Consider the following 72,089-nt stretch of genomic DNA (forward strand, 5'->3'; position numbering starts at 1 on the left):
AATTTATTGAGTTTTTAAGCTTCAACATTTCTGTTTAGTTCTTTTTTAGAGTTTCTACATTCTTGGTAAACTACTCCTGTTTATTAATTTTGTTCCTCAGCTCATTGAACTGTCTTTGCGAATTTTCTCTTATTCTGTTACATTTCTTCATTACTGCTATTTCAAATTCTCCATCATTTATATAACAATTTTCCATGGCTTTGAATTTGGTTTCTGGAGAATTGTCATTTTCTTTTTGTAATATCCATGTTACCTCATTTTTTTAAGAGTGTGCTGCTGTTCTTCTGTGAGTGCATTTGAAGTAGTGAACACTTTTCTTATTTAGGTATCATTTTGTTTTTAACAATTCAGTAGGTTCTAAGGGACTTTTGGCCAAGATGGAGGCATAGGTACATATACTTTGCCTTCTCGCACAAACAAAAGAACAACAACAAATTCAAAAGCAAAACAGAACCAGAACTGCCAGAAAATTGAACTGTATGGAAGTCCAACAACCAAGGAGTTAGAGAAGATATATTCATCCAGACCAATAGGAGGGGCGGAGATGGGTAGCTGGATGGAGAAGACTAGCAGCCAGGTGGCAGTTAGAGAACTAGGGCAGTTGAGACAGTGGCTGGCAGAGTGGGCAGTCCCACATTTGCATGCTGATAAACTGGGAGGAACAAATGGGGAGCAAGACAGACCTCACAAATCAGGGTTCCGTGTGGGGAAATAAAGCCTCAAAACCTCTGACTGAAAAAACCTGTGGGGGTTGTGGCAGCAGGTGGTTTCAGCTTCACAGGAGAGTTTGTTGGACAGATCCACAGGGTCCTAGAACATACATAAAACCACCAACCTGGGAATCAGCGCCAAAAGGGCTCAGTTTGCTTGTTGTTAGTGGAGGAAGTGACTGAAAGCCCACTGAGAGCTGAGCAAGAGGCATTGTTCCCTCTTGGACCTCTCCCCCACATACAGCACCACAATGTTGAAGTACCACTAACAGTGAAGGGAAGGAAACCAGGACTCAAATCAACCATTTGGAGCAGAAGGAAGAAATAAACATTCAACCAGAACAAAATGAAGAAACAAGAATTCAGAAAATGAGGAGAGGCTCAGGAACCTCTAGGATAACTTTTAACATTCCAACATCAGAATCATAGGGGTGCTGGAGAAAAGGAAGAGCAAGAAATTAAAAATTTATTTGAAAAAAATAATGAAGAAGAACTTCCCCCATCTGGCAAAGGAAATAGACCTCCAGGAAGTCCAGGAAGCTCTGAGAGTCCCCAAGCAGTTGTACCCAAGGATGCACACACCAAGGCACATCATAATTACATTAACCAAGATTAAGCAGAAGGAAAGAATCTTAAAAGCAGCAAGAGAAAAGGAAACAGTTACTTACAAAGGAGTGCCCATAAGACTGTCAGCTGACTTCTCAAAAGAAACCTTGGGGGCAAGAAGGGGCTGAAAAGAAGTATTCAAAGTCATGAAAGGCAAGGACCTTTCTCTACTTTATCCAGCAAAGCCATTATTTAGAATGGATGGGCAAACGAAAACAAACACAAAAATGAACTAAGCTAACAACTAGAACAGGAACAGATTCATAGAAATAGAGATCACATGGAGGTTAGCAGTGGGCAGGGGAAGGGAAGTAATGGGGGAAAAGGTACAGGGAATAAGAAGCATAAATAGTAGGTACAAAATAGTCAGGGGGAGGTTAAGAACAGTATGGGAAATGCAGAAGCCAAAGAACTTATATGTATGGCCCATGGACATTAACTAAAGTGAAGGAATGATGGTGGGGCGGCAGCGGTTCAGGGTCAAGGGAAATAAAGGGGAGAAAATAATGGGACAACTGTCCTAGCATAATCAATAAAATATATTAAAAAAACCCAATTCAGTAGGTTGATAAAGGTCTTTTAGTTTGTTTACCAATAGATGGTGCTATAGTTCAACCTTTTCTTTTCTCCTACCTATGTGCTACTTTTGTCTCTGAGATCTATGGTGCCCTGTGGTCCTTAGAGTTGCTGCCTGGGTGACCAGGGTGATAGGTGACCCAGCTTATATCTGGGTTGTCTGGGTCTTGGAGCACTACCAAGAGGGGAGTGGGGATGTGACAGTTGTGTGTACGGAAAAGCTGAGTTTGCAAGCTTGTAGTCCCACTTCTTGGACTATACACTAAAGATCCCAAAACACCAATACAAAAAAATGCACTTCTACATTTATAGCAGTACTATTTACAATAGCCAACATTTGGAAAGAGTCTAAGTGCCAAGCATTCATGAGTAGATTAAAAAAAAGAAAAGAACCGTGGTACATTTACACAATGGAATACTGTGCAGCAGTAAAAAAGAAGGAATGCTTACATTTTGCAATGTCATGGATGGACCTGGAGAAACTTATGCTAAGTGAATTAAGCCAGTCAGTGAAAGAAAAATACCACATGATCTCATTTATATGTGGGATCTGGTGAACACAATAAACTTACACACAAGATGATTATAGAAGCTTAGATACCTAGAACAGCCTGACAGCTATGGGAAAGGGATGGGGGGATGGGATGAAAGATGGCGAAGGGGTTAACTGTAGAAGATTTATTCACAACCCACAGACACCGAACAACAATGTCGGGGTTGGCTGGAGGTGGGGAAATAGTAGGTCTGGGTGAGGAAGGGAAAGGGGAAAAGAGTGGGAACACCTGTAACAGCTTAATAATACAAAATAAAATAAAATAAAATAAAATAAAAATAAACAAGAAAATAAATGCTTAAAACTCTCCACTTAATTTCTTTTTTAAGACTTTATTTATTATCTTTAGAAGGGAAGGGAAGGAGATAGGGAGAGAAATATCAATGTATGGTTGGCTCTTGTGTGTCACCTGTTGGGAACTGGCCTGCAACCCAGGCATGTGCCCTGACTGGGAATCGAACCACGATACTCTGGTTCACAGGCCCGTGCTCAATCCACTGAGCTACACCAGCCAGGGCTTCCACTTAATTTCTAATACAGTAAATTATGGCAGATAAATCCATATAAACAAAGGAATTTGAAACAGTGTGGACATTTACAAACCAGCCTATCCCTGGAAGTTCTGCTGACAATGTAACTGTTATATTTTTCTGCTTGATCCTATGGTTGCTTCTGTCTCATTGTCTCAAATCTTACAGAGAGCAAAAATCTCTTGAATGGCAATTATAATTTATATTTTCTTCTAAGTCTCAGTGCCATTAGAGATATCTCTGGGGTGTCATCTAATAGCCAGGGCAACAGGTCTCTGTAGATAGCCTCCTACTTCAAAGTTTCAGACCAAAGAGGTCTTTGTGGTCCAGGAATTTGAGTATCATCATGAAATGCCTGATTTCCATATTTAACAAGCTTGACTCTGGCAGCAAAATATTTCTTACAAGCCATTTGGATGGTCTACTTTTGGGGAGTTGGATATAGGCCAATGCAGGGCATGTAATTACTGCTCAAGTGAGGTTTGGAAAGGAATGAATAATTCATTTACAAGGACAATTCAGAATAGACTTAATCAGGAATTACCAGTGAGCTGCCAGAAAATTAGGCAACAAGCTTTCAGACCACTTCCTAGGTTGATGCCACGTTCCTTTGTACACTTCCCTTGGGGAAGGTAAGCCTGCCCCGCCCACAGTGGCAAAGAAACAGCCTGATGTGAAAATACAACACAAGGTTCAGTCCCTGGGTGTCAGATCAGAACTCTTGCACACTCAGATCTTGTCCCAGGGGTAGCACGCGGCCGGGAGTCCGTGGTGGAGCCACTCGCAGGTGGGCGCAGACGGTAGGTGTGCAGGGGAAAAGGTGGCAAAAATATGAGCGACCCGGAGGCCAGAGACTGGGACTCCGGGGCGTCTCCTGACCGCAGTGGAGACCCTGGGGGAGCAGATGCTATCTCTAGGAGAAGGGGTGGAGCTTGCATCTACCTTCCAGTCCAGCCCGCACTCCGTCTGGCTCCCTTTTTTCCTGCCGGCCTTTGCCAGGGAGACTTAAGTTGGCTTCTTCCTGGTGAGCAGGTATTCGGAGTGTTGGTTTAGCCCACCCACCCTGTGGATCCTGAGGTCAGGGACATGCAGGGGAGTAGGCTAAGTGCAATGCACGACAGGGACCAGGGGCCTCGGCTGAAGCGGGCAGGGAGGAGCGCCTCTCTCAAGGCGCAGGTTGCAGATTCTGCTTCGCTGTGCCAGATGGCAGAAGGGGATGTCGGCGCGTCCCCGGAGGAAACGAAGGAGAGCGTCCTCGAGGAGGCAACAACCATACCCAGACTTTTCCCACTTCGCTCCCACAGCTGACCCACGGACCCCTCTCCACCTAAGATACCGACGGTCGGACCCTGAGAATAGGAAGGGGGAAGGAGAGGGAGCCATCTTTGAGGGTACTTCTGGGAAAATGTAGGGCCAAGATTAGAGGGTTCCCCGCGAAGAATAGAAAGTCAGTGGCCTGACTTGAGGTGTCTGAGGTTCAGAGGTCACAGGATCAGGTCCCTGCTTCTTCCCCTCCGACCCTCTTCTTTCTTCCTTAGCAGCCTGATATGGAGACGGTATCCCTGCTGCTGTGCTGTGTGTCCATAGCTCTTCCCCCTTGGATCAGAGCTGGTATGTTGGGTTTGTCCTCGGTTCTCAGGGGTCCGCCTCACCCAAGAACCTCCTTGTTGCTCTGTGTGAGCCTTCTGTGCAGACCTAGGCGGGGTTCCCTGGGACTCTGAGCCTTGCTGATTACACTCTCCCAGTGGACCAGGCAGAATTCTGTAAATGGCGGTTTCATTTCCAAGTGTCTGATGCTCAGCCCCAGATGTCACCTTTGAGCTTTGAGGTGACTTTGGCGAGAAGGAGGATGAGGCAAATTGAGTTAAATGGCTCAAATGGATCTTTTACATGACAGATTCATTTTATGACCTAGAATAAAAGCAAAGAAACCATGAAAAGACTAATTTCTTCCAAGAAAGAAACTAGGTGAAAAATGGACTCTAAAGTGAGCGGATTTTTAAACAATGCGTTTTGGGATGAGATACACATTTTATACACCTTTTATTTAAGACAGAGTGAAATACCTGAGAGGCAGAACAAAAGGAAAACGTGACAATTAAGGCTGAGAAGGAACATTTCCTCTGACCCAGGAGGATGAAAGAATGAAGCATCTTAGAGTGGAAAGGAAAAGGGAATCAGTGGTTCTAGATGCTAAAAATGACTGAGGAGCAAACAGTAAATTCAGTCCTATGGACACTGGAAGGACTTTGATGCTTTTAGATCAACAGACTTTTTTTTTTTTTTTTTTTTTAGGTAACTCCCACACTAAAAAATCTCTCAAATAAAACTGGCTAGAAAATTGAGAGGTTTGTTAAAACTATTAATAAATAAACATTAAATTTCTTTTTCATTATTATTTTTCCTTTTCATTTCTTAGATGAATGTCGGGACATTAGTGTGCAAAATGAGACATCTTCAGTAAATCAGCCTTTTGCTTTTAATTGCACGTACCCTCCGCTAACATCTGGGAAAGCACATGTAACTTGGTATAAATATCCTAGCAAAATCCCAGTATCCAAAAACATGCAGACTAGAATTTACCAGGATCAAAACTGGATTTTGTTTTTACCCCTGGAAAGGGAGGACTCTGGAATCTACCAATGTATTATAAAGTAAGTTCCTCACTTGAAATAGAAATAACGCTCCCTTTCTCTGTCTCATATATATATATATATATATATATATATATATATATATATATATATATATATAATAATTATATGTACATAATTATTTTAGAAAATTTCTTAATAAATTATTAAGTATAGAAAACTCAATGAGAAGAATAAAATGTAGTTTTATTATTGTTATAAGAAAATTTTCAATGAACACATTTTAAAACCAAACAGATCTGTAATCAGTTGTTGGAATATGAAATGTAGCTTTTTCCATGGAAGTGATGCCACAGCCAGACCAGCTTACAAAAATCCTGTATCCCAATATCATTGCCGCTGCTTCCTTTCTTGGAATGCCAGAAGTTTTTTTGTGATAAGTGGCACATCCAGATAGGAATAAGCTTCATTTGAACACTTTTTTGTAAGGCATCTATTATGTAAATTTAACAGTGACTAAGCACTAAGTATAAGCACTAAGTATGTTCCAAACCTAAAGCTAACTCTTGCAATAGAAAGTAATAATGTATAAATGAATGACACAGGTCTGGTGGGAGACAACTGAGACTGGTGGGGACTGTGGTGAACTGGAAAACATGCCCCACCAAAGGCAGCCGTCTATTTAGCTCAAGTAAATTTTCTAGTTTTTCAGGAAAACCTGGAAATTAGTTTGTGTGTATGCATGTGTGTGTAACCTTTTAATGAACTTTTTGTGTGTGGCTCAAATAAAACATATCTGTGGATCAAATTTTGCCTGAGGGCCCCAATTTTGTTACTTTTCCTTACTAATGTTCCTGACTTTAACAGATTATTTGACCTCTCTCAGACTTGGTTTCTTATCTGCATAGTGGAAGTCATATGGCTTGATAGGGTTGAAGCGAAAAAGCTGAGATCATATGTAAAGAAAGTACCCCAGAAATGAAGTTGCATTCTCTCTTGTTCTCTTTCTATGCCCTAGGATGGCCTGTGTCCCGCTCTGATTCATACTAGATTCCTCATTTTCATATGTCAGGTTTACTTGAGGGCCAAAATTACTTAGTGGTACACAAGTAGAAGTGGCATTTAGCCCATTTGCCTGGCTTCTTTCCACAATTTCACTTGCTGCATGGATCAAGCTGCTGACATCTTATGAAGGCCTGCTCTCCCATTTTTACTCTTGGCTGCAAATTAACTAGAGTTGGAGACAGTATATTACATAACTTTCATCTGGAAATCTAGACTGGATTTAAAATATTTAAATATGGAAGCTGTGAAGTGGGGAAAATCATCTTTCATAAAAAGTAAATGTAATTATTGCCTATTATGGGAAAAAATAAATATGAATTTTCATAAAATTTTAACATATAGATATGATATATTTATTTAACTGTATATTTTTACTGTGAAATAATTTCAAGTTTACATAAAATTTGTAAGAATGGTATAGAGATTCTTATCTATTCTTTATCTAGAGTGCCCCACTAATTAATATTTTGCCACATTTACATTATTTTCTCCATATATATATATATATATTATACCAAATATTTTTCTAAGTCATTTTCCCAAATCATTTGAGTTGTTTGTATCATGTCTCTTGACCTTTTAATATATCAATGTGTATTCCTATCAAAAAGAATATTTTCTTACATAATCACAGCATCATTAAAACATTCAGAAAATTTTACTGTCATACAATATTTTTAACCTAATCCTCAATCCATATTATAATTTCATCAATAGTCTTAGTGATGACCAATATAAATATTTTTTTTTCTAGCAGAGGATTTAACTCAAGATCAAGCATTGCCTTTGGTTGCCATGCACTTTTAAACTTTCACATGGAACAGTTCTTCAGTCTGTTTTTCATGACATTGACATTTTGAAGGAGTACAGGCAAATTATTTTACATTATATCCCTTAATTTGAGTTTGGCAGCTATTTCTCCATGAGCCTCCTTGGTTGAAATACTATGAAAGTTATGTCCTCTTCAGAAAACACTCAGAGGAACATTTGCCCCTCATTGGTGATATTCATTCTAATCGCTTGGTCAAAGTGTTATTTAGTGTTTCTGCTATATAAATACTTTTTTCCTTTTGTAATTAATGATTTGTGAGACATGTACCATTTTGTGTGAGGTAGAGAGTTTGTACAGTACCTTGAAGATGATTTGGACATAGCTGAAGATAAACAGAATCATTTGGTTTCATGATTGTTTGAGTTTATGAGGTTTTAACCTGTCATTTTCTTACAGTAATACAAATATGTGTCACCGAATACACATAAACCTAACTGTGTTTAGTGAAATCAAGTGTGTTTCTGAAAAGAGTCAAGTGAATTTATCAGATGAGTACAAGCAAATATTACATGTTGGAAAAAATGACAGTCTTACGTGTCATCTGAACTTCCCAAAGAGTTGTGATTTGGATTCAGTAAAGTGGTATAAGGTAAAAAAATCCTATTAATATTTTTTCTCCTCTTATTTAAAATCCACTTGTTTTTTCAATTTAAGTTGTATTTTTTAAGGCAGAATTGGTAAAGAGATGTGTGTACCTAGGACAGATCTGTTAGATAGCTGATTGCTATGGGTAAGCTTACCTGCTAATCATTTATTTTTAAATTTATATTTATTATATGTGGGGGGAGGCTCCGCCCACAAGAGACCCCCTGGCCACCATGGATAAGAATAAGTCTACCAAGACATGATCTGCTTGGGGAGGAAAGGTGGCCAATCTCTCGAAGGAGAAGGGCCAAGAGCCTTTTCCTCAATGGGCTTTTATTGAGTTCATTTTGCACAGGAATACAGGTAAAGCTCATTAGTCACTGTTAGGCAGTAAGGATCAAACAATAGATAGCATACAAAGAACTATGAGGGCTTATTCTGAGTCAGGGTCTGTGGGCTAAAGGGCTACAAAACTTTGGAAAACAAAGTCATTTTCTGCTTGGACCCTTGTCATTTAATTGAGAGCATTCTTAGTAAAGCAGATTTCACAGAATTTTCTATATTCTTTCTTAGATCTGATGGCCCCAGGAACCTGCCCTTTCCAGCACAGGGCTGTACTGCCCTCTGTCGTTGTTTCAGGCTTAAGTCAGGCAGGGGAAGTAAGGCAGCCAAGAGATAAGGAGACTTCTTGCAGACAGAATGAGGATTCAGGCTATGTCAAAGTGGAGGGGTGAGGGTCCATCACCCCCTTTTACTGTAGTCCCCCCAAGTCCTTCCCTGGTGCCCCCATGATTGTGCCTATCTTAGGTCATCCCTCCCTTGAGGAATCTTACCCATCATTGGCTAACTGTTCAAGCATTGAGGGCCAGGCAGGGTGAAATAAAAGGAGCAGAGTTGGCACCCCTGCCAGGGAGATAAGCTTTGTCTCCTTAGTGGCTTATGGTCTGAAGGTTGCTCACTCAGCCTTAGCCTTGGGGGTTACAGCTTCTGAAACTAAGCAGAAGCTGTTGTTCCCAACAATTATAGCTTTGTAATATTTTATCATTTGTATCTACTACCTCCCCACTATTATCCTTATTGTTTAGACTATACTTGGCTATTTTGTTCCCTAACAGATTAATTAGTTTGAATGAGCACTGCATGCACATCAGTCAATAACCACAAAGTATAAAAAGTCACCCCTGGAAAGTCTCCTTTCCACTCTTGAACCATATTTGTCCTGGTTGGGCTCATGGCACCTTCCCTAACATGTAGCTACCTTATTAGTTTCCTGCTTTCTTTGTGTCTTCTTTATATAATGCTGTATAAACAAATGATACTCTACACCTTACTTCTTTCTTTCTTAAACAAATGGAATCCTATACTCATCTTTCTGCATTCTCTGTCTTCACCTTCAGAGATTCTTTTTTTCTTGACTCTACTGGCATATATTAATGTATAAGACAGAATCCTTGGTACGGGGGAGCACTGGCTAGTTATTTAGAGTTGGGATTATTTTTCCACAATGCTGTTTGCTAGCACTTGCTAGTACAACCATCTAGGTCAGGAGTTTGCTTTGTGGAAAGGTTTTCATATATTAATGCAAATTCTTTAACGGTGGTAGGAATATACAAATTTATTATTTCTTCTTGAATTAATTTGGGTAAAATTTTGTTTTCAAGGAAATTGTCCATTTCCTTAATACTCTGGCATGGGATTATTTATGTTCTCTTTAAATATCTGCTTCTGCAACAAGGTTCATCTTTTAATACCTATTACACTTTCTCTCAGTTTGCCAGTTGTGTCACTTCTATCACTTGTTTAAAAAAACCATTCTTTTTGGCTTTGTTGATCCTCTTTACTATGTTTCACATTCATTTAGTTTGTTTCCATTTTCCTTTTGCACAAAAATATGTAAAAATATAGCAATGAATGCCTTATTCCTGTCTTTAAATGTACATTTGCCAGTAGGTGAGGTTTTTTTCTTTTTCATTTGTTTTTGGATTGGTGTCTTTAAAATTTTGAATCTTTTAAATGATAAGCATGGTATATCCCTACATTTGGTTTTCTCTAAGTTCTCACAACAATGTTGTATAATACTTTTGTGTAGATATCCTGTATGTTTTATGTTAAATATATTTTTAGAAAATGGATGTTTTCTGATGTTTCTGAAATGGATGGTTTTATATATTAATATTCTGTTTATTGTTCTTTTATCTTACAATCTTGGTGACTTCATCTGTCCATTTTAATAATGGATCTATAGATTTTTGTACATCATACATAATCATGTTGTTTGTAGATTAACAACAGTTTTATTTATTGCTTTTCTATCTTTGTAACATTGATGTTTTCTTTCATCACCATTGCACTGGCTAGGACCTTCACAATGATCTAGAAGTTATTACCATCCCATTGTTATTAATATCCTATAGTGCTATCACCAATCCATAAGAGGCAAAAATGGCATCTTTGTGTCATTATATCAAAAAAAGTTTTTACTGCTGCCTCCCGTTGCTGGGACCCTGAGCTTCCTGGATTTCCTGGAAGTCTATTGCCTTTGCCAGATTGGGGAAATTCTCCTTTATTATTTGTTCAAATAAGTTTTCCACTTGTGGCTGTTCCTTTCCCCCTTCTGGTACCCCTATAATTCAGATGTTGGAGCATTTAAAGATGTCCTGGAGGTTCCTAAGTCTCTCCTCATTTTTTTGAATTCTTGTTTCTTCATTCTTTTCTGGTTGGTCATTTTTATCCTCCATTTTGTCCACTCCTTTGATTTGAGTCTCAGTTTCCTTTCCATTACTATTGGTTTCCTGTGCATTGCCATTCATTTCAATTAGTTTAGCCTTCATATGTTCCTCTAATTTGTGACTAAAATCAACCAGTTCTGTGAGCATCCTGATGACCAGTGTTTTGAACTGTGCATCTGAAAGTTTGGCTATTTCTTCATTGCTTAGATTTATGGGCTCTGGGGCTTTGAGATCTTCTTGAGCCATTTTTGGTCTGTTCTCACCCATTAAGTATGAGGAGCAGAGCCTTAGGGGTGGGGTGGGGTCTCCAGGGTGGGGTCGCTGGGTTGTGATGCTGTATGTGGTGGCAGGGTCAGAGTGGGGAAATGGCGTCCCCCTCTCCTGCTTCCCGCTGCTGGTTGAGGAGCGAAGCCTGAGGTGTTCACCAGGGTAGGGTGGCTCAGGTCGCTGAATTGTGAGGCTGTATGTGGGGGCAGGGTCGGAGCTGGGAAATGGCGGCCATCTCTGCTCATTTAGAATGGAAGGGCAGATAAAGTGCTTCTCAGATAATATCAAATTCAAGGAGTTCATCATCACCAAGCCTTTATTATATGAAATGTTAAAGGGACTTATCTAAGAAAAAGAAGATGAAAAATATGAACAGTGAAAGGACAGCAAATGCAGAGTTACTAACAACCACATCTAAAACAAAAGCAAGCTAAAAGTACAGCTAGATCAGGAGCAGAACCATACAAATGAAGATCTCAAGGAGGGTTAGCAACAGGGGAGTGGGGGGAGAAGGGGGGAGAAGGTACAGAAAATAAGTAGCACAGACGGTAGGTAGAAAATAGATAGGGGGAGGGCAAGAATAGTATGGGAAATATAGAATCCAAAGAACTTGAGACACATGGTCATAAACTAAAGGGAAGGAATGGTAGGGGTGGGGGGTGCAGGGTGGAGAGTAATGAAGGGGAGAATAGAATAACTGTAATGGCATAATCAATAAAATAAAAATTAAAAAAAGGAAAAATGACACTAATAATTAAAAAAAGCTTTTAATATTTTCCCATTAAGTGAGATGTTTGTTTTAGGGTTAAATGGCCTTTAGCAGTTTGAGGAAACTGTCCTAGTTTGTTTGAAATTTTATGAATGGATGTTAAATTTTACAAACTGATTATATTTACACTCTTGTGAATGTTATACCCATGGTGCATTACTAGAATAACCTATACTGATGTGTAACTCTTTTTATACATTGCCAGATTTGGCTTAGTAATATTTTGTGTAGTATTTTTTTCATCCAAATCATAAAGAGATTGGTCTGTAATTTGTGTTTCTTGCTTTGCCCTTGTCAGATTTCGTTATAAAGGATATGCTGACCTTATAAAATAAATTGGGAAGTAACACTCACTTTCTTCTAGAAATGTTTCAGATTGATTTTATTTCTTCTTGTACGTGTTTTTATTTTATTTATTTAAAAAAGATTTTTACTTATTTATATTTAGAGAGAGGGAAGGGGGGGGAGAAAAAGAGGGAGAGAAACATCAATTGGATCAATTGCCTCTCACATGCACCTGGATGGGGACCTCAACATGTACAAACTGGGACCTAACCTGCAAACCAGGCATATGCCCCGAACTGGAATTAAACCAGCAACCTTTTGCTTTGCAGAATAATACTCAACCAACTGAACCACACCTGTCAGGGCTCTTTCACATGCTTTTAGGATTTAGTAGTAAAATTATGTAGAATGAGAATTTCTTTGAGGGAAGGGTTTTCAATTACAGTCAGTGTCCTTAATTATAGGATTACTCAGATTTCCTGTATCTTCTTAAAGCAGATTTAACACATTGAGCTTGTTTAGAAATTTTTGTCTTATGTACATAATTTTTAAATTATTGGGCTAAACTTGTTCATAATATACTCTCACTCCCTTTTTAATGTTTGTAGGATCTGTAGTGATGTCTTCATTTTCGCATCTGGAGTCATATATTTCCATTTCTCGCTCTCTTTCTCTCTCTTTGTTGATTACATTTGCCAGGGCTTTATCAACTTGAAGAGTTTCTTCAAAGTGCTAATTTTGAAGTTGCTATCTCTCATTAGTTTTCTGCTTTATTAATTTCTGCTCTTATCCAGGTTTCCCCCTCTATTTTTAGTTTTGGTTTTAATTTGCTGTTACGTTAATAAGTTTATGAAAAGGATTTTTGGTCATTAATTATATGCCTTAAAGTTGCAATTTCCCTTTAAAGTCAGTTTAAGCTGCTTTATACTTTTGATATATTATATTCTTATCATTCAGTTAAAAGTATTTTCCAGTTTCTAATGTTATTTTTTCTTTGAACTCTGAAATATTTGTAAGAATTGCCTGATTTGCAAATATAGTTTAGCCTGTTAAATATTCTCTGTCACCCTGGCTGGTGAGGGTGAGTGGATTAAGTGCCGATTTACGAGCTGAAGGTTGCCAGTTTGATTCCCAGTCAGGACACATGCCCTAAACATTAATATGGCAAGAGTCAAACACACATCATTGTTTCTCTCCCTCTATTTATTTCTCTCTCTCTAAAAAAAAATAAATATTCTCTGTCAACTCTTCTGTACATATATATCAGTTAGATAATAAACTACTTAATGTCCAGGGACCTAAGGACCACATTGGTTTCTTGTATCCCCTCACAGTTTATGAGATGGTGTCAATTAGGAATATAACTGATACTCAAAATGCTCTTTGAACTTTTCTTTAGGACTGTAAAGAGATTAAAGGAGAGCGTTTTGCTTATTGGGAAAAAAAAAGAAAGCTGTCAGTGAGCAATGTCTCGGCAGAGGACAGAGGGAACTATTTGTGTGAAGCCAGACTGACTCATGCAGGAAAACCATACACGGTTTTACATAGAATTACTGTGAATGTCAGTAAGTATGTGTGTACTAATTACAGAACTTCCTCTCAGCTCTGCCCCGTGTGAGACAATTTCGACTTAAAAAGAAGTGATTCTTTATCTTGATTTTCCTGAAGGTTAGCAGGCTCTCAAGCTTGTCATTAATAGAGTCAAAAGGTAGAAAGAGTGAGGCAAAAGGGCATGAGCAGTTTAATTTTCTCATCTTGGAAAACAGAATAGTCAAAACTCCTGGTCAACTATAATTGGAAAAAAACCCCACAAAACTCTTGGTTTATTTATGAAAATTTTGATCATGTATGCAGAGTAGCTACTAGGGTACCTGGCCAAGAATAGGTATTTAGTTAGTGGTGGATATTTTGTCACACCATGCGTCCACTTTTTTCTTGAGAAATGTTTTTTTGAAGGGCTTCTCTGTGCCATGTTTTGGTTTGTTTGTTTTACACTATTATTAAAGTAGTTGGGAATGTATTGTGATTCTAATGCAATGTCATATGAGTATGATTTCTTAGCAGAAAATGTTGGACATGGAGGAATAATCCCTAAAATAACTTATCCAACAAACAATACAATCGAAGCACAACTTGGTGAGTAAAGTTATGAAAGCCAATGAAATCACTAAGAGTAAAAATAAATATGAACACATATCCTAGTGAATTTTTTAAATTTCAAGGATGAAGACAAATTTTATACATATCCACTTTCCAGCTTTGAATGTACCTGGGCTCATCAAAAGAGCTACAGAATAAAAAGTCTATAGAGAGCTGGATCCTTGGAAAGCTGTGGTATGAAAGGTTGCCAGTGAGCACTATGGGTCTAAATCAGGGATTTTCAACTGGTGTGTGCGCAAGAATTTTAAAAACATGAAATAGCTGACTATTGAATCAGGGGCACTTTTACTTGTCAAGTAAGAAAATGACAACAGCCAACACGGGTCTATGTGAATGAATCAAAATTATACCTATTTTTGTCAGATCAGCAAAAAGTATATTTTCTAGTGTGGGGCAAAATTTTAGTAATCAGTGTATGTGTACCATGAGATGAAAATGTTGAAAATTGCTGGTCTAAATGATTACTGTAAATCTGTTTATGCAAAAGCAATGAAAATGTAAAAATAAGTCCTGAAAGTGATGATACATAATATAGAACTACTACTGTTGGTCAAGAATTCTGAATTATATAATCTTGCACTGGAAAGTATATTTAAAAAGTAGGGAGAGTTATCTTGTTATATTACTTATTTTACATAGGAAGGTATCGGTAAACATTGCCTCAGTTTGTGATCTAAGTGGAAAAGAAAGAGCTCGAATTATTTTTTAAATTTTAAAGTTAATCACTAGTAAAATAAAAAGATGTTGAGTACTTTCTGAAGAAAAAATGCAAATTAAACACATTCTCAGGTTGAGTCAAATATTAAAATCTGATTCATTCTGTTCTCAAAAGAATCAGAACTAAAAATATGTGACCTAAAAAATTAAATATAAATTCATAAGCATACTATGTCTTGAAACATTAAAGAAATCAGATTGGCAACATTAATCTTTCAATCTGATAAATATCTTTCAATGCCAAAAATTATATGACAAATTGAATTATTTGATACTAATAAAATTACAATACCTCCCAAAATAAAAAATATATATAAATGTCAAATAGCAGTACATCAGAACATTTGAAGCTAAAGCTCTCATATATAAAAAAACTTATAATGGGAGATTTTAACATACTTTGGATTTGACAAATTTCTTAGTCAATTAAGGATCTAAAAGATTCTAGTAATAAGCCCCAGCCAGTAGCTCAGTTGGTTAGTGTCATCCCAATATACCAAGGTTTTGGGTTCAATCTCTGGTCAGAGCACATACAAGAATCAACCAATGAACGCATAAATAAGTGAAACAACAAATTAATATTTCTCCCTCTCACTTTTGCTACCTTTGTCTCTCTCTCCAAAATAAATGATCATAGTAATATAATGAGAATAATATATTAAATAAATCACAATGATAAATAACTGTGAAAAAACTCAGAGTACCTAAAGAGGAAATTAAACAGACCATATGGTGCAATCACAGTGCAGTAAGTCTAGAAATTTACAACTAAAGTTAAAATAATAAACTCCACAAAAATAAAATTAACTAATTTAAAAAATTAAGCAACAATAAATATGTATTCTAATTATTTGCTTTGCTGGTTAGATTTAATTCAAAACCATAGTTACAGATTATTTAGAAAATAATGGCAGTGAAATCATGTCAAGCTTCATGGAATGTGAACAAGGCTAAACTATAAATATCATCATTTTTAGTAAGTGTAGAAATAATTAAAGTGCATAAAATAACCATTTAACTCTATTTTTAAAAAAGCCACTGTGGTAAACAGTATGGAATTTCCTCAGAAAACTAAAAGTGGAACTGCTTTTTGATTCAGCGATTCCACTGCTGGGATTATACCCTGAGAATCCTGAATTACCATTCAAAAGAACCTATGTATCTCAATGTTCATAGCAGCACAATTTACAATTGCCAAGTGCTGGAAACATGCTAAGTACCCAATGGTAAATGAGTGTACCAAAAAGTGTGGCACATTCATGCAATGGAATACTACCCAGCAGAAAGAAGGAACTTCTACCCTTTGCAACAGCATGGATGGAACTGGAGAGTATTACACTAAGTGAAATTAGCCAGATGGCAAAAGACCAAATACCATATGATCTCACCTATTAGCGGAACCTAATGAATAAAACAAACAAATGAGCAAAATAGAACCAGAAACATGTAAATAAGGAATAAACTGACAGTGAACAGAGGGGAGGGGGAAGGGGGATGAAGATGGGGTGGGGAAGAAGGGGAAGGGTCAAGTCAAGGAACTTTAACTAAAGGTTCCCAGTATAAAGAACTCATGGACATGGACAACAGGGTGAGAATTCAGTGTGGGAGGGAGGAAGGGGAGTGGGGGTGGATAGGGCAAGGGAGAGCAAGGGGGGAAAATTGGGACAACTTTAATTGAACAACAACTTGTTTTAAAAAGGCAACTAAATAACTATAGAAGAAAATAACAAAAGTTCAAAAAATGAATTTATTAAATGACAAGTTTCAAAGTTGGCTCTGGGATAGAAGGGCTTGGGGCAGGGTGTTGAGGGTTAGGGGCATGGGAATAAAAAGAGAAGATAGAGAAACCTCCAGCAAATATAATCCCCCCAAAGTATAGGAATTCTAAAAAAAAAAAAAAAAAGAAATGAGAAAGATTAGAAAGCAATAAGTGGAAAGTAGATGAAATCTGCTTTAAAGGATTTGGACCCACATGTTTTAGTAAAGATCTTGTAAACTTTCAAGGAAATAATAATTTTCATAATAGAGGATATTTGTCTACATATCATTCACCATGTGATTTCTCTAATGTATTTCATAAACACTTAGAAAAGATAAGTATTCCTGTTATTAACTCTCTTAATTAACTTCGTTTGCCCTTCCTGTCTTTGAAAACTCTAGCCAATGTATTTAGACAATAAAGAAACAAGAGATGTAAGCCTTGAAAGAGGAAGGTAGACATATAATTATTTAAAATGACCTATGTATATCTACTTGGAAACTCTAAGAAAATTCTCCAAAAAACTATCATCACTAGCAATTCTTCAGTAAGGTATTCCAATATAAAATCCACCTAAAAGCTAAAAGCATTTTTATATGCCTGAAATAATCATATATAATGGGGAAAGTGACATAACTGGGGAAAGGGAAATATAGTATTATATGTAGTGTTGGTATAACTTGCTAAATTTGAAGAATATGTAGTTAATTTTTTACCTCATATCAGACACAAAATACATTTTTGATAATTTAAAGATAAAGACAAAATTTATTTAACATTAGAATGATGTACCTGTGAAACACAAAATCAGTGGAAGAACTCACAAAAAAAATTAGACTAGCATAGAAAATGCAAACATCTGTATAGAAGAAAACTGGTAAGGCTGCAAGGTCACATGTCCCTTGTTATCTCTGTCCAATAAGGTAGATGAACATTGACCTTAGGAGTATATTTTTGGTAATGAAAAGGCAATCAAGGCTCAAAAACAAGATGTATTTATTAACCAGGCCACTTTTGGTAGAATTTTTATTTAATTTTTGTGAATTTGATTTTTATAGGCTCTACCCTTATTGTGGACTGCAACATAACTGACACAAGGGATAATACAAATCTACGATGTTGGAGAGTCAATAGCACATTGGTGGATATTTACTACAAAGATTCCAAACGAGTCCATGAAGGAATTGAGTAAGTGTTTTTCTGGCTTCTCTGAAAGCTAGCAACCTTTTTTCCATTTAAGTGATTTGGTGTTAGTACTGCTTTTTTAGGTGGTTCCCACTTCCTCCTCATTACTACTTTTGGGTTTGTCTTTCAAGGATCTCAGTGTGATGTGTGAGCAAGCAACTGCTGCAAAGAAGTGCAAGATGCTCAGATTATCAATCCCTCTTAAATTGTAATTTGTGATAAAGCAAAGTGTGAAGTATTGGCCTATATTCAACAAGATAAGTTTTTGTCAGCTGCTACTTGAAACTGATCACATTCCCTGTTAGTCATATGATGAACCATAGAACTCCAGAGCTTAAATTGCAAAACAGGGATTATGCACCCCTCTCTGTCTTGGAGAGAGGGCAGAGAGAGGGGTGCATAATCATTAGCAGATAGAGTGTATGAACCTCTTTTATGATTATATGAATTGAGTGGTGTGAAACAAGACTCATTAAGTCAGAGGGCAGAACTTCGGTTGGGCCTTGCAGTGTAGCTAAATTAGGATGAGTAGACAGGGAGAACAGAATGTCCTTTAGGGCTGAGGATGGTGTCTATGAGGGGGGGAATTTATTTATAAAGAATTGTATTTATTCTTACATGTTTAAATTTCAGTCACGTTCAAAGCACTCTTCATTTGATACAATACACCTATTGATATTTTTTTCCGCTGCTCAAAACAGTTTTTGAACTTGTTGATTTTGATGCCTTTTATTGCTCCCACTGTTTTTGTTTCACATTTTCCACATAGGCAAAACATTTTCTTTGAGGACTTTTTTTTTTTCATCTGGGGAAACAAGTCACTCAGGGCGAGATCATGTGAATAGGGAAGGTGGGACACAGGGGTCATGCCACTTTTGGTCAAAAACTGCTAAACACTCAGCATGGTATGCACAGGTGTGCTCCTAAATTACCCATCATGAAATGGGCAAATGAATTGAATGAGTCTCCAAAAATTTCACTGAAGCTGAACGCAGCCTCTCACATTACCAGCTGGTGCACTGATACAGATGGGTTACTAGAACACTCACCTACTATACTACAAGGGGCCACCAGAACATTTGTGTCCTCACTTTTTGTATAATTAACAGAACCATGCTTCCTTGTCACATTATCCCAAAGATTATGCAAATTGGGAACTACACAATACACACACCTCACTGAGACACTCAGTGAAGTATTCATAACATAAAATGATGGTCTACAGTGTCTGTACAAAAGAACTTTATTCTCCAGACTAAAGATTATAAAATATATTGGGTAAAATATGACTTACGTATTAATGATTGACTTTTTTTTTACAGAACCCACATTTCTTTTCAGGAACGTAATTTTTACACAGTGAACATAACCTTTCTAGAAGTGAAAATGGAAGATTATGACCATCCTTTCACATGCCATGCTGGTGTGTCTGCAGCATACTTTATTTTAAAACCCCCAGGTAATGTTCCTGTGGGTTAAATACTATTCAGAGTGTTCAAAACGATGTCAAGAAAAGACATATGAAAGATAAAAGATCTTACATGTTTGGCGTGAGACAACAGAGTGGTAGCAAACCAACAAACTCACTATGAAATCTAGGGAAGAGCTAATGTCATATGTGATAACACTCTTGCAATCAAGGGGGTACTGCAATGAAGTATGCTTTGAAAGTGCCATATGAGTATACAGTGATGTCTTATGCATCAAAGTTCTTGAAAACAGAATTGTTCCTTTATTAAACCTGGTTACTCAACAATTATAATCATGTGCTTGTGATTTGTGCTTTTAGATTATTATAAATAATTTCATATGAAAATAAAATGTTTATATACATTTTATTCCTATAAATTTGTAAAATTTCTGTAAAGGCTGAATTCTGATATTAAGAAAAAGGCCTTTAAACTGAATATATATGCACAAATTGCTCTCTTAACCTTGTGCAGAGTACATTGAATATTCATTGCAGGTAATGGAACCAGAGGGTAGATAGTGATGGATATAATCATAATCTGGAGAACAGCTTTAAATTCCTAATGTATCAATGGAAATATAGGAAGCACCTTGTAGAATGTTGACATGTGGCTTACCAAGACAGTTTTTCTTCCTTGATTCTATTAATATCATCTTTTTTTTCTTAGCTACCTACCATGCAGGAGAGAGGGCTTGGTTTTGCCAGTATTTCTGAATAATCAGTTAAACCCATGTTTGCATATATCTACCTAAAGTCCTACCAGAAATGTTTTTCTAGAACTTAACATAAAGCATTAGTGGAGTGGGTGATGTACGGAGCTATCAAATGTGCCTTTTCCCTTGCCAAGTTCCTGACCTCATGAGTGTCCATCATTTCTCTTCTGATAGCAATGAATTGGGATATCTCCACAGTAACTTGCAGCCCTGACTTCATTTCTATGACCTGGAAGCCAGGGTCACTCTGTCCCCAGCTGCTTTAACTGTAAGTGATCATGCAGCACCTCCTCTCCTCAGCTGGATTCATGGGAAACCCTCTTAGGTTTCAACAGGTAGAAGAAGCCTTAGGCTCATCAGCCACCACTGTCCATTTTTCCTTCTTTCTATGGCTTTCCCTTCATAGAAAATGATTTTTTATAATTTCCCCCCAATCTTTGTGCATCTTTATAGGCTCACTGACACATCCGGGTCATTCTTGAGATTCTGAGTGCTGCTCTTTCTGAATTCTCATCCCTGATAATTTCCCTACTTGCATGGTTTCAACTGTCATTTTTGTGCAGGTGTGATTCCACATCTCCAACTATCCTATGGGGCAGCCCTGCACTTCCAGCTGCTTACTGGACTGATTTTGAACTTTATATGAAAGAGAATTATATAGTATGTTTTCTTTTATGTGTTGCTTCTTAGGTGTATGGGATTCATTGCTGCATCAGTGATGTAGCATGTAGCTATAGTTCATTTTATTGCTGAATCTTATTCTATTGAATAACTAAATCACAGTTTATCTACTGTACTATAAATATGTCATTATTTGAGTTGTTTTCAGTTTGGAGCTATTCATAAATAATGCTGCTATGGAAATTTCTCTATGTATGAGCTGATATTCATGGATAAGCATTCCTCTATGATATATCCTCTATGAGTACAATTAATTGCTACAGAGGACTCAGGGTCTCCTCAACCCCATAGAAAAGAGGGGAGCTGACTATGGGAGGCCTTGGAGACCACAAGACTAGAGTGTTTATAATTGAAATCTGCCTCAACATAGAAGTTTGAGGTTTTTTGTTTAGTAACCTTGACTGAAAATCACCAACATAGATTTTCATGTCAGTGTTGTCTTGTAGATACTGACTACCTGGAAGCACTGGGTTCACAAGGATTCTGAGGCAAAGTCCTGGCTCAGAAGAATGATGCTGTTATCATTTAACACCTGCCAATTATGCAGGAAAGAGGAAGGGTAGTTTGTCTCCTTTGGTGTATGCCAGTAAAGAAACTTGTGCTCACCATATCTATGTTTGCTACTATCCATACTTTTTTCAAATTTCGTATGCAATGTATTTTTAGACACGTTCATTTTATTTTGTATTCCTTGAATTCTTATGAACATTACCCTCTTAAATCTAAGACTCCTGTTGATTTACTTGAGGGCAGAGGTAAGGTTTTAGCTGTTTCATTTGACTTCCTTATTTTTGTTGAAGATACATCCAGACTAAATCGTATTTAGTTTGTCTGAAGTAGGGTTACTAAAAAGCTGTTTGGATCAGGTGTACCTTCTGTGAATTTTTTTAAATCACTACTTTCAGCTCTTTCCTCAGTTTAAGGCTGGTAGCAGTCACATAGACCCAAACATCATCCTTATAGTGTCTTCCACAAGCATCTGGTGTCTCAACAGTGAGTGTTTCACTATTTCAATTTCAAAGTTCATACTCTCTCTGAAATCACTCATTCATTTTCTATTTCCATTCATCATCTTTTAGCTAATTTACAAAACTAAAGGTATAAACAGTCTTGAATAGAATGAATGGCCAATTCAAGAATTTCAGGTCATCACTCCTGTCTGCTTACCAGGAGCTTCTGAATCTCATAAATTTTGGGGGCATGGTTTCCTCATCGTGACCATTTACAAAACCAAGATTTCTTGAGTGTACATTAAGGATTCCCAGGCATGGGTCTTCCCAAAAGGAGAGGTGGCATTGGTGTCCCAAGAGCTTGGAAAGGGCAAAGGCACATGGAAAATGGGAGGGAAGGGAGACTCCATGTAAGAGTTAGAAACTAGAGGTTCAAACAAATAAGGCACCAGCATGCAGAGCAGATCCACTAAGCTGCACTGGGACTTAATGGGTTGATATATTTCTGGCACAAAATGTGCTTATACATATTGTGCTTCATTGTGCCACTTATTTGAAAACATGCAATAGAAGTTAGGAATGTCTTGGCCTCAAAATGCTTGCAACGTGGTGTAGCCTAGGACAGGTTATGATGAGCTCTTTAATGAATATTTTAGAAGTGAAAGTGCACTGAGAATTCAAAAAAAAGTGACCCTCCCCTTAAACATACCTTCTACTGGGGACTAGAGGGTTAAGAATGGGTTCATGAAGAAAATGGGTATTTGGCAGGTTCTAAGAATAAGGAGGAGTTCTCCTCCTCTCCCTTCCTTCCCCTTTTTGAATTCTCTTTTTCCTAGAGCCTCTTTCTTTGGCAGCACAGGTTGGGGTTTTGGTAAGGAAGAAAGCTGTGTTGTTCCTCTCATCGGATATGTAGGAAGGAGTGCATTTTTGCAGACTTGGAGTTCCAGAGGAAATGGCTCTGCTCTTGGTCATCATCTCCTGCCCACAACTTTCCCTTTAATTGCTCTGAAGTGTGCTCACAAAGCTAAGCAGGATACAAACACCCTTCCTGAGACTATGTCTCACAGACAGGCACCCAGCCAAACTCGGTTGGCACAGGGAGGTTGAGGTGGCAGTTTGGCTGTTGGCCAGTATTCTAGAGCCAATAAAGATCTAAGAGACACAACTAACTGATGGTTCTTTATTTATGACATGAGTCCTGCTGCTCAATTTTGAGTAACTGGGAAAGCAATTACAATAACATAATCAAGAATGCATGGCAGTGCCACCTGGGGAGCTTTCCCAACAAGGTACTAGGCTTCATATCTGAGTGCAGATTAAGTAGGACTTGGCCATATGTATTTTGACAGCAGTTCTCATGAGATTGGAGCTATACAATATCTACCTCTGGGTACTAGGATTCTGCATAATTTCTTTTCTCAGGTTCCCAAGGGTACTTTGCTTTCTAAAATTCATGGGTCAGACCAGATTATTACTCCTATACCTACTATTTAACAATAAACAGATATTTAAGCAGTATCCTCATTGACATCTAATATATTTCCATTTGACATTTGTAATGTGATCTGTATAAGTGTGTAATTGACACTTTGTAATATTATAATTTTATTTTGCTGTTGTTTGCAGTGCCAGATTTTCCAGCTTACTTGATAGGAGGGCTTCTGGCCTTTGCAGGTGCGGCTGTGCTTGTCATGTGCATCTACAACATTTTTTGGATTGACATTGCACTTTGGTATCGAAGTGCCTTCCAACCTACTGGGACCATAGAAGGTAAGTGTGTGGAAACACTGAAAATTTCCTCATTATTTCTATTCACTCATTTGTATTACCATTGTAAATATACTTCACTATGTTTTACTTAGCTTGCTTTTTATGTTGTTGGTAAATTTAAAGGAAGGAAATCTCCCTGGAACTTTCCGGACTTCTGAGAAATGATTTCCTCAAGCCTACAAGCATTGTTTAGTCAAATCAGACTTGCAGGCTGGTTGTGATTGAGTGACAAAATCCTCCAGGTCCCACTGCAATCATTTTAGAATGGTTCTTACATCCATGGGTATAAGCAGAAGAAGATAATATCTCCTTGAGAAAAGTGCTCTTTACCCAGGTGCGTGCTCAGCACATGGGTGCCTGGAAAGAACGTGTGTTTCAGAGGGCAACCTGCTGGGTGTGGTTACAGCACTGGTACTTGGTGCCTGAAAAAACTTAAGTCTTTAATTTAACTCTCAGGCTGGGGGAGACAGACCTGAGTTTGAGTTCTCCATTTACTCCCTGCGTGATCTTAGAAAGGTGTTTATTTTTTCCTCTTTTTTAGCTATGGAATGAGGAAGAGGAAGGAAGGGAGGGAGAGAGGAAACAGATCAGAGCCTGTGTCACACAGTGTTGTGTGAGCAATTGAGATGAAGTCCAAAAACTCACTGAGCAGGAACCTGGGGCACCTGAGGGCTCCCTTGTTGCCTGGAGGGCAAAGCAGATGCCCTTGCTGGTTTGCATGGAGGTTTCAGTTGCCTGGTGGAGCCTGCATCCAGCCAGCACTATTCACAGAACTGCCTCAGTGTGATCCTGAAACTCCAAGGAGAAAGCATTTTACATTAAAACCGGAAAAGCCAGCATTTGTGCTGCCTATATCACCTACCAGACCCAATAAGCAGATAAAGAGATTGAATTTTACAGGTGCTTTATTCAGATGGCCAGCAATCTGAGAAGATGGTGGGTTTGTATCCTAACAGGATGTCTTATATTTCCTTTCAAGCCAGCTTTTTTTTCTAAGGGAGGCAAAAGTATAGGCAAGGGCTCTGCAATTCAAGGGAAAAAAGTGTAGGTAAGGGATTTGGAGTTCAGGAAGGAGGTTAATCAGGTAAAAGCTGCAGTTTTGCAATTTCCCTAACCTCCTTTCATCCACTGACTGATGATTTTCTTTATCTGTGTCCTGTGACCTGTGACTTGTGTCCTGTGTCCTGGGTGATTTTCTTTGTGTCCTGGGCTGTGAACTGTATCTTTCTGGAGCACAATGGCTCAGATACCACTTTGATTGCTTATGGTATTTTCTGGAACACAAAGGTCAATCACTTGTGGTCTCCTGGAGACAGGGTAGGACTTCCTGTAGTCCCTGAAACAATAGCTTTTTACACATCCCTGAAAGAATAGCTAGTCCCTGAAACAATAGTTAATAAGCCTTGTAGCCTAACTACTAGGCTTATTAACTATTACCTTAAACTAAAATTTTCCAACATTTGAGCTCCCCATCAACACCATTGTAATTTTAACTCTGTAATACACAGGGTGGGGCAAAAAATAGGTTTATGAAATAAATTTATTCTTGTATTATTATTTATTATTGTATAATTTTCCATACAAACAACTGTAAACCTATTTTTGCTCAACCACATGTATTTGTCTCAGAATGGATATACTCTATTAAGGTCTTGAAAAAAGTAATGTCTGTTTCTAAGTACCCTAATTAGATGGAAAAATAAATAGAAGCCCGAAATAAATCTGTACAGCTCACATGCGCTGAGATGCACACATTTATACCTCTCAAGTTGAGAGACTTGCAGTGCTAACAAGAGCAGACACACGGGGAATATAGGTGTGGAACATGTTTAATGAGTCCCTGTTACAGACAAGGGCATTGTTTACACTAAGTACCTGCATTTCATATTTTTTCTAAAAAATGGTTGGAGTTGTTGCCTACATGTATGATAAAACACAGATGGCCTAACCTGGACTTGATTCTACAATAAATTTTAGAATTTAAACTTGGCACCCTTTGAGCAACAAAGAAGTCAATCTATTTTTCCTTTGGTAACAAAATTCAATGGTGGAATTCTGGCTTTGGGTGTCTAGCACAACTTGAGGAGTCTTGGGTTCTGGGGAAAGTCAGCTGGATGTGGGGTTTCTGTTTGCTTCTGCAGTCCCTGCTGAGATCACTCTTTGTAAGCCTGCCTGTGACTGAGCTCCAGCCTACATCTGGCTGAGAAGAGACGTTAGTGCGCCACCACTTGTCCTTTCTGACACATAGATATGAGTGGCTTGGCTGTTCTCTCTCTATTGACTGAAAGGGGACTTCACTGACTTAGATGGTGTTTCCAGAATTCTGGCCCCATGATGTTTGTCACTCCCTGACTCACTGCAGTTCCTGAGATAATGAGTAATGAGTGGGTGGTGAAGTTGCCTGTTAGTGAGGTAAAATTTAGCAGGAAGAGAAAAAAGGAATAGTGACTCACACTGATCTAGTAGGGCTGAGCAGTGGAGAGGCTCAGGGAGCCCCACCCTCTGCTGAGCCTGAACCACAGGCCAAATTCAAAACCAGTGGGCTGAGGATTTGGAAATAGGAACCTACAGTCAGTCAGTGGTTCTCTTTCCTCTTTTTTTTTTTTTAAATCCAGAAAAGTCTATGTGCATTTTATGATTGAATTTTCAACAGCTCAGTCTATGAGAATTATCCTGTAATACTCCTTGGAATGCTGGCTTCAACAGTGACTTAGTGATGATATTGGAAGATGAGTCAGTCCCATATGCTATCTCTAGCTTTGCCTTCCTGGAGGGTAATTTCTGGTTATTTGGGGACATATTGAGTAATGGATGGCAAATACAGACGAGAAAGATGTCCTTCTTATGATCAAGTGTCCTTCTTATGATAAAGTATTTATCCCATAGATTAGTCAGGCTTTACAGGTGATTACTACTTACATGTGTGTAACTCACAGTTTTACTGAGTCATCAATAGGCCTAGCTAAAGTGAATGAGCTCTGTATATTCTCTGTTAAGTCTTAGAGATGCTTTATACATCCTCCTGCCAGGTGTGCATATGCATACAAAAATATAAGGATCAATTTACAAATCTCCTCAAGTGATATATACATATGCCTTACCTTATTTCAAATAAATTTGTGGAGAAAGTTTATGTGGAGCAGAACAATTAAAAACAAAACAAAAATAGGTACAATGAACATAGGGAAACAAATGAAGAATGGTAAAATAAAGCTGGGGTAGAGTTCATGACAAATGTTGGTCAGGTTTTAAAGACAAGCTTGTTTTAGAAGTAAAAACATAAGCTACTACAGGATTCATTGTGTGCTGTTACTATAAACCTTTCTGTTGCTCCTGAGAGCACACGGCCAGTTTGGGGACAATCTTAAGAAACATTTTTTCCACTTCCACCTCCCCTCTGGTTACTGTCCATTTGTTCTTAATTTCAATGTCTCTGGTTATATTTTACTTGCTTGTGGAAAAGGGGGAAGGGTTTTTTAGAACATTTATAAAGGACACATGGATAAACCAAAGAGGGGTAGGATTAAGGGTTGGAATTGGGGATGGCTGGTGTTGGCAGGGAGTGGTGGGAGAAAATGGAGATAACTGTACTTGAACAACAGTAAAAAAATAAATTGTTGGTTGTTGAACTTCAAAAAAAGAAACGTTTTTGTGTGTGTCAAAAGTCCTCATTCTTAAAGGATGTGATGCAGTGAACCTTGAATGCAAAAAAAAATTCCAAGTTTAATGTAATAGGTTTCATGTGGCATTCCTTCTAGTATCTTTTGTGCATGTTAGCACTATAGCATCAAACTTTATGCTATTCAGTAAAAGCACTTACACAAAGGCAAAAAGATTGCTTAATTTTTCCATTCATCCACTTTGATCAGTTTTAAAATTTAGCAATATCATATCAGGAGAAAGGGAACTGAATAATTTTTATGCAGTCTTTCATAAGCTCACCTACACCTAGGCATATTATTTTCAAATTATGGAAAAGCAAAGATAAGGGGAAAAAACAAAAGGAGCTAGAGGCAAAAAGAACCTACTTATAGAGAACAAAAGTATAAATTATGCTTGGCTTCTCAGAAACCATCAAGCAAGAAGAGAGTGGAGTGAAATATTTTATTTATTTTTATTTTTTTAAATATATTTTATTGATTATGCCATTACAGTTGTTCTATTTCCCCCCTTCATTCCCCTTCATCCTGCACACCCCCTTCCTCACCATTTCCCCCCTTTAGTTTATGACCCCATGTCTCAAGTTCTTTAGATTCTATATTTCCCCTACTATTCTTGCACTTCCCCTATTTTCTACCTACCGTTTATGCTACTTATTTTCTGTGCCTTCTTCCCCCTTCTCCTTCTCCCACTCCCCTGTTGCTAACTCTCCATGTGATCTTCATTTCTATGGTTTGCTCCTGATAAGCTGTCCTCTTAGTTTGCTTTTGTTTTAGGTGTGGTTCTTAGTAACTGTGAGTTTGCTGTCCTTTCACTGTTCATCTTTTTTATCCTCTTTTTCTTAGATAAGTCCCTTTATCATTTCATATAATAAGGGCTTGGTGATGATGAACTTCTTGAATTTGACCTTATCTGAAAAGCACTTTATCTGCCCTTCCATTCTAAATGAAAGCTTTGCTGGATAGATCAATCTTGGATGTAGGTCTCTGGATTTCATGACTTGGAGTACTTCTTTCGAGCCCCTTCTTGCCTGTTAGGTCTCTTTTGAGAAATCAGCTGACAGTCTGATGGGAACTCCTTTGTAGGTGACTGTCCCCTTATCTCTTGCTGCTTCTAGGATTCTCTCCTTCAGTTTAATCTTGGCTAATGTAATTATGATGTGCCTTGGTGTGTTCCTCCTTGGGTCCAACTTCTTTGGGACTCTCTGAGCTTCCTGGATTTCCTGGAAGTCTATTTCCTTTGCCAGAATGGGGAAGATCTCCTTTATTAGTTGTTCAAATAAGTTTTCCACTCATGGTTGTTCCTCTTCCCTGTCTGGTACCCCTATAATTCGGATGTTAGAATGTCTAAAGATGTCCTGAAGGTTCCTAAGCCTCTCCTCATTTTTTTGAATTCTTGTTTCTTCATCCTTTTCTGTTTGGTCATTTTTTTTCTTCCTTCTGGTCCACTTCTTTGATTTGAGTCCCAGTTTTTTTTTCCCATTACTATTAGTTTCCTGTGCATTTCCCTTCATTTCAATTAGTTTAGCCTTCATATGTTCCTCTAATTTGTGACTAAAATCAACCAGTTCTGTGAGCATCCTGATGACCAGTGTTTTGAACTGTGCATCTGAAAGTTTGGCTATTTCTTTGTCACTTAGATTTATCGGCTCTGGGGCTCTGAGTTGTTCTTAAGCCATGTTTTGATCTGTTCGTGCCTGTTACATTTGAGGAGCGGTGCCTTAAGTGTTCACCAGGGTGGGGCTGCCTAGGTCACTGGTTCGTGATGCTGTATGTGGGGGTGGGTCAGAGAAGGGTCACCCAGGTTGCTGGTTTGTGATGCTGTATGTGGGGGTGGGGTCAGAGAGGGACAATAGTGGTCCCCTCTGCCGCTTCCTGTGCTGTGGCCTGCGTGGTCTGTCTCACTGCTCGCTCCTTCAACAGTTTGCAGTTTATCTGAGCGCAAATGTGTGACCACGGTCAGCCCTCAGTGGGTCTGCCCGTTACTCTAGACCTGGGATCTGCCCACAGCTGCCGGTGGGCCTGGATCATGCACCTGGGTTGGTCCAGTGGGTCTTTCCTGCCCGACCCCACTCTGCTGTTGGCTCTGCCCCTCTTACCTGTTCGGCTGAAGGGTTTGTTGTTGTCAGACTTCCATGTAGTTCAATTTTCTGTGTTTCGGCTGCGTTTTTGTTGCTAAAACTTTGTTGTTTTTAAACTTGGTTGTGCGAGAAGGCAAAGTGTTTCCACCTACGCCTCCATCTTGGCGGAAGTCCCAATATTTTAATTATTAAAAGCATGAGATGCCAAGAGTGGCAACGCTTGACATCAAGTCAGCCAACTGGGCATGCTGAAGCAAAAAGGACATTATGGTAGAAACTCAGATTTTTACTTCATTAATGTAAGAAAAATTTGATAGGAATCATTCCATGAGCTTATGCTATTTCTTTTTCAGATGGGAAGCTCTATGATGCATATGTCTTATACCCCAAGCCTCAACGAGAAAGCGAGAGCTATACCATAGACACACTGGTTCTGAAGGTTCTGCCTGAAGTACTGGAAAGGCAGTGTGGATATCAGTTATTTATATTTGGCAGGGATGAGTTTCCTGGAAAAGGTATGTTTTAAGTGAGGTAGAAAAACAACAAATGAATTTTAAAAAGTAAAGGAAACTTTCTCTTCTTTCACTTTACAAATGGTAGGTAGACTCTGCTTGCCTTCTCCATAAAACCACAAGAAATCTTTTACCTCTTCAGCCCTCAGCCTTTGAGCTAAGGAGGTTATAACTAAGTTCCCTTCCCTCATCAAGTTTATCCCTACAACAGGCTAACTGGGATTCTGGTTGAAATAACATGACTATTATTTTGAGCAAGATATGGTTAACCCATTCATGTGAACAGGTGGTGGATGACATAGCCTTGGTCAAGAGACTGAAAGTGGTCACTTGCCCTGATGTCCTTGAGACTAACTGCTGAGTATTTTCTGTCAGTTTGAGTATGTAAATCAGCTCATGTTTAAAGCTGATTTCCTAAACCTCAATACCCTCGTCTTCCCCTACCTAAATAAAATAGGTATTTACTTCTCATTTAATAATAGTGTAACTTTGGGCAGTGCAGTTAATATCTCTGACCCTCAGTTGTCTCATCTGTCAAATGAGGATAGGAATGTTTCCCTGACTTGGTTGAGAGAAATAAATGAGTTTAAACCTGAACAGGGACCAGTTTGGAGCTCAGTACATATTAGATACTCAGTGGATGAATGTTTCTCCCTTTGGAGGCTCTAGAGTCAATGGCTAACATTTGTAATAAACATCCTTTTCCAGTCACCAGGAAAACAAGATTACCATTTTATAGCATTTGGTAGTGGCTTATTCTGGGTTGCTTTAAAAAGTTTCTAACTACTTTGTATTTATGGGCAACTCATAGCCACAGTGAGACCACACGGCTATCTCAGTCCAGATCTTTTCAAGTTATAAAATCATCCTCTATGAGAAAATAATAATTTAGTCCAGTGCTTGTTATAAACATGTGGAAGAGCTCTGATTTCATAACTGTATCCATATTCACTTATTCAACAAATACTTACTGAGTACCTGCTATGTTCTTAATAACTTTCAGATAGTTTTATAGGCTCTAGAAATAGAGCCTAGAATTATTAAAATAAGCCAAAGAGTAAAAAATTCTGCTCTTGGGGAAGCAGTTGTCTATTCCTATCCTAAGTGTAAGAAGAATATAAAATTTGGTTTTTATTTTTTTTAAGACCAAGTTTTATTTATAGCTGGATATTTCAAGAACTCTCTCCTTCCTTCCCCCAGAAATCATCAGGGTATGTTATTTGGGTTCTAGTTAGTCCTATAAATTCTGGTCATTTAATTGTTTGCCTTTCACACACCCTCAACTGGGAGCCTGGCCCACAACTCAGGCATGTGTTCCCATAGGGAATCAAACTGGTGACCTTTCAGTTTGCAAGCTGACACTCAATCCTCTGAGCCACACCAGCCAGGGCTAAATTCTTGTCATTTAAATAGCTATAAAGCACAAGAGGAAAACATGAATAAAGATTAATATGACATTTAAGCTAACTACATTTTTCTTATCCTGTAAAAGTCTATTTATTAAAAAAATATGTTCATCATCTTCTACCAGACCTTCAGGTAAGTCCAGGAAGACAAAACTAGACATGATAAGTTCCTGTTCTGAGCAGTTCATGGTATGTGGGTAGAGCCAGTGGACTGAGAAAAGTGACATACCAACAACTAACTATCAAAATATGTGATTCATGAACATAAAGGACCATTTTTGGGGGGAAAGTAAGGGAGTTTTCACAGAGGAGATGATAAATATTTTTTAAAAACCTCTCATGTTGCCTTGGCTGGTGTGGTTCAGTTGGTTCAAGTGTCATCTCGTACTGAAATGTTGTGGGTTTGATTCCCAATCAGGACACATACCCAGGTTGCAGGTTTGATCCCTGATAAGGGTACATATGAGAAGGCAATCAATTGATGTTTCTCTCTCTCTGTTCCTCTCTCTCTAAAAGCAACAGAAAAAATGTCCTCAGGTAAGGGAAAAAATAAAAACCTCTTGTGAATCCATTCCTAATTCATGTTTATTTTAAAGTCCCTTTTTAACCTCCATTTATAATGTTCTCAAGAGCATTAAGATCTGTGCTCTTTCAATCATAAGATCTTCTGTTCCTTCTTTCTCTATTTACAGATGTGGCCAGTGTCATTGATGAAAACATTAAGCTGTGCAGGAGACTGATTATCATCATAGTTCCTGAATCACTCGGCTTTGACCTATTAAAGAACATGTCAGAAGAACAAATTGCTATCTACAATGCTCTCATCCAGGATGGGATGAAGGTCATTCTAATTGAAGTGGAGAAAGTAAAAAACTATACAGTTATGCCAGAGTCAATCCAGTACATCAAACAGAAGCATGGGTCTGTCCATTGGAGTGGAGACTTCACAGAAGAGTCACTGTGTGCAAAGACTAAGTTCTGGAAAAAAGTGAGATATTTCCTGCCACCTAAAAGGTTCCCACCATCTTCTCATTCCTAGCAGCTGAAGTACATTTCCTGTGACTTCACAGCTGACAACCGATGTTCCAGCACAGGGTTATTTACCCTGTGATGCAGGTTGTCTGCTGGAAGTGGCTCACATTTGGACAAGAGACACTGCATTCAGGCCATCTGCTTGAAGCTTGTCATTGTGTACTTGAGCACAAATATTGTGTGAATAACTGTGCTTGTTTGCTTATTTTGATCAGACGTACTTCTTTGGAAAAAGATATCAGCTCTAAAGAAGACCCTCATTAGCTTATTGGCTCTGAACACTTATGAATATTTGCTGAACATAGACTAGCATTAGCATTTGAACCCCTGAGGAATAGGACACAAGGAATTTCAGAGTTTAGTTCAGATGTCAGGGAATTGGCACGTGGTGTGGTACCTGTAGGGCCAGAGATGGGAGCCTGAATAGTCAGAGAATGGCAGGAAGGGAGTCTGTGGGCTTGGAGAGGGCTGGGAAAGATAATGGCAGTTTTTGTACCTGGCCAGTGTCCATAGGACCCTGGCACTCAGTGGAAACTTACTGTGTCTATGAGCCTTTTTCACTCCTCTAATGCAAATAAATAACCATGACCACAGTCTTAGCAGGTTGAGACTGGAAATGAGTCAGAGATCATCTAGACCAGTAGAACCAACAGTGATGACACTGGAATTGCCCATTCATCTCACTTCTGGTGGGTCCCATGCTTTGAAAAACTTTATCTTTCAAACCAAAATAACTTACAATTCACTTATTTTTCCAGCTGGCCTATGTCAGCCACAATTCTGAGAAACATGTGACAAACGTGGTTATCAACCTGAGATGATGTCATTATAGTCAAAGTAATCTTTCAGCTAGTCAGTATACCTTCATCACAGGTTAATTCATGATTTAACAAGTCTCAAAGACTTTTGATACTAAAAATTTGCTGTAAAATCTTGGCACAACTTCCAAAGCCCCTAATCTGAAGAGTAGATATAGTCTACTGCTTCTTCTGTGCTTGACAGCACTAAGCCTCAAAAAGTGGCCTGCTAAATATTCTGGAATTGGTGGCATTTTTACATACCTATAGTGAACTATCAGAAAGAGAAGCAAAACAATCCCATTTACAATTGCAATAAAAAACATAAGATACACAGAAATAAACTTAACCAAGGAAGGAAAAGATCTATACTTAGAAAATTACAAGATATAATTTTCTTATAAAGAAAGAAAAAAAGGGAAAAAGATATAAATAAGTGGAAGCATATACCATGTTCATGTCAGAAGAATTAACATTATTAAAATATCCATACTACCCAAAGCAATCTACACATTCAACATATTTTTATCAAAATACTAATGATGTGTTTCATAAATGTAGAACAAATATTCCAAAAATTTATATAGAACCACAAAAGACCCCAAATACTACCCAAAGCAATAAACAGATTCAATGAACTTCCTATTATAATACCAATGGCATATTTCAAGATATAGAACAAGTATTCCAAAAATTTATATGGCCTTTTATATTAAAAGGCTCAAATAGCCTCAGCAATCTTGAAAAAGAAGAACAAAGTTGGAGGTGTCAGAATACATGATATCAAGCTATGCTACGAGGCCATTATAATCAAAACAGACTGGAAATGGCATGAGCACAAGGCATATAGATCAATAGAACAGAATGGAGAGCTCAGAAATAAATTCATGACTTTATGGTCAGTTAATATTTGACAAAGGAGGCATGAGCATACAATGGAGTAAAGATGGTCTCTTTAATAAGTGGCATTGAGAAAAGTGGACAGGGACATGCAAAAAAATGTAAGTAGACTACCAACATACACCATACAAAAGAATAAACTCAAAATGGGTAAAAGAGTTAAATGTAAGTCACAAAACCACAAAAATCCTAGAAGAAAAAATAGGCAGTAAAATTTCAGACATCTCTTGTAGTAATATTTTTGCCTATGTCTCCTAGGGCAAGGGAAAGAAAGAAAAAATAAATAAATGGGACTACATCAAATTGAAAAGTTTCTGCACAGCTTAAAGAAACCATCAACAAAATGAAAAGGGAGCCTACTAGATGAGAGAACAAATTTGCCAATGACACATCTGATAAGGTGTTAATTTAAAAAATGTATAGAGAACTTATACAACTTAATAGCAGGAAGACAAACAACCTAATAAAAAATGAGCAAAGGACCTGAGTAGACACTTCTCCAAAGAGGATATACAGTGCCTAATAGACATTAAAAGATGCTTAACACCACTAGCCATCAGAGAGATGTAAATTAAAACCACAATGAGATATCACCTCACAACTGCCAAAATGGCTAGCATCAGTAAATCAACAAACAATAAGTGCTGACAAGGATGTGGAGAAAAGGGATCTCTAGTGCACTATTGGTGAGAATGCAGGCTGGTACAGCCACTGTGGAAAACAGCATGAAGTTTCCTCAAAAAATTAAAAATGAAACTGCCTTTTGACCTAGCAGTTCCACTTATGGGAACATATCCTAAGAATGCCAAAACACTAATTTGAAAGAATATATGCACCCCCATGTTCATTCCAATAGCCAAGATTTGGAAGCAGCCCAAGTGCCCATTAGTAGATAAATGGATAAAAAAGCTGGGGTATTATGCAATAGAATACTACAGAACAAGAAGAAACTTTTACCTTTTGTGACAGCATGGATGGACCTGGGGATCATTATTATTAGGTGATATAAGTCGGTCTGAAAAAGACAGATACCATATAATCTTACTTATTTGTAGAGTGTAATAAATAAAATAAACTGACAAACAAAACAGAAACAGAGGCATGGGTACATAGAACAGACTGATGGCTGTTAGAGGGGAGGGGGCAGAGCAGGGCTGGATGAAAGAAGGTAAAAAGATTAGACAAAGAATGTTTATGCATAACCCATTGACACAGGCAACAGTGTGGTGATGGCCAGAGGGAAGAGGATAGGGAATTAGGGCCAGGGGAAGGTCAGCAAAGGGAGGGAAAATGGAGCCACCCGTAATCGTGTAAACAATAAAAATAAAGTTAAAAAATAAATAAAAGAGAAATTATTTAAAAATTTTATTTTTCAATTACAGTTTATATTCAATCTTCTTTTGTGTTTGAAAAAAATTTAAATGTTCCTGAATAGCCTCAGCAACCTTGAGAAAGAAGAACAGAGGTTTGTAGGTATCATGTTACCTGATACCAAACTATACTAGAAGGTCTTAGTGATCAAAACAGCATGGTGCTGGCATAAGAACAAGCATTAGATCAATAAAATAGAATAGAGAGCCTAGAAATCAACCCAAAACTTTATGGTCAATTACTAGTTGACAAAAGAGGCAAGAACATATAGTTGGGGTAGACAGTTCATTCAATAAATGGTGTTGACATCAATTTCAAAGAACCTATGCACCACAATGTTCATAGCAGCACAATTTACAATAGCTAAGAGTTGGAAGCAACCTAGGTGCCCATCAGTAAATGAATGGATCAAAAAATTGTGGTACATATACAACATGGAATTCTATGCAGCAGAGAGAAAGAAGGAGCTACTACCTTTTGCAACAACATGGATGGAACTGGAAAGCATTATGCTGAGTGAAATAGGCCAGGCATTGAAGGACAAATACCATATGATCTCACCTTTGACAGGAAGCTAAAGAATAAAACAAACAAGCAAACAGAATAAAAACAAAGACGCTGAAATAGAGAACAAGTGGGCAGCAACCAGAGGGGAGAGGGAAGGGAACTTAAGGGGAAAAAGGGGGAGGGATTTTGAGGAACAAGTATGAAAGACACAGAGATGAGGACTGAGGGGGGAGAATGGGAGGGAGGGGGGAGACCGGGCGGGGGGGTGGGGTGGGATGGGAGAAATAGATTAAAAAAAATGTACTTGAAAAGTAACTAAATAAAATTTAATATTAAAAAAATAAATAAAATAAATAAATAAAAAATAAATGGTGTTGAGAAAATTGGACAGCTACATGCAAAAAAAAAGAAAGAAAAAAAAAGAAACTAGACCACCTCCTTATATCATATGCAAGAATAAAATAAAAATAGATTAAAGAATTAAATGTAAGACTTGAAACCATAAAAATCCTAGAAGAATACATAGGCAGTAAAATCTCAGACATTTCTGGTAGTGTTATTTTTCTGATATATCTCCTTGAGCAAGGGAAGCAATAATAACAACAAACAAATAAATGGGACTATATCAAACTAAACTGTTATTGCACAGCAAAGAAAACCATCAACAAAATGAAAAGACAACCCACTAAATGGGAGAACATATTTGCCAATGATACATCTGATACATTCAAAATTTATAAAGAAATTTTATAATTAATACCAACCTTCTCTCACCCCCAAACAATCCAATTTAAAGATGAACAAAGAACTCAAATAGACACTTTTCCAAAAAATACCTACAGATGGCCAACAGACATATTAAAAGACGCTCAGCATCACTAATCATCAGAAAAATGCAAATGAAAACCGCAAGGGCATATCACCTCATATTTGTCAGAATGGCTATCATCAATAAAGCAACAAACAATAAGTCTTAATGAGGCTGTGGACAAAAAAGAGCCCTCATGCACTGTTGGTGGGAATGCAGATAGGTGCAGCCACTGTGAAAACAGAATGGATATCCCTCAAAAAGTTGAAAATGAAACAACCTTATAGCTCAACTAGTCTACTTCTGGAAATAAATCTGAAGAATACATGCACTCCTATGTTCATTTGAGCATTATTTACAACATCCAAGATATGGCTGTGGCCCAAGTGCCCATCTGTATGTAGATGAGTGGATAAAAAAGCTGTAGTACCCTTACACAATGGAATACTACTCAACCATAAAAAAGAAGGTAATGTTACCTTTTGGGACAGCACAGATGGACCTAGTGAGTATTATGCTAAGTGAAATAAGTCAGTCTGAAAAAGACAAATACCATATGATCTAATTTATATGTGGAATGTAATGAACAAAATAAACAAACAAAAAAGCAACAGACTCATACATAGATAGAACACACTGACTGCTGAAGGGGGGTTGGGGGGATGAGTGAAAAAAGTGAAGGGATTAAGCAAAAGCAAAATTGGCCTGCTGTAGTCAGAATGTTCATGTTTCACCAAATTCACATGTTGGAATCCTAACACCCAATATCACAGTATTATTTGTTGGGCTCTTTGGGAGGTGATGAGGTCATAAGTGAGGACCCCTCATGAATAAAGTTAGTGCTTTTATAAAAGAGCCCCAGAGAGCTTCCTTGTCCCTTCTGCCAGGTGAGGACACAGTGAGAAGTCTGCTACCAAGAAGAGGGTGTCACTTGGTCATACTGACACCCTAATCGTAGACCTCCAGCCTTCAGAAATGTAAGAAATACATTTCAGTTTCTTGTAGGCCACCCAGTCTATAGTATCTTGTTTTAGCAGTCTAAACAGAGTAAAGCATGGCCCTAATAGTGGGGCCTGGAAAAGCATCTGCTTGTGGGTGGGACAGGAGATGAAGGCAGGGTCTAGGGGAGTGGGAAGGGTGATATGGGAGAACAGTAGTCCCAGTATGGAGAGAAAAGCTGGAGGTATTATGGGGAACAGGTTCAGGTAGGTGTGGTGGACCCTTCTTCACAGGCTATGGATGTGTGGAGTGTCTGGTGGGATGTTAAATGATAAGAAGCACATTTTGGACTTTAAGAATTTATGTTATACAAAGCAGAGCTGAACATTCTGTAACACTTGTCACTGATTCTATTAATTTTAGGAATGAGCCTTTCACATTGCTCAGTGGTCTAAGTAGAAATGACAATAAAAAAATTTCATTATTTTAAAAAAAGAATTTATGTTGCCAGGTGGCCTAGTGTTGGATATTTATTTTCCATTCTTTGCAGCTCCTAACTTGACATCTAGCCACTTTTTATTTTACTTAATATTTGCTCTTTAATTTTTTTAAATAGTGGTAAAATGCATGTAACAAAATTTTTTTTTTTTTTTTTTTTTTTTTTAAATTAAATTTATTTATTTTTTAAATTGATTATGCTGTTACAGTTGTTCTATTCCCCCCTCCATTCCCCTCCACCCTGCCCCCCCAACCCCACCATTCCCCCCCTTTAGTTTATGTCCATGTGTCTCAAGTCCTTTAGGTTCTAAATTTCCCAAACTATTCTCGCCCCCCCCATCTATTTTCTATCTACTGTCTATGCTACCTGTTTTCTGTACCTTCTCCCCCCATCTCCTCCTCCCATTCCCCTGTTGCTAACCCTCCTTGAGATCTTCATTTCTATGTTTCCACTCCTGCTCTAGCTGTCCTTTGGTTTGCTTTCGTTTTAGGTGTGGTTGTTAATAACTGTGGATTTGTTGTCCTTTCACTGTTCATGTTTCTTTATCTTCTTTTTCTTAGATAAGTCCCTTTAACATTTCATATAATAAGGGCTTGGTGATGATGAACTCCTTGAGTTTGGTCTTATCTGAGAAGCACCTTATCTGTCCTTCCATTCTAAATGAAAGTTTTGCTGGGTAAAGCAATCTTGGTTGTAGGTCCTTAGAATTCATGACTTGGAATATTTCTTTCCAGCCCCTTCTTGCCTGTAAGGTCTCTTTTGAGAAGTCTGCTGACAGCCTGATGGGGACTCCTTTGTAGGTGATTGTCCCCTTAGCTCTTGCTGCTTCCAGGATTCTCTCCTTCGTTTTAATTTTGGCTAATGTAATTATGATATGCCTTGGTGTGTTCCTTCTTGAGTCCAACTTTTTTGGTACTCTCTGGGCTTCTTGGATTTCTTGGAAGTCTGTTTCCTTTGCCAGATTGGGGAAATTTTCTTTTATTATTTGTTCAAATAGTTTTTCCACTGGTGGTTGTGTCTTTCCCCCTCTGGTACCCCTATAATTCGGATATTGGAGCGTTTATAGATGTCCTGGAAGTTCCTAAGCTTCTCCTCATTTTTCTGAATTCTTATTTCTTCATTCCTTTCTGATTGATCATTTTTTTCTTCCTTCTGGTTTACTCCATTGAGTTGAGTCCCAGTTTTTTTTTCATCTCTATGGGTTTCCTGTGGAATTCCATTCATTTCCCTTAATTTAGCCTTCATATGTTTCTCTAATTTATGGCTATAGTCCACCAGATCTGTGAGGAAGCTGACGACAAGTGTCTTAAACTGTGCGTCTGAGAGATTTGCTATTTCTTCGTCACTTAGGTTTATCTCCGGGACTTTGAGGTCCCCCTGCGACATTTTTGGTCTGTTCTGGCCCTTTAAGTGAGAGAAGCGGCGCCTTGGAGTCCCAGGTCGCTGGGTTGTGACGCTGTATGTGGGGGCGTGGTCAGAGCGGGGGAAAATGGCGCCGCCGCCGGTCCCCCGCTCACTCCCTCCCCCGCGCGTAACCGGGCACCCACAGTCAACTCGTAGTCACTCACCCGGTGGGCTGCTCACTAGGTCCAATCCTGGGTTTGGAACCCGTGCGACTGGATTCCGCGCCCGCGCCCGGGTCGTTCAAGTTCTCCTTTGTAACTCCTCAACCCGCCGCCGCCGGTTTTGCCTCTTACCGGCCGGGGCCGGAGAGTTCGCTGTTTGCGGACTTCCGAAAAGTCGCTCGTCTGGGTTCCGCGCCCGCGCCCGGGTCGAACGAGTTCTCCTTTGTAACTCCTCAACCCGCCGCCGCCGGTTTTGCCTCTTACCGGCCGGGGCCGGAGAATTCGCTGTTTGCGGACTTCCGAAAAGTCGCTCGTCTGGGTTCCGCGCCCGCGCCCGGGTCGAACGAGTTCTCCTTTGTAACTCCTCAACCCGCCGCCGCCGGTTTTGCCTCTTACCGGTCGGGGCCGGAGAATTCGCTGTTTGCGGACTTCCGAAAAGTCGCGCGTCTGGGTTCTGGGTTCCGCGCCCGCGCCCGGGTCGCACGAGTTCTCCTTTTGTAACTCCTCAACCCGCCGCCGCTGGTTTTGCCTCTTACCGGCCGGGGCCGGAGAATTTGCTGTTTGCGGACTTCCGAAAAGTTCAGTTTTCCGTGTTCTGGTTGTGTCTTCTGATGCTAATATTTAGTTGTCCTTAAACTTGGTTGTGAGAGGAGGCAGGCACATCCACCTTAATCCTCCATCTTGGCGGAAGTCCATGTAACAAAATTTATCATCCTAACTGTTTCTAAGGGTACAGTTCAGTGGCATCAGCATATTCACATTATACAAAAATCAGCACCATTCGTGTCCAGAACTTTACATCTTCCCACACTGGAACTCTGTCCTCATTAAACACTAATGCTCCATTTCCCTCTCCCCACAGCTCTTAGCAATGTCCTACTTTCTGTGTCTGTGAATCTGACTACTCTGTGTACCTCACAGAGGTGGAATCCTACAGTGTTTGTCCTTTTGTGACTGGCTTATTTCACTTAGCATAATATCCTCAAATTTAATCCATAGTATTTGCTTTTTGTTTCCTTATTCTCATCTAGTCCTCCCCTCCCCTTTTCCTCTCTTTCCCACACTCCTTAAAGGGTACAGTGAGAAGGAAATAGAAGTACTCTTATTTTACTACAAGGGCAAGGGCCAACCCGCAGAAGCAATGAGTTCATTAGAGTTCTTCTCAATAGTTGTTTGTAAATTCTTTGCATCCTAGTTTATCTCTCCAATGTAGGGATTATAATTCCTCATGAAAAATGAGCCAATTTAAGTAAAATGTGCTGTTACTCATGGTGGACCCAAGAGCAAAATGCTTGCCACTGGTGTGACCCTCAGCCCCACTCCAGCTTTTCTTCTCTGGTTAGTGTTTGGAGGCTGTTTGTAGTGCTGGGCCTCCCAGGCTCTGAGGCTCTGGGAAGTCTGAATGGCACTTTGCCCTTCCCTTCATCTTCTTTATGGAGGGAGAAGGGATAACAAACAAACACACCAACAAACAAAAAGGAATCCACAGGATTATACCACTAGATGGTTTGGATGTCAAATTGGAGGGTTTCTTGTCTTCCTCAACAGGCTGCTTGGTGCCCAGCTTCCACTTCCCTTCACCACGGAAGAGAGTGGGATACAGGGAGATGAGTGCTGTTGCACACCTAGCTGAACCATGCTGTGCTAACACATATGCTGAAGCATGCTTGTTTTCCTCTGTCTCTTTTTTTCTGCATGGGGCAGGGTGGGATAAGGTGGGATTGCAGACACCCGGTGGACCTCTGTTATAGAGGAGAGCTGGGTGGGTGAGAGCCGGAGGGTCTCACCATGGGCCAAGGCGGGCTAAATCTCATGTGGCAGCCTGTGCTGCATGGTGTATGCTCCTTTCCTTCTCTGTCCACAGTGAAAAATTAAGCTGTAACTATTGGAAATATCAGAAGGCCATGAAGTATTTTCATTTTCAATTTTGTAATGTAAATCACAAATTTATTTGGCACTCATGTAAAAATGACAATTAAAAAAATTAATCTAGAAAATAAAATCCTGTTTTTATAACCAAGTAACTAGTTTGTCACTATTCTAATAATTATACCTTAATTACAGTACCCTGGGAAGTGGTGTCAATAGAAATACTACACGAGGCCCAACCTATGATTATAGCAATAAAAAGTGTGAGGATGAGGTGCAGTAACTTGCCTTTCACTTCTTCAGTGGATGTGTTATTTCTGAATCTGAGTCACTAACATTTTCTGTTTCATTTTATTTATTTATGTTTCCCCTTAACTTACCTCGAGATCCCTAGAGACTGAAGGTTTACATCATGATGATGTTTTTATCTCCACAGACTCTCTGATCCTCATCTCTCCTTTTATCCCTCCCTTCTCTTTCTTGTTATCAGCAGCAGTTACTTGCCCTTCCCCTAACTACCACAGTTTCTACCACCACTCCATTCGGCATCTTTCTGGAAAATAAAAACATTAGGCAGGGTCTGGATGATTTTCAATCCATTTACCAAGTGTGGCCAGGTTGCAGACACATGTTTTTATTCTTTCTCCATCTCAGGTTGAGCCATATACAAGACAGACCAGGGCAGCTGAATTTAGATTCCTAGGTTTTAGCTGAAATGCTGGCATTCATCCCAATGGCTTTCATATTTTTAAACTACAAGCTACAGGTTTAAATATATTTTACATTGGAACTGAGTATTCACATACATATGGTGAATAAAAATGTGTACTATATTATTTTTTCTATTTTATTTTATTCCAGTGCTGCTCAGTTTCTCAATGTTGGTAACAGCCCCACCAACTTGTTTAATGGCAAACTTAATGCGTTTCTAAAACAATTTGAAAAACACAGCCCCAACATCAAAAATTGCTGGTCACTTATTCATAGTATTTTATTTTCTTCAGTCAACATAGCTTTTTCAGGAACTTATAATTCTTCTTTTATTATTTAACTTTGGGGCCAATTAATTTTGTTTCTTATTTTAAGTGACCACAGTGCAGCAGTCTTCCCAAGAGAAGTTTTAAATGAACATGATTTCTTGTTGAAACAAAAAGATGACATCAAGAGGAAAACAAAACATCCCTGGCTGGTGTGGCGCAGTGGATTAAGTGCCATCCTCTGAACCAAAGGGTCACCAGCTCAACTCCCAGTCAGGGCACATGCCTGGGTTGCAGGCCAGGTCCTGTTCCCAGTATGGGGTGTGTGAGAGGCAACCACGCATTGATGTTTCTATTCCTCTCTTTCTCCCTTCCTTTCCCCTCTCTCTAGAAATAAATAAATAAATAAAAAGAGGAAAAGAAAAAGCATTTCCTCTCATGACACACAGGAGAAACTGAAGTCCAATTCTTAACTTGGCAAAAAATAAAGACAGTACCACCCACAGCGCTATTGCACTCTCTGCTGGTGACTGAGGTCATACTCTCTGTCCTGTTCCTTTATTTTCTACTTGCTGGGTCCTGAAGCTGTAAATCACCTTAAGCAGAGAATGTATCTTTACAGCTGCACCTGCAATTGTACACACCTCACTTCTCCAGGGTCTCCAACACAAAGCCAAGAATATTTTTCTCCTTCTTAGGCTGTGGGAAAGGGTGAGGTAGTGCCATTTTCTAAGTTTGTCACTGTGTTCCCAGTCCTTGCTTCAAAGACCCCAGTCATTTGTGAGTGGGGACCAGAAAGTCCTACTTCTTATGTACCTGCAAGACAGGACTATAGATGGAGTGGTTCCAAAAAAAGTGGCCCTGATGTCAGGCTCCCTAGACTCCAATCACAACTTACCACCTACTAATTGAGGACACTTGCTAAACTGGTGATTTCTTCACTACTCAGGTAAGTCACAAACTCTGTGTCTTAGTTTCTTTATTTGTAAAAAGATGATAGATAATAAAAGTACTATTTACCCCAAGAAGAAATGTATCTGCCAAGAAGGACTGTTTGTTGTTAATTGGGTTCATATTCATGAGAGTCTAGCAGGCATTGCTAACAGAGGTCTCTCACACAGGCTGCCTGCCTTTCAGGGAAAAAGCTGCATGCTGAACCTTTTGTCTGCAGCACTCTGCTTCTGCTGAGTCAGCCCTTAGAGAAGACTTCCTGGAATCTGTTTGCTGTAATGGATTAAGACCTGTCCTATCTAATTGGAACTGTGAACCTATACCCTCACTTGTATCTAAACAATCACAGTCAGTATAGATGTAGTAAGAATTTCCCGAAGTCACATTTTTATGTTAAAAAAATAGATGAGGAGGAATATTTTCAAATGACACATCTTGAAACATTTAACTATAGTAAAAATTAAAAACTTTTTTTACTCTAAAAGGCAATATAGCCCTGACTGGTGTGCCTTGGTTGAGCATTGTCCTGCAAAGCAAAAGGTCACCAGTGTTTTGGGTTTGGTCCCTGGTCAAGGCATGTATAAGAGACAACTGATCAATGTTTCTCTCTCACACTGGTGTTTTCTCTCTTTCTTTCTCTCTCTCCCCTCCTCTCCCTTTCTCTAAAAGCAAATACATAAAATATTTAAAAAAATTAAAGGCAATGTAAATACAAAATGCAGGCAACAGAACAAAAGAAGACACTTTCACACAATAACAGGATAAATACTTGAATTATGTAAAGAACTTCTAAATACAAGAATAAAAAGACAAATAATTAAAAAATGTGCAACTGATATAAATAACACCAACATAATACAGGAAACCACATGATCCAGACACATAGCAAAGCTCATTCTTACTAGTAATGAGGGATGTGTCACTAATCAACAATATATTCTTTCATGTCCATCAGATGAGCAAGCTTTAAAGTATCTGACAATGTTGGTGAGGTCCCCACGCAATGGAAACTCTCCCTTACTCCTGATAATACTGCAGATTGGTAAAATCACTGTAGAGAGTATTTGGCAATAGCTGACAACATGAACAATGCTCATAGCTGTCCTAGGTGTAGGCTAAAGAAATTATTGCATATGTAAAAAGGACATGTGCAAGAATACTTATTGACACATTGTTTGCAACAGTGAAAATTTGAAAGCAAAAATGTATATCTAAGGATAAGAGACAGACAAGCTGTGTTATATCCTCCAAATCAACTATATTTGCAGTTTAAAAAGAATGAATTTGGACTCTATGTATTAACAAGGGTAAAAATAAAAGCAATAACAATGATGAATTTCTGAAGAATACACACATTTATACTAGTTATCATAGTAAAAATACAATAAAATGCAAAATAGTACTGTATATTATCAATGCATATGCACAAATGTTACACAAATTATGAACAAATGGTTGGTTACCTTGGGGAAAAAAAGACAGTGAAATCAGCCTGTGTGGGCCATATGGGGGAACCTAGTTGTGTCAATAAGTATTTCACTTATTAGAAAAGAAAATTAGAGAAAAAGGAAGAGATCTGAAGCAAATGTTGCAAACTGTAGTTTGGGGAACGTGTGTGGTAAGTGCATGTGGGTCTGATATATCATTCTCTGGATTTTTTTACATACATGAAACATTTTTTTTATTAAACCAAATTTATTGAATGGGTACAGAGTTTTAGTTGGGAAAGGTTAACCAGTACTGGAAATGATGGTGGTGATGTTTACACAACAGTGTGAATATACTTAGTGGCATAGAACAATAACTTAAAATGATAAATTGTGTATGTATATTTTGCCATAATAAAAAAACCTTAAAATTGGTCTGACTCTCTGTCCTTAAATTTCAATCCTATGTTGATGAGACAAAATAAGGGGTGTTCTTAGTTTTGTGTTTATGTCTACAGGATTAATGTTTTGCTGTGCATCCATTATATGCCAGGCATTTACGATACAAATCTTAACACCACCCCTTTGAGGCACATTTTGCAGATGCATACATAAGTCAAGCTTCAGAGAGTTTATATACCTTTATCAAATACACAATACTATTTGAACCTAGGGTTAGATGACTCCAAAGTTTAACACACCACGATGCCTCTAAGTGGTGGTGGAATCAGTGGTGGTATGCCTTACTTTAGCTTATTCCCAGTAGGGTCTAGGTTTTTGGTGGAATTACACTTTGGGTCTCACCCATACATTTTCTTGCCATTCATTTTATACCATTATACTTGTAAAATTCCTTCTTATATGCATTTGTATCCTGTGGTCCATGGTCCAGGCTTGGTCAATCCTAGTAGCCTGGTCAATCCTAGCATATTATGGTCTGTACACAGTTTGAAGATAGCTTTTGACCCAGGATGAATCTTTCAAGTTTCTTTTCAGCTATATAAATGAAGAAATGGTGTGTCCCTACTCCTAGAATAGATTTTCCAGTAGCATTTTTTCTTTTCACAAGCATAGAAATCAAGAAAGAATCATGCTCCAAATGACGAGCTACAGAAATAAACACAATTAGAGAAGGAGGGAGTGAGAGCTGAAAAAGCGAAAAAGAGCAAGCAAAACCTATGGCATAGTTAGAGATCCTGGATTCTGCTGTGCCTGAATTACTCCTCTTTTTGGCTATAGTTGGGTTACTGTTTTTTTTCTGTTTGTTTGTTTTGCAGTTGAAAGAAGGATGACACATATGAGGTCTGTCTGGAAAAAGTCCAGCCATCGAGAATATAACTAGAATAGTTTGTGCAACATCGATGTAACCTGGCAGCTAAGGAGAAAGGACTTGAATGTGCATATGTGAACAATGACAACCTCACTATACTAGTCAGTGGGGGGCAGTACACACCATTGAGTGATGTACTGTGAGGCTGTCACATTTAAAATGACTGAGCAAGTAGAGCAACAAATCTGCATCAAATTTTGCATTAAGCTTAAACATTCCTCTGTGAAAAGTATTTGGATGATTCAGAAGGCCATAGCTATGGGCAACTGATGGTTGGTGGCTTCATCACGACGGTGTGCCCACTCATGCACCACATCTCAAGCAGATTTCTAAAAATATATTTTATTGATTATGCTATTATGGTTATCCCATTTTCCCCCTTAATTCCCCTCCACTCTGCACACCCTCTCCCACCCACATTCCCCCACTTTAGTTCATGTCCATGTGTCATAAGTTCTTTAGCTTCCACATTTCCCATACTATTCTTGCCTTTCCCCTGTCTATTTTCTACCTACCGTCTATGCTACTTATTCTCTGTACCTTTTCCCCCTCTCTCCTCCTCCCACTCCCCTGTTGCTAACCTTCCATGTGTTCTCCATTTCTGTGGTTCTGTCCCTGTTCTACTTGTTTGCTTAGTTTGTTTTTGTTTTAGGTGTGGTTGTTAATAATTGAGTTTGCTGTCATTTTACTGTACAAGATTTTATCTTTTCTTAGATAAGTCCCTTTAATATTTCATATAATAAAGGCTTGGTGATGATGAACTCCTTGAACTTGACCTTATCTGAGAAGTACTTTATCTGCCCTTCCATATTAAATGAAAGCTTTGCTGAATAGAATAATCTTGGATGTAGGTCTTTGCCTTTTATGACTTCAAATACTCCTTTCCAGCTTCTTCTTGCCTGTAAGGTCTCTTTTAAGAAATCAGCTAATAGTCTGATGGGAGCTCCTTTGTAGGTGACTGTCTCCTTATCGCTTGCTGCTTCTAGGATTCTCTCCTTGATTTTAATCTTGAGTAATGTAATTATGATGTGCCTTGGTGTGTTCCTCCTTGGGTCCAACTTCTTTGGGACTCTCTGAGCTTCCTGGACTTCCCAGAAATCTATTTCCTTTGCCAGTTGAGGAAGTTCTTTATTATTTGTTCAAATATCTTTTCCACTTGTTGCTCTTCCTCTCCCTATAATCCAGATGTTGGAACATTTAAAGGTGTCCTGGAGGTTCCTAAGCCTCTCCTCATGTTTTTGAATTCTTGTTTCTTCATTCTTTACTGTTTGGTTGTTTCTTTCTTTCTACTGGTCCAGTCCATTGATTTGAGTTCCAGTTTTTTTCCCATCACTATTGGTTCCCTGTGCATTTTCCTTTATTTCACTTAGTGTAAATGACATAAAGGAAATAATTTCCTTTATTTCATTTGTTCATGTAATTTGTGACCAAATTCAACCAATTATGTGAGCCTCCTGATACCAGTGCTTTGAACCATGCATCTGATAGGTTGGCTATCTCTTCATCGCTCAGTCATATTTGCTGTGGAGCTTTGATCTGTTCTTTTGTTTAGGCCATTTTTTTTTTGTCTTGTTGGGCCTGTTACGAAGGGCAGAGCCTTAGGTGCTCACCAGGGCAGGGCAACCCAGTTGCTGGGTTGTGACACTGCATGTGGGGGAAGGGTCTGAGAGGGAACGATGGCACTTGCTCCTCTGTCTGTCAGATTTAAGTCCCTTCCCCACTTCCTCTAAGCAAACTAGGCCTTTCTGATGCTGAGTCCTATGTGGGTGGGATTGTGTTCATTTTAGGACCCTGTGGATCTCTCCAACAAACTCTCCTGTGAGGCTGGGAGTTTCTCCTGGCCTCTCAACCCCACAGGTGTTTTCAATCAGTGTTTTGAGGCTTTATTTTCCCATGCTGGGACCATGGGTTTCGTGGTCTGTTCGATTCCCCAGGTTTGCCTGGTTTATCTGCGGGCGAATGTGGGACCTCCCAGTCAGTCATCCAGCCACCTTGCTCATCATTCCCGGCTCCACAATCACCACTTTGCTTGGTCTGCTGGTTGTCACCCCACACCCAGGATCCTCCTGCTGCTGACTTGTGAAACCGGTGTCACTGCTTTTTTTTTTTGCCGCAACCCCTCTCTGCTAGGCTGCCTGACTCCTCCCTTCCTACTGGTCTGGATGAATTTGTCTATTTTAACTCCTTGGTTGTTGGACTTCCATATAGTTCAATTTTCTCAGTTATTTTCTTTCTAAGTTGTTGTCCTTATTTTGGTTGTGTGAGGAGGAACAGTGTGTCTACCTATGCCTCCATCTTGGCCAGTCAAGCAGAGTTTTTTGACAGAACATCAAATCACCCAGGTGACTCAGCCTTGTAAAGCCCAGATTTGGGCTTTACAAGTAGAACTGCTACTTCTAGCTTTTCCCAAAACTAAAAATCACCTTTGAAAAGGAGGAGATTTAAGACCATCTGTGAGATTCAGGAAAATGTGACAGGGCAGCTGATGGCAATTAGGAGAACTGTGTAAGGTCTCAAGATGCTACTCTGAAGGGGACCAAGGTGTCGTTTTTCTATGTGCAATGTTTCTTGTATCTTCTTCAGTAAATATCTCTATTTTTCATATTACATGGCTGGAAACTTTATGGACAGATCTCATTCATATAAGCCTCCTCAGTGTTTTCATCTTGCCCTTCAGGGGATTTTTATTGATATTAACCATTAGAAATGCAAATTTTTTTTCAGAAAAATGTAAAAGAGATCAAAGAGATATATTGGGTTTGGGGCCCCTGTGATGAAAGTGTTTTGATTTAAAGTATGAAATGGCCCAATGGCTGAGGAGCAATTTTTTTTTGTTTATCTATTTGATGTAACCAAGCCAAAATATTGGATTGGCCAAAAAGTTCATTTAGGTTTTTTCTTTCCTGTCAAATAAAAAGCACATTTTTTATTTTCACCAACAACTTTATTGATGTGGATATTTTTAGTATGTTGGCCATCTCCTGCTCTTGGCTTCTAGTGAGTCGAGGCCAGGGGGGTTGGTAAACATCTTCCAATGCATAAGACAGTCCTACAGCAAGGAATTACTTGGCCAAAATGTCAATAGTATCAAGAAACTTCACAAACCACTTCTGACACATTTGATCAGTCACAGTACCTTCTCCACACACTGCACAAATCTTTTCTTGTGTTCCAGCTGCATTTTTACCCTTCTTTAAAAAATAAAGCCTAACATGCTGAAAACATTGAATATTTTCTTCCATCTTCAATATTAAACTGGCCGCACAAAAACTCACCAATTTCAATAAGTTTTTTATATATTCTGAAAGGACAGCTGTCACAATACAATCTAAAAAATTATTTTGAATGAAGTTAAAGACAACAAAGCACTATTAAGAGCCATCATATGAGAAAACTAAATGAACTTTTTGGCCAACCCAATAAATGCGTTTGAGAGCAGGTAAGATGAAATTCAAGTTGAACCAGTAATGGAGTGCTTCCTTAATCTTCCCTCATTTCTGCCTCTCCCTACAGGTCTTAGGAATAAATGACTGAATGAGGGCTGATCCTTGTTTCCAGTATAGCAGCTGGAATCAGATAAGCTAGTTATCAATAGGTTTTTCTGAGGAGTCAAATGGGCCAGTGGGGCAGAACACACCAAAGCAGGGAATGGAACATGTGGGTTGTGGAAGCATAAAAAAATTCTGCTGATAATATGCCCTTGTTTCTTCTGGCCAGGAAGCCCTGATTTGCTTACCACCTGACCACCATTACCATGTGTGAATTCACATGTAAAAAGGCAAGTTTGTTTACTCCTAGTTGTGCCTCAATAGTATACTTGATGTTTTTAACTCCCTTGGCTAAGTTCACTAATAAGACACCTTCCTTAAAAAAAGAAGAAAAACAAAACATAAAACTGACAAGAAAATATTGTATAAGGAGAAAGAAGGATTGTAAGGTACTCAGTGGAGGAATTCAAATGGAAATCATTCAGAAGGGTCAGAAAGAGATTTGGATCACTGATGCTACAGATAAGCAGAACAGGCAGGGGCTACAGAGTATTTTGAACAATAAAACAAACAAAAATTAAAGGCCACTGTGGGAATCCATTACGCCTTTGAGATCTCAACAGAGGGCCTACTTATAAAGATTTAAAAAATATCTGTACTTTAAGTTTTTTTATGCCTATTTTCAAACAGACTTTTAAAATCTTACTGAAGAACAGAACCATAAATATATCTAGTTATATAACCAAATTGTATTTAAAAGATATTTTGAATTGAGATCAATACACTGGTTTTGAGTCTAAAGGCTGAAAGGCAGTGGACTATATCATCCCAAATATGTCTCTTTGGCATGGGATTATTTTGAGCTATTTATTTTAGTAAGATTTTATTTACTTTTAGAGAGATGGAAAGGGAGGGAGAAAGAGAGGGAGAGAAACATCAACTGGCTGCCTCTCACATGCCACCAACTGAGGACCTGGCCCACAACCCAGGCATGTGCCCTACCTGGGAATGGAACTGAAAACACTTTGGGTTCACAGGATGACACTCAATCCACTGAGCCACACTAGCCAGAGCTGAAGTGACTATTTTTGAGAAACAGCCAACACAGGAGAAGCTCTGATAGAAGTATAGAAGTTACTTTTTGGTAAGGAGTATTTATATTTATAAAGAAGTCTCCTTTTGTAATTCTCCCTCTACATCAGGAGTAAAAGGATAGTGCTAAGCCACAAGAAACTCTTATCAATGGAGAAGGCCCCAACTTAACTCTGCATAACAACCTTACCCTATTTACTCTGCTTTTTTCTCATAATTTTCCTTAACTGGCCTCCTTTCACCCTCCAACATCCTTCTTTTGTTTTTTAGCTAGAGATGAAATTTATGGTGGTGTTTGGGCCATTTCAGGGAAATTCACTCAGTTTTTTTAGGTCTTCTTCAACTATACATAAGGTACACATGTCATTAAACTTCTGTTTCTTCTTTTCTTGTTAACCTGTTTCTATTACAAGTTGAGGGGGAGGTCTCAGCTACAGAACCTAGAAGGGCAGAGAACAAATTATTTTTTCTCACTTACACGTTTAAAACATGAGTAAGATGCAGATCTTGAAAATAATCTAATTTAAAAAATCAAAGTAATTTTAGCATAAAATAAAATACATCTCCATAAGACTACTGGCCAAGGTGGAGGCATAAGTAGACACACTGTGCCTCCTCAAACAACCAAAGAAGGACAACAACAAATTAAAAACAAAAAATAACCAAAACTGCCAGAAAATCAAACTGTATGGAAATCCGACAATCAAGGGGTTAAAGAGGAAACATTCATCCAGTCCACCAGGAAGGGCAGAGATGGGCAGCTGGGAGAAAAAGACTCCTAGCAAGGCAGCAGCCAGAGGACTGGGTGAGGTGGCAGCTGGCAGACCAGCTGGTCCCACATTTGACTGCAGATAAACCAGAAAAAACAACTGGGGAGTGAGACAGACCACGCAAGCCAGGGTTCCAGTATTGGGAAATAAAGCCTCAAAACCTCTGAGTGTAAAACCTGTGAGGGTTGAAGGGGTGGTAGAAATGCCCAGCCTCCCAGGAGAGTTCATTGGAGAGACCAACAGGGTCCTAGAATGTACACAAACCCACCCACCTAGAAATCAGCACCAGAAAGGCCCAATTTGCTTGTGGGTAGTGGCAGGAGTGATCGAAAGCTAGCAGAAAGCAGAGCAAGTGCCATTGTTTCTTCTCTGACCCCTCCCCCACATACAGTGCCCAAGGCAGCAATGTTGTTTGTCCCACCCTGGAGAACAACTAAGCCTCTGCCCCTTACTACTTAATAGGTACACCAAGACAAAAAAAATGGCCCAAATGAAAAAATGAATCAAAGCTCCAGAAAAATACAACTAAGTGACAAAGAGATAGTCAACCTATCAGATGTGGAGTTCAAAACACTGGTAATCAGGATGCTCACAGAATTGGTTGAGTATGTTCACAAAATAGAGGAAAAAATGAAGGCTATGAAAAATGAAACGAAGGAAATGTACAGGGAACCAAGAGTGAAGGGATGGAAACTGGGACTCAAATCAACAGTTTGGAAAAAAGGAAGAAATAAACCTTCAACTAGAACAAAATGAAGAAACAAGAATTCAAAAATATGAGGAGTGGCTTAGGAACCTCCAGGACAACTTTAAATGTTCTAACATCTGAATCGTAGGGGTGCCAGAGGAAAAGAAGAAGAGCAAGAAATTGAAAGCTTATTTGAACAAATAATGGAGAAGAACTTCCCCAATCTTGCAAAGGAAATAGACTTCCAGGAAGTCTAGGAAGTTCTGAGAGTCCCAAAGAATTTGCGCTGAAGGAAGCACACGCTAAGGCACATCATAATTACATTACTCAAGATTAAACAGAAGAAAAGAATCTTAAAAGCAGCAAGAGAAAAGGAGACAGTTACCTACAGAGGAGTGTCTATAAGACTGTCAACTGATTTCTCAAAAGAAACATTGCAGACAAGAAGGGGCTGGAAAGAAGTATTCCAAGTCTTGAAAGGCAAGGACCTACATCCAAGATTGTCCTATCCAGCAGAGCTATCATTTAGAATGGAAGGGCAGATAAAGTGCTTGACCAGATAAGGTCAAGTTAAGAGTTCATCATTACCAAGCCCTTATTGTATGTAATATTAAAGAAAAAGAAGGTAAAAAATATAAACAGTAAAATGACACCAAATCAACAGTTATTAACAACTGAACCTAAAAAAACAAGAACAAAAACAAACTAACAAACAACTAGAACAAGAACAGAATCATAGAAATGGAGATCACATGGAGGGTTATCAATGGGGGAGTTGGAGGGACAGAGAGGGGGGAAAAGGTACAGGGAATAAGTAACATAAATGGTAGGTGGAAAATAGACAGGGGAAGGTTAAGAATAGTATAGGAAATGGAGAAGCCAAAGAACTTATATGCATGACCCATGGACATGAACTAATGTGGGGGGAATGCTGGTGGGAGGTGGTATATAGGGTGGAGGAGAATAAACGGGGTAAAACAGAACAATTGTAATAACATAATCAATAAACTATATTTTAAAAAAGAAAAGAAGAATACAGGAACACATAAAAAATACATCTCCCTCCCCCAGTGAAATACCATCTTCAATAATTTTATTAATTTTCTTGCACATAATATTATGGCGACTTAGGAAGAGCAGTAGGATGGGGTACAAGCAGTCAGGGAGAACTTTCTGGAAAATGTGACTACTGAGCAAGCTGGAGTCAGATAGAGATAGTGAGTATGGATCAGAGTTTCAAGTGAGAGGCTGTGATGTGAGGAAAGAAACACAAATTTCTGGGAAGTCATTGGAGCCCCACACGTAGTTTGGTTTAGCCAAGCATGAAGTCTAGAATGAGAGTGGGGCTGAGAGGCAGGTGTGTGTGAAGGATCATTAAGAGGAGAGGCAAGAGAAGTATGAGAGGCTTGAGCAAGGTACAGATTGAGACTCAGTATTTTATCTTATCTTATTTATTTATTTTAAAATCATTTTATTTATTTATTATTAGAGAGAAGGAAAAGGGGAGAAAGAGAAAGAGAGAGAAAGGAGTCAGGATTTTATATCTGTGTTATCTTTTGAAAGATTTTCCTACTTATAAATACTTGAATAAAATTTTGAAAATGCAAAAAAGTGCACAGAAAAATATTCACAATTCTAGCATATGGATATAAATATTGTTTATATTTTAATGCTTTATAGTATGTTTTAAAATCTGGAAATATAGACCACTCCTTATTCTTAGACTCCTTTCAACACTTTCTTGATTCTTGTTTACTCATTAGTTTATTGAGATTCCACAAGTTTTAGAGGTATTTTGATTTGAATTTCTTTGGCTTTCTACATTAAATTTACAATACTATGTCTCTTTAAAAACATATAATAGCTCTCAGTATCTCCTTATGTAATTTAATCATTTTTTCTTTGTAGATCTTTGCCTAAGCCTCTAAAGAGTTGCTTCTCAGAATTTTTTTTTTTGCTATTCCTAGGATTATAATTAAGATACTTTTCCTCAATTTTTTAAATAATTAGTTCTTGGCTAGTAGTATACTGATGATTTTTGTATTTTTATTTTATAACTGACCAAGTGCTATTAGTTTTAGTATTTTTTAGAAAATTCAATGAATTTTCTATATAGATGATCATAACTGAAAATAATAACCCACTTTTTTCTTTCCATTTTTATGGTAATTATTTGTTTTTTCTCATCCAATGTTTAAAGTGTCTAGAATTTTGTTTAATAATAAGAATGAGAATAGGTATGTCTCTATGGTCTTACCTTTAGCTATGATGCTGGCTATTGTAGTAAAAATTTAAAAATTATTTCAAGTTTAAAATACTTCAAATTAAATTATCTTCCAGGCCTGCTTTAGGGTAAACAAAGTTAGTATGGCTCCCTCACCCAGATATCTTGGGAAATAAAATAAGCTGTGTTCTCATAGCCTTCAGCCTGGTCAGATAAACTGTATTTCTATAATATTGAGTGTGCCCGCATGCCCAGAATCACACTGTGTTACACACTATTCCGGCACCCTGCCGGCTTTGTGTGCATTTAGTATATAAAAAACTGGGGGACTTCCTGCTATGTGACTCCCAGCAACACTGGGGAATGCATTACTGTCAGCGTGCGTGGATCGCTCACCCTTGAATAAGGGCATATCAAGCATTCTCATGGCTCCATGCAGTTTCTCCTATCTGCCAGAGTCCTGGAACCTGTCTGGCCTTGAAAGGTCACAACAAAATTGGCACTGTGGCAGTATTCGTTACAGAACAGTATGGACCCAGCACCTCAGGAGGGGGGCCTGGATGGGTGGCTAGTCACCAGCATGTAGTATTTGGTGACTGGGCTCCCGGTGGCTTGGCCTTCACCCCCAGGATTGGCCTCATGTTAGTGGTGCACCTGACAAGATAGAACTTTCTGTACCAATACTCAGGGAAAGCCACATATCCTTTACCTTTTCTGGTCTCTGCCTGTCTCCTGTAAATGGATTCCTGGACCCTTTCCCCAAGGCCCTGTGGGGGATTGGGGAGACCCTAGAGAAGCTCAGCGCCCCTGTGGCTGTGAGGGCAATGGGCTGTGTGTTTTTTTCAGCTTTGAGAGCTGAGATGGAGGTTGCCCTTCCTGATCTGACACACTGAAGCTCCAAGAGCCCCAAGAGGGAGTGGTCTGCGCCCTAGTGAAACACTTCCAAGCAACAGAGCAACAGAAATCCTCTTCCCTAATCCTAGTGAAAGACTCAAGGAGAAAAGGTGGGGGAAATGGAACTGAGTTCCCAGTAGGCCTGCCTAACAGTGGTACAGAAGATGAAGACACAGAAGCCTATGGCACCTGGGAGGGAATCTGGATCTGGGCAACCTGGGGCCCTCTTCCGCTCCCCTGCCCCACATAGTTGTGGTACACAGTTGCGCAGAGTGACTGGGCCAGAGGACTGCTCCTGGGGCTTGGAAAACTCTGCTCCCAGCCACTGATGAGAAGAGGTGGGGCTCCTGTGGGCCAGTAGCATGTGCTGCTGGTGCAGGTAGCACTGGTGGTGCCTGGTGGTGCTGCCTGCCCTCTATGTTGGGAAGCATGGGGCTTGTGTTCCTGGTGGCCGAGGTGCTGCTGGTCACTGTGAGTAGATGTGGTATGCTGGCTCTGCCCCTGGTGCCTAGCTGCCTGGCTGTGCTGCTCACTTTGCACATGGCCTTTCCAGTCTTAGTAGCTCCTATGAGAGAGCATGCTGGAGCTTGCATGACAGAGAAGCAGGCAGAGTGGGTGGGGTGGCTAAAGCCACAGAGACAGTGGGGTGGAGGAGAGGCTCAAGGGGATGAAGCAGCAAAAGGGAGAGACAATGTTTTGAGTTTCCTCTGTTTTGCTAAGTGAAATAAGCCAGGAGGTGAACAACAAATACCATATAATTTCACCTATTAGTGCAACCTAATCAACCAAACAAACAAGCTAGCAAAATATAACCAGAGACATTGAAATTAAGAACAAATTGACAGTATCAGAGGGGAGGTGGGAGGAGATAATGGGGGAAGAGGGGAAAGGGTTGTCAAGAACATGTAAAAAGGACAAATGGACAAAGCCAAAGTGAGGTGGGATCAAAGATGCGAGGTGGAGATGGCTGGGTAGGGGATAATGGTGGAGGGGAAATGGAGATAATTATACTCGAACAACAATAACAACAATAATAAAAGCAGCCCTTTGTGGTTGTGAGCTGAACAACGGTTCCTGAGGCCCCAGAAGAAGACTTCAGCTGGAGGTGAAGGAAGAAACCTGGCGGTGTGCCCCAAGAGGCCTGTCCTGTGTGTCTAAAACCCATCATAGGTTTTCAGGCTTAAGTAGATTAGAGCCAGGAAGTGCTTCTCCCAGAGGACATGGGGACTCAGGCTATGTAAGAATAGCCAGGGGGATGAGGGTCCATCATGCTCTCTTTGTTGCAGCCCCCTGAGTCCTTCCATGATGGCCTCCAAAGTGACCATTACCACATGGCTGTGCTAATCTCCTCAGAAGAGGGAGGAAATATTCTTTGAAAATTTAAATAGGGCAAAGGGCCCAGGGACCCATTTACAGGAGACAGGCAGAGACTGGAAAAAGTAAAGGCTATGTGGCTTTCCCTGGATATTGGATGACTATTCCCCTGTGAGTATACTGTTTAGGTGTTTCCCATTCCTTAGTGTATCCTGGGCCCTTTGTGGGGGGCCCTTTAAGGCTCTTTGCCAGGATATGCTGAGCATCCCCCTCTTGGTCAGAGTAGCTGGTGGACAGAACTGTGGTCCTGTCATTCATGGCTGCAAATGAAGTGCCACCTCTGACTATTTGCACAGGTAGCTGGACAGTGTACCAAGGGCTAACATTATGAATCTCTATATGACATGCAAATAAATAGATTGTTATGCATAGTCCATTATGGAGCAGGCCTTGTGGCAAAACCTATGGAAATTAGGCCACCAGAAACAAATCACTGTATATTCTGCTAACTATGGCTGCCACCCTACACTGAGGGGCTGGACAAAATGCTTATAGACTGTCCTCCAGACTCTAAATGAGAGGAGTCAGAGAGGGGTGCCCAGCTCCAGTAGAAGCTACTTCAACTGGACTGCTGCTCCAGTTCAGCTGCAGGTACAGACTAAGGTTGCTTTGCTGAAACCAGTCATGGGAAAGCAAGGAATATTCTCTTGCCTGCACCTGAGGGCCTGGAGAGAGGGCAAACAGCCACTTGGATGTGGCTTTGGGAAATAAAAGCCTCCCACATGCATTGGGTAGCTCTTGCTGCCCCTTGGGGACAAAGGGTGGAGAGTACCTTGCGAATGGTGCCCTGCATGATTGGAACATGGCCCCCAGTCTTAATGGTGACATATCCAGGGCCAGCAGACCACGAAATGCTTCTCCATGGCACCTTTGTGATTTCCTTATGGCCCATTATGAATTCTCCACTATTGTTGCAAGTAGATGCTGAACCCCAAGTTGAGGCACAAGATATGGTGTTTGTATCCAGGATGGCCTCCTCTGCCAGTTACTGCCTTATCGACTGAGCAGAATCTTGCCTATGGGTCATGATTTGCTCTTATTGATGTCTATGACAGCTCTGTCTTCTTGCCCCTAGTGTACAGAATAACACCTTAGTGGACTGGGTTCATACCTATGCCTCAGTCTAACCAATCAGCATGTTTGGTCTACACCAAAATCCCCCTGGGCAGGTGCAGGCTTCCCATGGTGCTTCCCACTGAAGCAGGCTCCCCTGCTTCAGTGTCAAATTGGACTTGGTTACAAAACCAGTGGAACAGTGAACATCCCTTGTGGAATGTGACTTGGACTGACATCTATCCTGGGACAAAGCAGCGGTATGACCGGCCCCGGACATGAGGTGGCTACTCCATATGGGATGGTTTGGGGTGGCTCACAGTTGAAGCTGTGGAGCTGGCTAGACTAGCTCCCTTTTGTATTGAGAACCCTGAAGGACAAACCCAGGTGGGCTGAACTCTGACAGATCTGTGTCAGACTCAGACTCTAGAGCATTTATGGGAAACGCGGAATGATGTGTGGGCTGCAGTTCCCACTAGAGCCCTCTGGGTGTGTGGCTCATATGGTGCTGGGAACCACTCTACCTAGTTTCAGGAACTTTAACTACCCCCCATGGCTAAGACTGAGTGAGCGATCTCCAGCATGCAAGCCACTTAGGAGACAAAGGTCATCTTTGGTAGCAAACACTGCCTCTGCTTCCTCCCCCTGCCCCCAAAGCATGGTCGGATAGTCCATGACAGGTAAGACTTCTCACAGAGAGAGACAACCTAAGCCAGACATGATCACTTGGGAGGCCATCATGGAAGGACTCGGGGGCTGCAACAAAGAGGGAGTGATGGACTCTCACCCCCTGGCTATTCTGATATAGCCTGAGTCCCCATGTCCTCTGGGAGAAGCACTTCCTGGCTCTAATCTACTTAAGCCTGAAAACCTATGATGGGGAGGCAGTATAGCTGCTTGCCTTGCTAGAGCGGTCTCTGGGGTAAATCAGGGATAAGAAAGAATTCCTAGAAATCCTGTGAAGCCTGCTTTGCTAAGAGTGTTTTCATTCATATGTTAAGGGTCTGAGCAGGAAATGAGTATGTCTCCCAAAGTTTCTGCAACCCCCTTTCCTAACAGACACTGACTCAAACTAAGCCCTCAGGTTTCTTTGAAATGTTATCTACTGTTTGATCTTTGCCGCCTATATTCCTGTGTATTACAACCCAATAAAAAAAAAAACCCTTGAGGAAGGGGGCCCCTGGCCTTTTTCCTCTGAGAAACTGGCCACCTCTCCTCCCTAAGCAGATCACGTCTTGGTAGTGTTACTTTCATCTGTGGTGGATGGGGGGACTTGAGGGAAAAGTCACCCCCACAGTATGGGTGGCCTTAATTGGACTGGCTGCAAACTGGACTGGCATTGTACTTGGGGATGGCTCTATTTGCCTACTTGAGGTAAGAAACTCTTGTAATCTGGCTGACAGTTTGGAAAGCTTTTAAAGCACAAGACTGGGTAAAGTGTACTCCCTGGGGATATTACCCATTAGCTATTTTTTTCTCCTCAAACTGTGTCTATAGTCACTTGAGACTGAAATAATTGCTTTGGCTTTGCAGACTGCTCATATGTTGAATACAACACATGATTTCTTAAAGCCTCTTAAATGAGGAAGTGTGTCAACTAAGAAAAGTAGCCTTGGAAAATTGTATAGCCTTAGATATGCTTACTGCATCCCAAGGTGGAGTGTGTGACCTAGTAGTGGCTGAATCCTGTGTATGTCTTCCTGATGTTCTTCACAATGTAAGTCAAGCCTTATGGGCATTAGCTGCTGAGACCTGTGCCATCGAAAGCCTGACAGGTGATCTCTTGCAGGAAAGGCAGGGATCCCTAACAACCAAGTGGCAGTGGGTTCTTGCCTTCTTGGGCAGCTGCACTTCTGTTTTGGTTGCTTGTTACTGTAGTCTATACTGTTGTTGTGGTTTAAGGTGCAGGGCTCTGCCCTTCTCACCAAGGGACATTTGTGGGAGACGCCCTCGAGTAGATCGTGTGTTAAGGAACAAGAAAGGTTAGATTGTAGGGTAAACAAAGCTAGTCTGGCTCCAGATGTCTGGGGAACTAAGATAAGCTATGTTCTCATAGCCCTGAGCCCAGTTGGATAAACTGTATTCCCATAACATTGAGTGGGCCCCCATGCCCAGAATAGCACTGTGTCACACAATATGCTGGCACCCTACTGGCTTTGAGGGCATTTAATATTTAAGGGACTGGGGGCTTCCTGCTGTGTGACCTGCAGGGACATGCAAGGGATGTGTGGCTCTCGGCATGTGTGGATCACCCACCCTTGAATAAAGGCATGTCAAGAAATTGCATGGCCCTGTGTATTTTATTCTGTCTGCCTGAATCCCAGAACCTGTTTGACCTTGAAAGGTCACAACACACCTGCTTTACTAAAAGTTTGTATCAGAAAGTACATTGAAATTTATCATATGAGTCTTTGGCACTTGAATTTTAAAAAGCCAACTCCTCTTCCTGGTAGTCTAGCCCCTTTCTAATGCGACCCCATTGTACCTCATATTGTTAAAAGTTCCAGTTTAGCATTAGTTCTTTTTCTTGTTGCAGTAATAGTAAGTCTTAATGATCTGGTTCAACTCCTAACCTGGTGACCTTAAGAATACTGCTCAGCCTTTGTTTTATGTCTGGAAGATATAATGTCTGGGAACATGTTTGAGGATAAAAATGAGATCCTGGAACACTGTAGGTGCTCATACTATAGCTGTTGCTGCTGCTGCTGCTGCTGCTGCTGCTACCAGCTGCGGACACACACACCTTCTCTAATCTGTGCCTGCACTCTGATTAGCATCCCCATCACTGATGCTTTCCCAGCTGCCTGTGTGTGCTCTCCTGCAAAGCAGAGCTCTGCTGTTCAACTGTCTTTCTCAGGTGTGTGCACGTGAGTGTATGCATGTGGTGTGGTTGTACTCCAGGGCACATTTGGCAATGTCTGGAGATATATTTTGTTGCCACAACTGGAGAATTTGGGCGGCTACTGGCTTTAATGAGTAGATGTCAGTGTTGCTGCTGAACACCCTAAAATGTATAAGGACAGCACCCCCAAGACAGAACTAAGAAACCCTGCTTGAGGTGAAGAGGGCTAGAGATGCACAGAACTACCTGGGGAGTTTCTTCTAAGTATGGCCATCTCATGACTCTGATATGCCCTATGGCAATAGAGCAGAATAAACCAGAAGTTTTAGCATAACTATCCTAGAGCAGGATCACCTTATGTCCCACATGAAGTTGGTCTGTTTTCTCCAGTCAATACTGGCTGGTTTCTCCTTTGGCCTAATTGTATCCACATGCAGAATGGCTTTCAGGATTATCTCTGTTCTTTGATTATCTACTAGGTGTAGGTTGAGTGAAATGAGAAGCTTGCCTGCAGTGTGAGAAGCTCCAAGAAAGTGATCCTACTCTCTCCCCCATTTCTGTATTCTAAGCCCATTAAGATCAGAGGCCATGTCTAGTGTACCTCCCAGCAATGTAGAGGAGCTCATTTACAGAGTTACTCAAGGAATGATTAACAGTAAAGAAAGAATGCTTATCATCTCACTGGTGGGAGGGGGAAGGTGGTTCAGAGACAAGCAATTCAAACTTTCAAAACCACAGCTGGTGTGTCTCCTGAGAGCAGCACATAGAGCAAAAGAACCTTTTGTTTTCCTTTCTCAGAATGTTTCCTTTCTCAGAAAAAAGAGGTGCTACAATCACTTTTTCTTGTAAAGTGGTGACTGGAAGCAACCATTGGTTGCAATTGCTAATTCAGCTGATCTCTAAAAGACATCAAACTGAGGCACAGTTCCTCAGTTTCTCCACCCCTCCCCTCCAAACATATACACACAATTACTTTTCTTTATGTGTTTAAGTCTTGAACAATGATGTCACACACTTCTTAAATGAGTTAAATGGAATACAAAATAATTACAAAATCCAATTGTGTCCTACTGCTATTCCTTAAAGATTCTTAAAGCCACAAAGTTACAGTATTTTGCTGCTACTAGGAAGTATTTTAATTTACAAGTATATATTTTCCACAAAGAAACAATAACTTGACTTACATGATCAAAGTTGATTTTTATTTAAAAATATTTTTTGTATCTTGACACAAATATACTTGTTGGAGCTTTTGTAAAAATAAACTTTATTTTGAAAATATAAATTTATGCACATTTCATCTATATAAATCCATACTCCTTTTTACTTTTTCTTTAAGAATAGACCTAAAAAATACAAGTTTTAAAATGAACATTTGACTATGGATTGATTTTCTTTAAAATTTTTTTTTAATTTAGTTATCTTTAGAGGGGAAGAGAAGGAGAGAGAGAGAGAAAATCAATGTATGGTTGCCTCTTGTGTGTCCCCTGCTGGGAACTGGCCTGCAACCCAGGCATGTGCCCTGACTGGGAATCGAACCGCGATTGTGTGGTTTGCAGGCCCGCGCTCAATCCACTGAGCTACACCAGCCAGGGCCTGGATTGATTTTCTTTCTTTTAATTTTTAAATAGTTTTTTATTTTTATTTTTTTAAGATTTTATTTTATTTTTTAAAGATTATATTTATTTATCTTTAGAGGGGAAGGGGGGAAGGAGAGAGGGAGAGAAACATCAATGTATGGTTGCCTTTTGTGCATCCCCTGCTGGGAACTGGCCTGCAACCCAGGCATGTGCCCTGACTGGGAATCGAACCGCGATCGTGTGGTTTGCAGGCCCGCGCTCAATCCACTGAGCTACACCAGCCAGGGCTTAAGATTTTATTTTTTTTAGAGAGAGGGGAAGGGAGGGACAAAGAGAGGGAGAGACATATCAATGAGTGGTTGTCTCTCACAGGCTCCTACTGGGGACCTGGCCTGCAACCCAGGCATGTGCCCTATCTGGGAATCAAACTGGCAACCCTTTGGTCCACAGGTTGGCACTCAATCCACTGAGCCATGCCAGGAAGGGCTGAATTGATTTTCTAAGAATGATTTATCCAATGAATGAAAGAAAGAAGAGCATTTCTTCTACTCTATTTTCTTAAATAGTCTACAGGCTTAAAATGAGATTTCAAATACAAGCACCTAATACTACAAATTGTTTTATCAATAATTAAGGATAAGTGATTACCACTTAAAGTCCACCTAAAATCTAAATTCATCATTTTCTCCTTAATTTTTTGATACATTTTCATTTCTCATCTCCCATGGGTCAACATGAGCAAGTTATTCACCATCTCTGGCCCTTAGTTTCCTCAAAGATAGAATGTGGTATTTAGGCCACAACTGTAGTTTTTCAAACCTGGCTGCACAGAAGAATTACCTGGGTGGCTTAATGAAATACATAACGCTCACCTCTCCACCCCCAAGTGATTCCAAAGATAATCAGGTGTAGACCCTTGCTGTCAATTATCTCTTAGATTATTATCAGCTTTAAAATTCTGTGATCTGACCACATTGGTTTTGGTCAGGGTGGTCAAATGGCAAATCATTGGTCTCAAATGGGGTGGTTAGGTTGGTACCATGCTTCTCAGGGCCAATTTAGTTATGGATGTCAAAAGCCTTAAACCTAACCTGTTACTCAGCAGTTCTAGTTCTAGGCATTTGTTTTTAACAGAAAATATATGCTGCACCAAACATTTAGTTATGAGCATGTTCACTTCAGTATTATATAAAATGGAGAAAAATGAATACCAACCTAAATGGAGAATGTTTAAATAAATTATAGTATAACAATTCAGTGGAATACTATGTAGACATTGAATATCATAATTTTATAAAACATATTTTATATAATTGGAAAATGCTTATAAGTTGCTAAGTTTAAAAGTAGGTAATACAATAATATTATTTTGGGGTAACTAATACACACACATATATAATGATATCTGTAAGGTGTAGAGCAAAATGATGACAGTGATTAGCCTTGGGTGGAGGGATTAGGAGTAATTTTGATTACTCTTTTTTTTACATATCTATATTTTTAAATTTATCTATGGCCATTGTGTATAATTGCTTTACTTTAAAAAGTTATTTTAAAAATTATTCTCTAATCTGGATCCTGCAGGCTATACATTTCTACTCCTCTAGCCCTTTGTTGTCCAAATTGAACTCTGATAGAGTTTAGCTACAAATTCAGCTTTGCCAGGACTTGTGAACTTAAAGCAGCAAGCATGAGTGGGATACACTCTGCATCTTGCTGTTAGATCACCAAAAAAGGAATGGAGGAGATAGAGCTTTAATCAAAAGCACAATCCAAAATAGAGTGACATAAGTGCTTGGTAAATGTGTTGCCAGGATATGGGACTGACTGAAGAGAGAGTTCCAAGCTGGGAGAGATGCACAGACCAAGAGGTGCTCCCAGACCAAGGGGTACTTTCAGGTGGACAATGGGAGGACAAACTGTTGCAGAGATGATGAAGCATATGCACTGGATTGTTCAAGGATATGGCATATTTGAGAGAAGTAGAGGATTTGGATCTAAGTGTCAAGTAGGACAAAGACTATATATACGTTGGAGAAGAAATCTGGGAAACTCCCACTGCTTACTAATTGTACCTTTTCCTAATTATACCTTTGGGCAAATTAGAGAAAACATTTTTTGTCCTCTGACCAGACACAGACTCAGCACAGGCCAGGGAACTGTTTGGCAATTGAAGCATGGTTTGGATTTTAGTTTTCATTTGTTCCAGCATCTGGATGCACTCATGCAGTATACAACCTGAGCAACTGTTCCTAAAAGAAGACAATGTGAGGTAAAGATATGGAGGTTCTAGGAAAGTCAATAATTTCTCCAAAGTTCCACAAGTCAGTCAAAGTAGGGATGTGCATGCAGAGTGAAGGCTCTTGGGAATTATTCTGTGGGCTGTGTGAACCATCATTTGTTTTTGAGGAGGAAACAAAATTGAATTCACTAAAACTATGGAGAATAGTTAGGAAGCTATTGCAATAGTCCTTGTGAGATGATGAAGGTCCGAATTGGGACAACATCAATGAGTAATAAAAGAAAAAATGAGCACAGTACATATTGTATATAGATAGCATGAGAGAATTTTCAAGTTAGGGCAAAGTGCAGAGGGGTGAGAGGAAGGAGCACCTTGATATGGGTCTTGAAGCCATCAGTATTTGCAGACAGTTTAAGTGGTGGGAATCCATGAGAGTCCCTGGAGAGAGAAGTAAGGATAGATATTTAGAAAATGACTGCATGTAAGCTCTTGGGCTGGAGACAGAAATCACCAAAGGAATTTAAAAAGAGCACTCAGAATGATGGGCAGAAGATGAAGAAGGGAGTGTGGTGTCATGGAGACCAAGGGTAGAGTTTCTAAGACTTACTCACAGGGTCAAATGAGAAGATTTGCATGCCAATCAGATCTGGAGTTATCTTTTCATTAGCAGTTCAAGTAGCACTTCAGAAATCAGACCCTAAGAATCAGGGGGTAGGTGTGTAGTGGGGTTGGTAAAGTCTCAAGCTGAGCTATTTTGTAAGAACCAGAGCAGAAAAAGGAAAAAGCAGGGGAGGGCAGCAGTGTTACAGGAAAGTGAACATAAGGGATAGCTTTAGTTATGGTGGGGGATACTAGGACATCTTTAGAGAGTGGGTGGAAGAAGCCTGCAGAGACATGTAAAAATGAGACAAGGCAGACTCCTTTAAGAGGTAAGACTGCATTCAGGGGTGGGAGGATTGAGAGATCAAATTCAGCACACAAGTGGAGGAGCTAACTGTGGAAAAAGAGCCATCTTTCTTGTGGATTAGAAATAAAGAGGAGGGAGAACATGGGTAAAGATCCTGGAAAGATCTCTTTCCTGAGTTGGGAAAGAGGGGGTGCTGGTACATCAGACGGTGCCCATTTTCTCAGTGGCTCCTAGATTTGATGATGGATTTTTGGAGCCAAGCAGAAGGTCTGAAAAGACACTATGGGAGTGAAAGGAAAATAAGCTTGAATAGAAGGGTCAATTAGCAGTATGGCTGACCTCCTTTATGTAGTTGGGTAACATGAATTTGTTAATTTTGTGAGAAAACTCTTAATCATTTTGATAAAGAGAAAATTATGTTTATCTTACTATTCTATTTTTATGACATAACACAGTGCTTGGCCATAGCAGATGCTCGATAAGTATCTGTTTAGTAAATAAATTCTGTAATTGTCCTGATCAGTAAAATTAGGTGAGTATGACCAGCTTTTATTGAGTGACCAGTGGAGAACTAAATTGAGTAAGCTTTAGGGAATGGGAAGATGCATGACCAAATGGGAATCCCACCCTGGGTCTATGGCCAAATATAAGGTCTCTCTGCTATTGTGCTGATTAACTTACTATTTATCACTCTAATAATTAAAGAGGGAGATGTGCCCTTGGTTCACAAAAATTTCCCGCTTTCTTCTTTTTTTTAGTTTCCTCTTGTCAAAACTGCCCACCCAGTACAGTCTATCCATCACATGTGCAGGTGATTTCTGTCACTTATTGAGTGCCTAACCAGTGCAGGTGACCTTGGACTGGAATGTATCTAGCATGTCCTCTATCTCTGCCAAAGAATGAAGCTGCCCATCCCCCAGCCCTCTGATTGTTCTTCCTTAAAGGCTGCAGCGACTTCCTCTAGACTCTTTTTACAATAAGATGTTGCCTTTGGTTTCCAGTTCACCTTTAATTTCTGTTCTCCAAGTTCAAGCCAGTCTGTTCTCATTGGCCTTATTACTACACCCCCCACTCCAGTCTTACCCTCATTTTTCTTCTGGTCTTTGAAGCATGAAGACCTTTTCCTTGCCCAGGGTCTCTGCCTTTCCCTTTGTCTTCTGGTTGAAATATTTGTTCTGAGAACAGGTGGCCTCACCGGCATGGCTGATTTCCCTTGGGCCTTTCTGACATGAAGAATCATAAATCTCATTTCTAGAAGGGGGTATTATCACTCTCACTTTCCCTGTGTTGGCCTGCACATTTCCAAGACCATTTTTGGTGTGCTATCCTGTTGACTGAGTTTGCTGGGTGAACTGAGACTCTTTGAGCAGTTGTTTGGTTCTTTGGTTCTCTCAGCCCCTCTCTGGATAAGGTCTCTGGATTTCTCTCCAGCTCTCTGAACCAACACTACCACCCTAGCCCTTTCCACTTTCTGAACTCCTCTCAGGCCATCCACTGGCTCCTTCAGAGGTTGTGTTTTAGATTTTTCTTGTTTTTTTCCCTTTTAAACAATTATCTATATTTAAGAACAATCTTAGACTTATTTATTTATTTTAAAACATTATTTACTGTTGCTCAAGTCAGTTTTCTGCATTTCCCCTCCAGACCCATCACCCTGGCCCTGCCCACTTCCCTCCCCTGTTTCCATATCATTTGTTATTGTCCACGTGTCCTTTACAATAGTTTATGCAAACCCTTCACCCTTTTCCTCTATAATCCCCTCCCCTCTCCCCTCTGGTCACTGTCAGCCTGTTCTCTATTTCAGTGTCTTTGATTGTATTTTGCTTGTTTGTTCATTGTGTTGTTTAGGTTCCTGTTAAAGGTGAGATCATATGGTATTTGTCTTTCACCGCCTGGCTTATTTCACTCAGCATAATGTTTTCCATTCCACCCATGCCGTTGCAAAGGTAGGAGATCCTTCTTTCTTTCTGCTGCATAGAGTTCCATTGTGTAAATGTACCATAGTTTTTTTGATCCACTCATTTTTTGATGGGCACTTAGATTGCTTCCAGCACTTGGCTACCATAAATTGTGCTGCTATGAATATTGGGGTGCATAAGTTCTTTTGGGTTGGTGTTTCAGGGTTCTTATCATATAATTCCATCAGTAAAAATGCTGGGTCAAAAGGCAGTTCTATTTTTAGTTTTTTTGAGGAAATTCTACACTGTTTTCTATAATGGTTACATGGGTCTGAAATCCTACCAACAGTACACTAGGGTTCCCTTTTCTCTACAACCTCTCCAACATTTGTTGTTTGTTGCTTTGTTTATGATGGCCATTCTGACTGGTGTGAAGTGGTATCTCATTATGGTTTTAATTTGCATCTCTCTGATAGCTAGCAATATTGAGCACTTTTTCAAGTGTCTCTGAACCCTCTGTAAGTCCTCCTTAAGAAAATGTCTTTTCAAGTCCTTTGCCCACTTTTTAATTGGGTTCCTTGTCTTCTTAGAGTGGAGTTGTGTGACTTTATATATTTTGGAGATTAAACCCTTGTCTGAGGTATCATTGGCAAATATGTTTTCTCACACAGTTGGTTCTCTTGTATTTATTGTTGTTTTCTTTAGCTATGCAAAAGATTTTAATTTTGATGAGATCCTATTTGTTTATTCTTTCCTTTATGTCCCTTGCTCTAGGGGACATATCAGAGAAAATATAGCTATGTGGAATATCTGAGATTTTCCTGCCAATGTTCTCCTCTAGGACTTTAATGATGTCACAGCTTATACTTCAATCTTATATCTACCTTGAATTTATTTTTGTGTATGGTGTAAGTTGGTGATTGAGTTTCATTTTTTTTTGCATGTAGCTGTCCAGATCTCCCAACACCATTTGTTGAAGAGGCTATTTTTTTCTCCATTTTATGCTTTTTTCCCCTTTGTCAAATATTAATTGACTGTAGAGACTTAGGTTTATATCTGGGCTCTCTGTTCTGTTCTGTCTGGTCTATGTATTTGTTCTTATGCCAGTACCAGGCTGTTTTGATTATAGTGGCCTTGTAATACAGTTTGGTATTAGGTATTGTGATCCCTCCTACTTTGCTCCTCTTTCTCAAAATTGCAGCAGCTATTCATGTTTGTTTATGATTCCATATACATTTTCGAAATGTTTGTTCCATATCTGTGAAATACGCCATTGGTAGCTTAATAGGTATTTTATTGAATGTATGAATTCCTTTGGGACATTTTGATGATGATAATTCTTCCGATCTATGAACAAAATATATGTTTTTATTTGTTTATGTCTTCCTTGATATTTTTCTTCAGTGTTGTGTAGTTTTCTGAGTACAGGTCTTTTTAAAAAAAAATATTTTTTATTTAATTATTTTTCAAGTGCAGTTTTCTGCCATTTACTCCCATCCCGGCCCACCTCCCCATGCTCCCCACCTCCCTCCTATTTCCACCCCCCCTTAACTGTTGTCCATGTATCCTTTATACTACTTCCTCTAAATCCCTCCCCCTTTTCCCCTGAAATTCCCTCCCCTCTCCCCTCTGGTCTCTGTCCCCCATTCTCTATTTCAGTGTCTTTGTTTTTATTTTGCTTGCTTGTTTGTTTTGTTGTCTATCTTCCTTTTAAAGGTACCACAAATACCTTTATGGTATTTGTCTTTCAACACCTAGCTTATTTCACTCAGCATAATGCATTCCAGTTCCATCCATGCTGTAGCAAATGGTAGAAACTCTTTCTGTCTTTCTCTTGCATAGAATTCCATTGTGGATATATACCACATTTTTTTTTTATTGATTCATTTACTCATGGGCACCTAGGTTGCTTCCAGCTCTTGGCTATTGTAAATTGTGCTGCTATGAACATTGGGGTGCATAGGTTCTTTTGGATTGGTGTTTCAGAGTTCTTCGGATATAATCCTAGCAGTGAAATTGCTGGGTCATAAGGCAGGTCTATTTTTAGTTTTCTGAGAAAATTCCATACTGTCTTCTGTAATGGTTGTACCAGACTGCAATCCCACCAACAGTGAACTAGGGTCCCCTTTTCCCCACAACCTCTCCAACATTTGTTGTTTGTTGCTTTGTTTATGATAGCCATTCTGACCAGTATAAAGTGTTATCTCATTGTGGTTTTAATTTGCATCTCTGTCAAATAGCTAGCAATAGTGCGCATTTTTTTCATGTGTCTCTGCATCCTTTGTATGTCCTCCTCAGAAAAGTGTCTGTTCAAGTCCTTTTCCCATTTTTAATTTAATTTAATTTTTTTATTTTAATTAATTTTATTTAGTTATTTTTCAAGTACAGTTTTTTTGTCCTTTCCCCATTTTTTAATTGGGTTATTTGTCTTCTTAGAGTGAAGTCCTGTGAGTTCTTTATATGTTTTGGAGATTAAACCCTTGTCTGAGGTATCATTGGCAAATATGTTTTCCCATATAGTTGGTTGTCTTTTTATTTTAATACTGTTTATTTTTAGCTGTGCAGGAGCTCTTTATTTTGATGAGATCCCATCTGTTTATTTTTTCCTTTATATTCCTTGCTCTAGGGGGCATATCAGTAAAAAAGTTGCTGCATGAAATATCTGAGATTTTCCTGCCAATGTTCTCCTTCTAGGACTTTAATGGTGTCACGGCTTATATTTAAGTCTTTCATCCACCTTGCATTTATTTTGGTGTATGGTGTAAGTCGGTGCTTGAGTTTCATTTTTTTGCATGTAGCTGTCCAGTTCCCCCAACACCATGTGTTGAAGAGGCTATTATCAGTCCATTTTATTTTACTGCCCCCTTTGTCAAATATTCATTGATGGTAGAGAGTTGGGTTTATTTCTGGGCTCTCCATTCTGTTCCATTGGTCTATGTGCCTCTTTTTATGCCAGTACCAGGCTGTTTCGATTACAGTGGCCTTGTAATACAGCTTGATATCAGGTATTGTGATCCCTCCTACTTTGTTCTTCTTTCTCAAAAGTGCAGCTGCTATTCGGGCTCGTTTATGGTTCCATATAAATTTTTGAAGTGTTTGTTCTATGTCTGTGAAATATTCCATTGGTACTTTAATAGGTCTTGCATTGAATCTGTACATTGCTTTGGGTAGTATGGACATTTTGATGATGTTAATTCTTCCAATCCATGAACAAGGTATATGTTTCCATTTGTTTGTGTCTTCCTTGATTTCTTTCTTCAGGGCTGTGTAGTTTTCTGCATACAGGTCTTTTACCTTCTTGGTTAGGTTTATTCCTAGGTATTTTATTTTTCTTTTGCTATATTGAATGGGATTTTATTTTGATTTCTGCTTCTGCTAATTCATTGTTAGTATACAATAATGCCCTTGATTTCTGCATGTTGACATTGTAATCCATTGTTTTGCCAAATTCATTTATTAGTTCAAGCAATTTTTGTTGCATCTTCTCTGTATGGAAAATCTTCTTTTGTATGGAAAGCTTATTTGGCCTTCTCTCTAATTGAGAGCCATGCTGGTAAAGTAGCCTTGGTTGCAGGCCTCTGGTTCTCATTACTTGAAATATTTCTTGCCATTCTCTTGTGACTTGGTGCATTTCTATTGAGAAGTCAGCTGCTAACCTTATCGGGGTCCCCTTGTATGTTATTTTCTTTTTCTCCCTTGCTGCCTTTAAGATTCTCTCTTTGTCTTGGAATTTTGCCATTTTAATTGTGATGTGTCTTGAAGTGGGCCTGTTTTGATTCCTCTTGATTGGGACTCTCTGTGATTCCTGGATTTATATGACTTTTTCTCTCACCAAATTAGGGAAGTTTTCCATCATTACTTTTTCAAAGAAGTTTTCTATCCCTTGTTCTTCTTCATCTCCTTGTGGTATCCCTATTATATGGATATTATTACGTCCATAATAACACATTCGTTTCATGTTGTCCTGCATTTCTCTTAATCCCTCTTTGTCCTTTCTGAGCCTCTTTTCTTTTTCTTGCTCTTTCTGGCTGTTTTTTTCTATCTTGTCCTCCAGCTCCTAGATCCAAGCCTCTGCTTTATCTAGACTGCTTTTGATTTCTTGTAATGTGTTCTCCAGTTCAGAAATTGTATTCTTTATTTCCTCTTGGCCCTTGTTGATAGTTTCTATTTCCTTTATCATGTTGATATAGTTTACAGTGAATTCATTGCAGTTTCCCTGTAGTTTCTGGTAATTCTCTGTGAGCTCATTGAGCTTCCTGATAACCATTGCTTTGAACTCAATATCTGATAGTTGACTTGCCTGTTTCTTTTAGCACTCTTTCTGAGGCTTCCTCCTTTGCTTCATTTGTGGATTCTGTTGTCTTCCCATTGTTTGTGAGACTTTTCTTGTTAGCCTCTGCTTCTTAAATTGATCTGTTCTGCCTCCCTGGGTTTCCAGTGTGAACTTCACACAGAGACCTGTGGTATTCAGTATTGCAGTCTGCTTGATCTCCTGAGCTTGCTGGTTTTGAGCTTTTGTTTATGTTGGATCTCTCTATGTCTTCGGGTTTTGATTATTTTGGGGTCTTTCTTTGGTGGGTCCTTCCCTGTGGCTGGTGAACTGAGGGCCACTCAGTTAACCAGAATACCATATCTTGTATTCTGTTGTGCAGGTGTGGGCAGGTTGTGTTGAAGCTGATTATTCTGTGTGTATGAGGTTTTAAGGCTTCTCTCCCACTCTTGTTCAGTTGTTTGTTCTTGGTAATTTCTCCACCATTTAGTTGTATTTCAAGATTGGTCCTGGGTGGAGGTTAGTGTGGCTTCCACTCCCTCCTTCACTTTCTTCTGTTGTCATCTGTTCATGTTTCTTTGTTGGTGGGATTTCTCGTCTACCAGGTATACTGGTGCTCACAGCTCCCAC

The 72,089-nt window shown here is 39.4% G+C and overlaps 1 protein-coding gene across 1 annotated transcript; it reads left to right on the top strand.

The window, feature by feature from the left end:
- The first annotated feature begins 3,525 nt into the window (after positions 1-3,525).
- On the top strand, positions 3,526-35,932 carry IL1RL2 (interleukin 1 receptor like 2). The gene is made up of 11 exons (XM_037143403.2): positions 3,526-4,007; positions 4,514-4,586; positions 5,395-5,629; positions 7,863-8,055; positions 13,501-13,666; positions 14,163-14,237; positions 17,796-17,925; positions 19,245-19,381; positions 23,364-23,507; positions 29,601-29,762; positions 31,858-35,932. Exons 1-11 carry the CDS (start codon positions 3,807-3,809, stop codon positions 32,202-32,204), a joined length of 1,863 nt encoding a protein of 620 aa, XP_036999298.2. The 5' UTR covers positions 3,526-3,806; the 3' UTR covers positions 32,205-35,932.
- Positions 35,933-72,089: the final 36,157 nt, after the last annotated feature.

The sequence above is a fragment of the Artibeus jamaicensis genome, unplaced genomic scaffold (assembly GCF_021234435.1).
Source record: "Artibeus jamaicensis isolate MK-2021 breed Jamaican fruit bat unplaced genomic scaffold, CSHL_Jam_final contig_384, whole genome shotgun sequence".
NCBI classification, from domain to species: Eukaryota; Metazoa; Chordata; class Mammalia; order Chiroptera; family Phyllostomidae; genus Artibeus; species Artibeus jamaicensis.

Excerpts from the sequence above, each read along its gene's own strand:
- IL1RL2 (XM_037143403.2), top strand. The coding sequence starts at position 3,807 with ATGAGCGACCCGGAGGCCAGAGACTGGGACTCCGGGGCGTCTCCTGAC. Across the intron at positions 17,926-19,244 it reads CGAGTCCATGAAGGAATTGA|AACCCACATTTCTTTTCAGG; the intron begins GTAAGTGTTTTT and ends TTTTTTTTACAG. Across the intron at positions 19,382-23,363 it reads CTTTATTTTAAAACCCCCAG|TGCCAGATTTTCCAGCTTAC; the intron begins GTAATGTTCCTG and ends TGTTGTTTGCAG.